The 72,089-nt window shown below is 40.9% G+C and overlaps 1 protein-coding gene across 1 annotated transcript; it reads right to left on the reverse strand.

Annotated features, from left to right (window-relative positions):
* Nucleotides 1-4,254: 4,254 nt before the first annotated feature.
* LOC128737580 (roundabout homolog 2-like) lies at nt 4,255-56,853 on the reverse strand. Its single transcript, XM_053832253.1, has 10 exons — nt 56,514-56,853; nt 56,319-56,437; nt 56,067-56,250; nt 55,312-55,581; nt 46,039-46,316; nt 45,714-45,930; nt 17,626-17,726; nt 17,043-17,477; nt 4,494-5,673; nt 4,255-4,433 (listed from the first exon to the last, which is right to left on the reverse strand). Exons 1-10 carry the CDS (start codon nt 56,851-56,853, stop codon nt 4,255-4,257), a joined length of 3,303 nt encoding a protein of 1,100 aa, XP_053688228.1.
* Nucleotides 56,854-72,089: the final 15,236 nt, after the last annotated feature.

The raw sequence follows: 72,089 nt of genomic DNA on the forward strand, positions 1-72,089 counted from the left end.
ACAGCCGCTCGCTTTCCGCTTTTAGATTTTCAGCTGGGATACCGTTGTGTTGGTGCCTTCACAGCTTGGTTAATACTCACAATTCTTATCCTGTTTTTGCTGATCTCCTTATTTACCAATCCATTCAATAACATCTGGAAGTGCTCCTTTCACTTGGTTGCTGCCGCCTTTTGTCAGCAAGCAGGTTTCCGCATTGCACATCACAAGCATGGCACAAATTCGGCTCCTCACCGCTTTGTACACGCGTTTTTTTAGACGATGAGTTCTTTTTTCCTCAGCTCTAGTAGCTTGCAGTGAGCATGCGACTTTTGACCTGGTTACGTTCATCTGTCACTCTCTGGTACACGGTACTAAACCTGCTGTTGCGCTGGCTTCCACCTTTCACGCATCGTGCTTACCACCTCTCTTGGGGTTGTATCGCGTTAGAACCTTCTTATTTCCGCTGCCAAACTTCTATCCGACCAAGAAGTTCACCCTTCAGAAGATTTTTATAACCTCTTGAAGAGTCAGGCCATAAGCTCAAGTTGGTTTATTACACTGCGTGACGACAACCGCCATGATGTAATGAAACTTTTCGCTTTTTCCGACAAAGCTGTAAAGCGCATAGCTTGCTGCGTAAAAAGCCATGCCGTGCCCGTGAGTAGAAAAGGTAAAGTTTTATTGTCAGATCATGCTGATAGATTTGATTTACAGTGACCATAAAAAATATCCGATAGACTAATCAATAAATTTTCCGCAGTTTTCACAATTGTGTAGCATATCCGCATTAAATTTTATCGTGCATATTAATTAACGCGCCATCATAATTTTGCAAACCAGGTGATTCAACTAAATCATTCTAGGTGCATTTTGACATAAAGATGAAATTAGCCGTCATCGATTCTGCAAATTTCAAAAGTAGTTTTTCTGTTTGAAACAAAAATTCTATTCATGAAAATATATTCGCTGTGTTCAGATTGGCGAGAAGAATGCAGTGAATACATTCCTACAAACAGAACCCCGCTTTTGGGCCAAAAAAAAACTTCCGAAAATTGGGCTCTCCGACGAAAAGATAATGACTGCTAGGTTCCCGTTAATGCATTGTTGTTTCGGTGACTAAAAAACGGCTAGAGAACGGCAATATGGCCTCGCATAAAAAATGATTTGAACGTTGAACTATAATATTCTTCATAATAGCAGTAATAAATCTGTTTGGTCTGGGTGTTACCATATTAATAGCACCATAAAACCAGCAGTTTTATTGCGGTTTAACAAGTAACACTTAATTACCTGTATCAAAGTTTGTAAACTCTCATATAATGGAATATCTGGCTATAGAAAATGAATTGATTTGTTTAGTTAATGCCATTGCATACCTAACTTGGTGAATGTTTCTTATAGTATTTTTCCTCAGCTTTCCGATGGTGGTCTTGAAATTAAAATCAGTTGGGAGGCTCATGATGAAAACGGCGATTTTTTGATAAAATCCAATATGGCGACCAAATCCAAAATGTCCGTCAAAAATTTTTTTACTCCGTTTGAAAGCCCTGTTCGTCTTCTTTACAGAACCGGGTCAGTTGTTAGTTGTTTCATGGCAAATTTATGAAATATCACATGATATAGATCTCAAGGTTTGCTCCAAATTGAACTTTTCTTGAAACTGTTAGACCCCTTGGTGAACGAGGGGTCCACTATTTCGAGGTATCAAAAGTGTAATTCTTATTTTTTAACCATTTTCAAACAGTTAAGCGCAAAAGTACGAATATTTAAAGACCTCGTGTCAGTAGTGGCCCCGTTTCAGCGAGAATTACTCCTATACTTTATTTCGAGGTTCTACAGGAATTCCCAGTTGGTCTCCCAGTCGAGGAATGATGCTGGCCTAATAAGCCAGTCGTCGTATGTTCGAATCTCGACTGGGAGAGGCTGTTGGAATCAATAGAATCGTAGCAACTGGCCCTGCAATTGTCCTGTATTCTAACAGCTGGCTGCGAAGTCTGTCGTATAAAAAACAGAAGGTCAAATTTCGATAACGGAATGTACCTAGCACCAGGCTTTGCCTTTTTTTTTACAGGAATTGTATCTGCAGCTCCTCAAGTTTTTAGCACATGATAAATTTTACGCTTTTTGTCTAGGCATAGGCAGCGATTAAATAAAGAAAATTTTTGCGAAATTACACAATTCTCAGTGAAACAAGTTTACATCTTCCAGCGGGAGTTTGTCATACGGAAACTTCACTTCGTCGTATGCAAGATTTCTTTCGTCTATCATGGACAGTCCGCAACCGTTTACAAAAATCTATTTGTGTATTTGTTGAGTCGTGCGCACGTGCAATTGAATTTGCATAAAAAATTGAAAGTACATAATTCGAATCACACCTAAAAATTTCATGAAACTACTCCGACTGATTTGGAGATTCTCTTCGTCATATTCAAAATGGGTAGGAAAATCATAAGGGATTTTATTTTTTGAGAAAAATGGTAACAAATAGTTAGTTTCTTTCATTGCCTTTTGTCGATAATGATGAAGCAAATCATAAATGTTATTGCTCAGTAAAAGTTTTGAAGTAATTGGTAATCAAAGCTGGTTCTAACGGTTCTAATGCTTAAACGAAGAAAGTCAGCACCCAATAACAACAACACTTTTTCTGTTCTTTCCCAACGAAAATCGGTTACCGCTCATGAACCACTACTATTAGAACCTACAAAAATCACAAAAATCCTAGCACTTTCATTCTACATTACTAGCTGAGGCTAATAGTAGCAATAGAATGTCACTTATATCTATTAATCTATATTTATAGCCACAGTTGAATGGGACATATTGCACCATCGCAAGTGGGGATATTGGCCGCATTCGACATGTTGGGAAAAATATTAAATAATTAAGTACACTAAGCGTTTTTCACCTGGTTTTCGCCTGGGATAATGTTTTAGAATTTCACTTCACGCAATGGAATTGTAACAACCTTATATTTACAGATTTTAACCACGAGAGAGCTTATGAAAACGACGCACAAAATTACATCGGAATCTGTTAGAAAACAAATTTATTTTTCTTTTGGTTTGACAGCTAGTGAGTGAAAACTGTCAAACTTGCATAGTCGACTGGTTTCATCGAATTTCAAAGTTTCTTGTTAGTTTTGCATTTTAATATATGCTAACTTGAGAATAAACGAACTGGGGCGTTCCAGGTTGCCCACCTGGGGCACATTATACACATGTCCCTGTCCCCCCACATAACTTGAAATAAATTATAACATATTCTTATGCAAAACGAGTTCAGAGTTTCGTCGGACAGATAATAAACTTTTAAACGATTATCCATGTAACAGTAAGCATGTTTTTATTCTTTCACTAAAATATACTTACCTCTAAGATCAAAAACCATTATAAAATCTTACCTTAACAATTTGACATAGTCTACCTGGAATAGTATGGCAAATGTCATCCGTAGATCTATTAAAATAAACCAAGAAAGTTTGCAGTGATCGATTGAAATCTATTTCCCAACTACTATACTGATCGAAAACCCGGTAAAAGATCATTTTCGATTCACAAAATAAATTCATTGTTTTCTTCCGGTTCACTACTACTTGCACAGATATGGAACTTACATGGCTTGTAAATAGTTTTTTTCTTCTTCTTCTTTTCTTTTCTTTGCTATAATTGATACAGTACGTAACTACGGGTTAATTGCTGTTGTTGTCTGTCTATCTTTTTTTCATTCAAGCTTTGGCACTATTCGGAGAAGTCCACCCGTAGACCGGGGAGAATCTTCTCCGTGCTGATGGTTAACCAGCAACCAGCGTTGAGCTTCATCGCAGGATTCGTTCCTTCGTGGTGAGGAATGTCCAATCCGGAGAATGTGCTGGCTGCTAACCTGATGTTAGAAAATTGGAAAATAATAAAAGTCAAATTGTATAAACTTCAACAAAACTCACCATTAGGGCTCGATTGCTTTCAGCCCGAAACTGTTCTGCTTGGATGATCGTTCGCTTTCGCAACACTGACGGGCCGCAAGCGGTTGGCACTTTTCGGTGATTCTACTGGTGTGAATAAGTGAGTGTGTGTGTGATTTTTGTTTTTTGTTTTTACAGCAAAGGCCAACCCCTGCAGCACAGCCGCGAAAGTTTAGGATGTTAACGAAGGTCTCCGGAGCCTACTCTTCTACACGGCAACGACCGCTACACGGCAGCTAGTGGTGGTAGCAATCGCCGCGGAGGGCATCCATTGGACTGATCAGGTATTGGTTGAAGGAGCGGCCTTTGGCCGTATCTCACTTGTAGCCGCCGGTGTGGCGGGAACAGTAGGAACTGGAACCCTGGGAACTAGAGATGGAACCGACCCGCTGGTCTGCCGGGTAGACATGATTTAGGTGTGCGATGTCCAACTGCTGCGGTGTCGGTGGAGGATGCTCCGGTGGTGGTGGCAGGTAGTCCACCCAGTTTGGAGGAACTGTTGGAAAAATAAAGTTTGAGAACACTTTTCAGAAAAAATGACGATCGAGTTCTCTACCTTGGTTGCTGTTCAGTGGCCTTGGGTAACCGTAGAACGAACGAAAACTGGAAGCCGTTGAGGAAAAAGTATCGTGACCTTGGAAGCTTAGATCGCCGTTATCACTGTGAGGAATACCGTTGATGATCATAGTGGTGGCATATGGAGTAGGACTTTCCGGTGACTTTCTACAATTGTAGAATGAAGTTACACCTCTAGGATCAACCTCTGCGTAGTCGGTGCCTCCATCCGACAGTGCTTGGTTCGGATAGATATGATTGCCTTCCAACAGTTTAATGGAACTCAGACCCGAATCCTTATCGGTATCACAAGTACGCCAGCCGCGATCAATCCAGATTCCGTTGTCCTTTCGCACAACGTTTAAGCTAGGAATATCACGTCTTGCACCGATTGGAACCGTAACGACCGGTTTGCCCAGACCCTGTCGTCGTTTGAAGAATATCACTCCTCCAATAATGGTAAATAGCAGAATCACAAACAGCGACAGCACCACAAAAATCATAAACCACGTTTCGTGCAAGAAGTTGTGATGTCTGTAATCTTCATAATCATTGTAGCTGTTGTGCACTCCCTGCGGGACGATCACAAACGATGGATCCATCACCAAATGAACCGGTTTCGAGTACGGTCCTAAACCTGCTCGATTGAAAGCCGCCACTCGGATTCCGTAGCTGGAACCGGTCGTGAGATTATTCAACATCACCGATGCTGAACTGGCGTTCAGTGTCATCTGTGCCAGCAGTTTGGAAATGTTACCAGCTTTAACTTGAATTTTGTACCCCTGGAGAACCCCGTTGAGGTGATCCTTCGGCGGTGGACTCCATCGCACCCAACCGGCGGTAAGGTTAAACATTCCCGTTTGAATGTTAACCGGCGCTGCCGAAGGCAGATCCTCCATCGTTTGCACGATCCGAGCGTTGCTCGGTTGACCTTCCAGGTTCTTGAAGAATGGTGTTAGGAAAAATTCGTATTTGGTAAATTTGCTTAAGTTCGATATTATGTGACTTTCGATTTCGTTGTTCGGGATCGACAGCATGCTGTAGCGTTGATTGGCGGAGTCCAGCTCCCGGTAGCGCACGTAGAAACCTTCGACGAATTGTTCCGAACTGCTGACGTGCAGCAGCCACTCCAGCCGGACGGAAGTGGACGACAGCGGGACGATGTCGATCAGCTCCAGGATCTGAGGAAGCAAAAAAAAAACATGCAAACGATGTTGAAGCGGTTGAATTATGAGAATTTATTTTACACAGTTGAAGACAGAAGACAGAAGTGAAAAGTTCTGGTTAAAAATTTTGAAAATAAATTGGCGATGACATTATTTTTATGCCTTCGTTCATCGAGGCATCTTTAGTAATTCAATCTTTCATTTGATGAGTTATAGTTTTAAAAAGTACAAATAGTTAAAGCAATTATTTCAAAAGAGTCCCATAAAGTATTCTAATTCTTCCATTGTCAAGTGAAACTGGACGCAATTGCTTTTTCTCCGTTATGTTTATTGGCTTAGTACTAATTCCCATTCTCTAGAAAGTTCTTGACCATCAAACCCGCTCGGTAATGTGGTTACCGTCAGCCACGCACGGCACGCACGGAGGTATCGCACCGAGCATCACAAGTACTTTGTCAGCAGATTGATCCAACTGAGGACTGGACTGAGGAGGAATTACCTACGGACTGGTTGGAAAGTCTCATATGCACAAAAAGGGCCATCGACTCGGATGCACCAATTATCGAGGCATTACTCTCCTGAATTCTGCATACAAAATTCTCTCCCGTATTCTGACTCTCAGACTGAGGCCGTTGCAGGAAACCTTTGTTGGCGAATACCAGTGCGGTTTTCGAGAGGGACGCTCCACGACGGACCGAATGTTCATCTTGCGACAGATTCTCGATAAATTCCGGGAATTCAACTTGCAGACTCACCATTTGTTTATAGACTTCAAGGCGGCGTACGATTCAATTAAATAAAATCTAGCGTCAGGATAGCGGGTGAGACATCGGACTCGTTTGTGACATTAGATGGTTTGAAGCAAGGTGACGGACTATCGAATTTGCTGTTCAACATTGCATTGGAAGGTGCTACACGAAGGGCAGGCGTGCAGAGAAGCGGTACCATCATTACGAAATCTCATATGCTCCTAGGGTTCGCGGACGACATCGATATCATCGGTGTTAACCGTAGAGCAGTGGAAGAAGCATTCAATCATGTTACGGAGGAAGCGGCGAAGATTGGGCTTATCATAAATTCTACCAAAACAAAGTATATGGTGGCTGGTAGAAAGCGTGGTAGCCGTTCAGGTGTTGAAACTGCGGTGGCGATAGATGGAGATACTTTTGAAGGGGTCGACGAATTTGTTTACCTTGGTACGTTAGTGACATGTGACAACGATGTGAGCCGTGAAGTAAAAAGGCGGATAGCGGCTGCCAACAGGGCCTTCTACGGATTTTTTAGCCAGCTGAGGTCCCGTAGCCTACAATTCCGTACAAAACTCGCGCTCTATAAGACGCTAATTCTCCCGGTGGTACCCTACGGACACGAAGTGTGAACGTTGAAAGAGAGCGAGCGACGAGCTCTTGGCGTTTTCGAGCGTAACATCCTGCGATCAATTCTTGGCGGCATATTAGACGAAGGAGTGTGGCGCAGGCGCATGAATCATGAAATATACCAAGTATACAAAGATGCGGATATTGTGAAGCGATTAAAATGCGGTAGGCTACAATGGGCTAGCTACGTAGCAAGGATGCCAGATGAGAGACCAGCGAAAACAATATTTAGTAGAGAACCCGTCAGAGGCCAACGGTTAGTGTCCATGGGAGGCGCGCATTTGTCTCCTTTGAACTTATTCCTTTCATGTATTTGGTCTTCGACGCATTTATCTTCAAACCAATCCTCCTAGGCTAGACTCTATGTTAAATAGCATGCAAAATAAGCCGTCACCTTGTCTCAACCTTGTGCCACCTTGTCTCGAGAGCTTCGCCGAGATGCGTACGAAACACATCACTCGATCCAATATAGCTCTGGTCAGTCGAGTCAGTTTGTTCAGAAAATCCGTGTTATCTGCCATACCTGCTCTCCATCGACTGTATCGAATGCTGCTTCGAAATCATTGAAGATGTGATACGTGGTCGTCAGTATGATTCCGAATTGTTTTCCTGTGTCCCAATGAGAGAGTGGAAGATTTTCCAGGTGCTTGCGCGAAACCAATTCGCGACGTTGCCTTTCGGGAAACGCAATTTTTTCCAATTTTCGAGAAACTGACAGTGATAAAAATACAGTGTAAACAATATACTCTAAACCACTTTTACGTAAATTTTCAAGAGAAAATACCCATTGTATAATTTTCTGCAGCGTTATTAGTTTAGTTTAGTTTAGTTTAGTTTAGTTTGTTTATTTATCCAGTAGCGTAAGGAAAACTTTTTTTATATGCTACTTCCGGAAGTCACTATTGGTAATACTAACAAAAATTCATTACTTATTACAATAATTTTCGTTTAAAACTTATTACATTAACATCCAATTTAACGGTTCCAAAACTCTAGACAGCCCCTCTTAAAAACTGCTTCCGATGTCGATTGCTTAACAGTAGAAGGTAAGGAGTTCCAACTTACCATACCTCGTACGAATAGCGAATTGGAGTAGATGGTAGCGCGGGATGATTAGGTTTTGAAAGCGACGTCCTTGGGATGGTGCAAGCTTTTGGCGGCGAGCGCGATGTGATGAGTTTACGCAGGTACAGACAGGAACGATAAGAGTATAGATGTTGCAATGGGCAGCCAATCAGGTTTTCATGCAGATGACTAACATGAGCGAGGCGTCCAAGTCCATATACAAAGCGAACACAATAGTTTAGTGCAACACGTAACCGGTTCATAGAGGGGGGGGGGGGGGGGGTTGACGTGTAATAGTTCTCCGAAAGAAAGTGAGGCAGTATCAACCATGAAGCGAACGAAGACAAGCATAGATTTTGCCACCTTGCTGGTTTATAAGACCGTCCCATTGGAGGTCCGCTGGAAAAAAAAGCCAAGATTCACCGCTCGATCCGTCCAGTCAATAGTTTGGTCGTTCAGTGTGATTGGTGGCAGCAGATCCATCGGTGTGGTATTCCTGCGCCTTCCTCGAAGTGCCTTACTTTGTGACTGATTAACGTTTAACTAGTTTTTTTGGGACCACTCTGCAATTCTGACAAGATCTGAGTTCACCATTTCAACGACGTTTCGAGGGCAGGTATCCGGGCGGTCAATATATAATTCTACATCGTCCGCAAAAAGTTGGATAGAACAATGCCGTAGAATTGTAGTTAAATCGTTAACATGGCAGCAAAACAGTAATGGGCCAATCACCGATCCTTGCGGCACACCAGAGGTGCAGTATCCCGCTTCAGACTGTAAGTCTCCGCAAAATACAATTTGTGTTCGTTCTTTGAGGTAAGACTCCAACAAACTCGTAGCAGGTCTGGAAAAATTGAATTACGTTTCCAGCTTCGTGCATAGTAACCAATGAGGGATCGTGTTGAATGCTTTAGAGAAATCTAGTAAAAGTAGTATAGCTGATCCTTTCATATCAACTGCGCTTGCCAGGGCATCGTACACACGGAGTGCTGCTGTTTATATGCCTTGTCCTTTACGCAAACCTGCTTGAAACTCCGACAGTAAATTATTCTCAGTAATGTACTCCGACATTTGATTCTTCAAAAGCTTTTCGAACGCCTTCGATAAAGCGCAGAGTGTGCTGATTGGGCGAATGTTTATAAGGGCATTAATATACGTTTTTTCTGCAACGGTACTACCTTGGCTTGCTTCCAGCACGAGGGATAGGACGATGTACTTATGATACAGTTAAACAAGTAGGTGATTTGATGTACAAGCAACGGCAGAATAATTTTTACGAACTTTATCGGCAACCCATCTAGTTCAATAGCATTTGATTTTATGTCCCATACAGCGTTTACGATTTCCCAGGATTGCACCGAGCGAAACGAGAAACAGTACGGCGAATTTTGAGGTCTTCTTCTTGGATTATCTGCGACTGCACCGCGAATGTAGCTTGATAGGAAGACTTGGTTGACTTCATCTGGATAAAATTCACACACAGGTGACGACCAGCTGCAATTTCTTTAAGTCGCTGCCAGAGAACTTTCGTTGAAACTTGGCAATTTAAGAAACTATCCATATATTGCGTTTTTGCATTCGCTATAACTGTGTTTGCTCTGTTTCTCAGCACCTTGTACCGACTTCTTACTGGGTCCTTGAGCTCTCTTGGTGCCCTACGCCAATCTTGGTAAGCTAGATCTCGTTCTAATATAGCTGTGCGGACTGCACTGTTAAACCACGCATTACATGTCTTCCGTTGTTTCCCTCTTCGAAGTGGAATGCATTCATCATGGATTTTGCTTCATATGCGAATTAAAGAAACTGACCAGCTCGTTTGGATTGTGGGTATCGTAGAAATTATTCCACGGTACAGAAGCAATTTGATGTGGGACACCCTTTAAGAACTTTATAAACATGAGAAACGAGAAGCGAGAAACGCTGGCAACGGCTCTCACTGTGTGATTTCCAAGATTTGGGAGGATGAGAAGCTACCAAAAGAATGAATGAAGGGAGTAGTTTGTCCCATCTACAAGATGGGTGATCGGCTCAACTGCTGCAACTATCGTGACATAACGCTGGTAAACGCCGCCCGGAAGGTACTTTCTCGGATCCTATTACGCCGTTCACCGATAGCACAAAGCACCGTAGGGAATTAGCTCGAGCCACTGCGGACCAAATAGTCACTATGCGACAAATCTTGCAGTATTGTCGGGAGTACAAAGTGCCCTCGCGTCGCATCCTTATTGATTTCAAAGCAGCATACGATACAGTTGTTCGTGACCAGCTATGGTAGATAATGCACAAACACGGTATTCCGGAAAAACTGACACGGCTAATCAGAGCTACATTCCGGAACTTTCCGTTGGCGGAGGCAATCTATGCCAGAATGAAAGCGGAATGTAGGAGGATTGGGCCAAAAAAATACGTCAAATACGAAATGCATGAAAGGAAGAGGCTCAAAGGAAACAAACGCGCCCCCCCCTACTGTCCGTTAACGGCGACGAACTAGAAGTGGTAGACGAATTCGTTTACATATTTGATATCGCTGATGAACACGGACAACAACAGTAGTAAGGAGATCCAGCGGCGCATTCCAGCGAAAAATCGAGGCTACTTTGCCCTTCGCCAAACGCTACGATCAAGAAGCATACACTGCCGTACGAAGTTGATAATGTACAAAACCCGGTCAGACCGGAAGTTCTTTGAGGACTTGAAGCCGTGACACTACTCATGGCTACAATCGAAAACTACTGTACCAATTCGCATGAAAATTTGCATGTAGAGGTTTTTGGGACCAGGGCAGGTTCTTATGATAGTTAGAGACTCCTCCCCTCACTAAGGGGCTCCCATACAAATGAAACACAAATTTCTGCATAACTCGAGAACTAATCAAGCAATTTTTTCTATGGTGAATTGAGACCCCTCCCCTCTTTAGAAGAGGAATTATGACTCCTCTTCCCTTTAAGAAGGGGGGGGAGGTTTCCATACAAATGAAATATAAATTTCCTCATAACTCGAGAAATAATCAAGCAAATGGAACCAAATTTGGCATGTGAAGGCTTTTCTTGCCAAAAATTAAAAGTGTCAAAAGTTAGCCATTGCTTAGTATCATGAAAATAAAAATAATGTTTGTGGTAGGAAATATAGACATAGTTTCTTCGGAAAAGTTGTAAACATTGTAAAAACATGCAACTTTGCTGAAGAAATAAAATTTCTATCTTTATCGAGTGCTGAACTACAGGGCATATTCTTTGAAATTTCTTTAAAAATTAGTTTTTCATACTTAGCTTTTGTTAGTTGTCTTTACAAGAATACAATGTTCTAGGCAATTATCGAAGCTCTCAAAACACACGTTTTACAGAAGACCGCAAATCTGTGGGACTTTTACTTTCTAAGTTATCATATATTCAAGCCACAGACAAACAGGCATAACACTCGTTTTCTATTCTTCGCACCGATTAAACCGTCATTTCAAATTTGGGCTTAGTTGGGAATGTCTCCGTTTTGGCCAAAGTGGCGCTTTTTGACGAAAGAAGGGGAATTCCCCATAAAAAATACTTGCTACTTCGAGGGATACCCACGTTGCTATTTGATATTTGGGAATGTCGATCATAGATGGTGCTAGTGTTCAGGCTAAATATGAGGAACGATAATTTTTGTTGATTTTTCTTCCAAGGGTTATGTCTGTTTGTCCGTGTTCATGCTTTAAATTTTCGTAGCTTCTCGAGCCTATGGGGTAAAATGGGGCAAGCGGATTTATAAAGTCAGTGCTTCATTTTACAACTTAAGTCGAGTACTATAAACTAGTATGGGTTCCGCTTGTCCCAAACCAGCCAAATGAGAGTAGGGCTAGTGTTATCACCGAATCTTAATAGCAATGCTCTTTTTTTAATGCATGTAGCTTTAAGCTGAAATTTATTTTAACTCAATAATTTGTTCACAATTTATCTTAATTTCTACTTACAAATTCGGGTTAGAATCAAACTTTTTCCAACAATCTGTGTAATGAACGAAATCCTGCCCAATCAATATTTCTAATCAACCTTCAACAATTAGCGGTAATAAATTTAGGCTAGAGAAAAACGTGTTACAATTTAGGTTGAATTGTACTCACGGTCGCAATGTCGTACCAATTATAATTAATTGTAATGAACAAGTCCTTTTACTAACTTTTTATCCTATAATAATTATCGATAACTAATTTAAGTAAGAATCGGAAATGAATATATACCTTTAGGTTTAATCTGTAAGTTAATATTCATGAAACTTATATTGTTTCTACACGAGAGATGCTTGCAATTTGGCTGTAGGTAACTGATACTGATACCGATAAATTTCTCTGAGAGCTTATCAGTGTCAATCGTCAGATCAGCACAGCAGCGTATCAATCAAGGGGTTGCAAGACGTTACAGCTAGCATACGTTTTATGTGTTTCGCATTCGCTAAAAGCACAATTTTATATTGCTTTTAAATGTTTTAATGAGTCATTTAGTATGTGAAAACACACATTTTCTCTAGGACCTTTCCTTACAAAGTTATCGCCTTTGGCTCGTGAAGTTAAGGAGAAATAAGGCTTAGATAAGCGATAACTTTGTAAGGAAAGGTCCTAGAGATTTGCAATCTTCTGCAAAAACACGTGTTTTAAGTCTTTCAATAATCGTCTAAAACCATATACTCTTGTAAATTGCAACCAACATACGCTGAATATGGCAAACTTATTTGTAAAGAATTTCCAAGGAAAATGCTCTATAGCTCTGTACTCGAAAGAGATAGAAATGTCATTTCTTCAGCAAAATGGTTTATCTAAAGATAAATCTAAAGATTTTCTATAACTTTGCCGAAAAAATCATGTATCTATCTACGAAAACAAAAAAAAATGTACGTGTATCGAGCCTTTAGCGAACGCGAAACACATAAAACGTATGCTTGCCGTACTCTCATTTGGGTGGTTGGGGACAAGTGGAACCCATACAAGTTTATAGTACTCGACTTAAGCTTAAAGATAAAGCGTTGATTTGATAAATCCGCTTGCCCCATTTTACCCCATGGGCTCGTAAAGCTATGGAAATTTAAAGCTTGAATATGCGATAAGTCAGCAAGTAAAGGCCCAAGAGATTTGCGGTCTTCTGTAAAAAATATATATTTTGAGAGCTGCGACAATAGCCTAGAACATTTTATTCTTGTAAAATGCAACTAAGAAAAGCTAAGTATGAAAAACCAATTTTTAAAGAAGTTTTAAGGAATATGCCTCATAGTTCAGCACTCGATAAAAATAGAAATTTTATTACTTCAGCAAAGTTGCTTGTTTTTATAATATTTACAACTTTGCCGAAGAAACTATGTCTAATTTCCTAACACCAAAAAGTTATTTTTTTATTTTCACTATAGTAAGCGATGACTAACGTTTGACAGTTTTCGATTAAGGAGAATATCCATACAAACAAAAGAGCTGAAGACATGGGCGTAGCGACGGGGGGGGGAGTGGGTTGGGGGTTTAGTGCGCATGTCCTCAGTGCGCATTGTCAAATCCCTAAAGACTATTGGTCTACTAAAGGGGTGTACAGCTTATGCCTCTTGATCGCACCGTTTTGCGAAGGCAAAGTAGGCTCGATGTCCTGCTCAAATACGTCGCTGGATCTCCTCATTTGTGTTGCTGTCCCCAGGCCACCAGCGATCCCACATATACGAACTCATCTACCACTTCTGGTTCGTCGCTGTTAACAATTTGCGTCCGCGAAAAACGCACATTGGTCTCATTTGAGCTTCTACCATACATGTATTCGGTCTTCGACGCATTTATTTTAACCCCAATCCTCCTAGCATCCGCTTTCAGTCTAGTGCAAATGGCCTCCGCCGTGACAAAGTTTCTGGCTTCAATATCCAAGTGCGAAGTCGGCGTAGTTGCTACATTTACTGAAAATAATTTCTGGCTTCGATATCTGCTCGTCAAATCATCCCCTCAAGAGCGATTTTGGAAAGCATGCAGGATAAGTTGTCAGCATACAACATACCTCGATGCCAACTGAGAGGCAAAATTTTAACATTCGTCATATTTTATTTCAATTCGATTTTTTTGTTAAATGAAGAACACTCAATTTCTACCTAAATAGATTTTACCTGAAAATAATTTCCTGTTTCTTGAATAAACTGCCTAAGGCTAGGCTGTCCGTTTTTTTGTTTTGAAAAAACCTTCCCCCCCCCCCCCCCCCGGGCAACTTTTCTGGCTACGCCTTTGGCTGAAGACCATAAATGATAAAATCAAACCAAAAGACACTAGGAAAAAAGTTCCACTTTTCGCCATTTTGGACTACTGCGCACTGCTTGGAGAGATTCCTATCGTACATCTGGCGAAAGTCGGTAGGTCCGGCTCACCGTAGGACATGTCATAAGGATGTCATCAGTGGATGTCGCAGTGGTCAAATCTTCCGACAAAAAAAAAGGATGTCATAAGTACGACGAATACAACTCTCTTCAATAACTCCATCGGCACCAGAAACAGGGGGCTCAACGTGTAAAATGGCTCGACCAAAACGTTAGTGATTTGCGACCACTGGGAAATTGGCGGTGAGTGGCCCAATATCAAGTTCAATGGATACGACTGCTTGAAACAGCACGAGCCGGGGTGGCTCTATGCTGCTGAAGACGACGATGACGACTATATTTTGTCTACAATAAAACAAATTCATCAACAGCCCACCGAAGGAACCTCGGAAAAATGGATTAAAAAGTACGTTACTTTCTGATAAATTTTTAACTTTGATTAAAAGTCTTCAGAGGCAATGTGTGTTTTAACATACTAAATGACTCAGTAAAACATTTAAAAGCAATATAAAATTATGTGCAAAGTTATTAAGCAAAAGAGCTCTTTTAAAACAAAACGTTATATTTCTCAACCAGTAAGAAATAGATAGTTACTATATTTTGCAAAGTTGCTTATTTTAGTGTGTTCTACATCAGTTTTGAAAAAAAAACTATTTTCCGACGTATTAAAAACAATCAAAAGTTTTTAATAGCTTAATGGGGGAATTCACAGTCACCCTTATAGTGTAAAAAGATGCACTTTATTTTATTAGTGAATTTCTCTGAAAACACCACCCTTGAGAAATTACGCATATTTTACGCAATGGGAAATGATCGTTTTTACGAATCGGCACCACTGTGCATTGTTAGAGCAAGACGACGACTGGATGAGCTAGCTGTACTATTTAGAAAACAAGTGGTCAAGCATTCCATTTAGTCTGGAGCAGCGGTCGATGGAAAAGAATTTAAATTTTTACCTGCCAAGTCCCCTCTCCTCATTTCGGTGGCTTGTGGGAGACGGCAGTCCAATTGATGAAATAATATTTGTAGCGACCAGTAATAGAAGTGACTTGCTTAACAAGACAAAAGTATCAGGAAAAAAGAACAACTTATCCATTGGCATCCTAGGATAGAGGAGACAATCTTCTATCCCTCAAAATTGTGGGCTCATGAGTAGTAATAGGCAGACTAGCTTAAAGCAAACGGAAACTGCAGGGTTGTTAGAGTTCAAACTAAGGATGGGGAAATTGTACCTGCCATCAGAGAATTCATTTTGAATCGTTTTAGGAAATCGCATATCATCTTTTGCAGTGCAGTGCTGCATTCGGTGCATACAACCTAACAGAGTCCAATGTGTTCGATCTAGGGAGGTCACACATATCCATTTCCGATACTTCGGAGTTGATATACGATTCATACCAAAAACATGTCCAGTATCAGCATTCTACGGATCAGACATCGATTCTATTTGCATTATATGTCTTAGACACTTCCACGTGTTGTCGATAATATCATTAATAACCGGTATGTAAAGCATTGCCATATTTGTTAGTTATTTTATTATCATAAAACCCACTGTTAAGCGATCAACTAATTAAAAGGTAAACTAAATTAGATGTTTTATAAATTCATTTATTACGGTGAAAATGAACTGTGAGTAGGCAGACTCGTTAAGCAAAATTAACTTGATTATTTCTCATAGAAAATTTCGGTTGTGTAATAAGTTATCCAGGGCTTGTTCCACGGGTTCAGTTAAACAAGAGTTGCACAAGGTACTCTTAAATAAAAATGGTTTTTTGGGTTAACTCTGATAATATCAAACGCAAATAAATGTAAATCTTCTAATCTTCATCAGACTAATGGTATAAAATACGACTCAAATGTCGTACATTCCTCACGTACACGGAAAATTGCAATCCTATCGTTTCTGTCATGAAAACTAATGTTTTCCTAGAGGTTACGAAATGGAACCATTAAGAACGTATGTTGATTGATGTTACTTCTGCTGCATTCATTGGTACCTCAAACATACCGAAGAGAAAATGTTTAACTCTCATCTAGCAAAAAAAAAAAAGAAAAAAAATCCAATTCCATCCACCCAGCAAACCATCAGCCCGCACAAAACCTTATCAAAAGTTTCGCTAAATGACAGTCATATGTCAGTCATTCTACCGCAAATATCCCTTAGCAGTAAGTCCCTCTTTTCAAGAGCTGAAAGCTACATGGTACCAACATGCTACGTACTTCTGAGCTGAACCGACTACCACACCGACGACGCACGACGACGCCCGGCATGAGCAATCACATTTTTCATCCTGAAAATTAGACCACTCTCGGCGCGCACGGGGCCTTCGACGTCACACGATGCTTGCAGTGAGACGTGTGTGTGAGTTACGCACATGCCTGCCTGCCTGACTGTTCATTGGATGACAGCAATGTGGGTCAACTAATAAATCACAACAAGTGAGGCTTGTCCCCACTATCCATCTTTTAGCTTCTTCCCTCAGAGCGCATTCAGTCACACCAAACGACAGGACTCATATATGTTCATGTAATTCATGTCGAAACGGGCAAGAGACCACAATGACGATGATGATGATGTTAGGGGGGCTGGTAATGATAACGGAAGACACTTTTCCGCTAGAATGACAACAAACTCACCTTCCCACTGAGAACGTTCCGGGCGCTCTCCATTTCCTCCGGCACGCTGACGCGATCATCCGACGATAAGGTGCGAAACGGTGCCGACAGGCCAGATGGGGCCGAGACGCCGTACGCATTTTCCGCTCGAACAACAAACAGGTAAGTCGTTTCCGGTGACAGTCCGGTGACGGTGGCAGTATTGCCGGCAATCTGCCGTAGGGCTACGCTCCAGCCCGAGTCGCCTTCGTTGTCCGTGCTAAATTGCTCGATGGTGTACGTGAGGGGGACCGACGCTGTCGGACGGGATTTGCCGGAATCCTGCTGACTGCGCCCGGGCCAGGCTAGGGTGATGTTGCTGTTGGTGATGTTCAGAGCCCTTGGGGAACCGGGCGCCGACGGCGCGAAATCAGCACTGAATGTGCGCTGCTGGACGGCCGGTAGACCGTCTTCGACCTGAAATTAAGCAAGTGTTTGATTATTTATTAGTTTGCGATACATTCCATCCGTAACGGATGATTATACGCTTTTAAATTCGATACACAAGCACGGGTCCACTTGGCCTGAATTCGGTCAATGAAATCGATTTAAATTTTCCACTTACCATCAAGTACGCACTCCAGGATGCCAGTTGTTTCGTTGTCGAGCCCGCATTTCCGAATCGAGCCACACAGCGGTACCAACCGCTGTCTTGCTTTTGCAGATCTGCAAAAAAAAACGGCCGAAACAAAGAGGAAAATCAGTGCGTAAATATTTGAGCAATGCTTGAAGCTATGCAATCGGTTCAATATAATCAACACCGGCTGTTCACCACATCCGATCCGTGCGGGTGGTTTCAGTCGAAAATTCGAATCGTTCGAAAACATTTGGCCTCGTTATCCACGAAGTAATATGAAACAAATAGAGAAGCTCCTTTTTGCCTTCTGAAAGCAATACGTAACCAATTAGGAACGTACTTTAGCTTTGAAAGTTTATTATTAATGCAAGCCCTATTGCAACAGATGGACAACGTTTGGCTTGCTTCGGACCGAAGATTATCACCGTGGTTACCCGCATAAGTGAACTTATGCATTAAAGATACACGTTTATGTTCTCCGGATTCCAAAAGCATCCATTCCTGCTTCGTATCCTCCTTACACTTCAAAGTATCGACCCGATTTTGCCTTTGCACACCTTCAAAATAAACGATTCACAAGTAAAGCTCTTCCATTCCGGTGATTTCACACTTCCGCTCCAACCAACCAACCAACCAACCGAACGCCCCCGCCACCGTGCAGGCAGCGGTTTGCCCTTTGAAGCCGGAATTGCATATCCCGTAAAACATGAGAAAGGCTGGATTCGGTTGCGGAAACAATGAATTACATTTTATCGCATCCTTCACACAGGGCGTACCGAGATATGTACGCCGCCGCCGGTACTCTACCGGGTTTTACCTTTATCTTTCTTCCCCTTGGTAGATTCTAACTCCGGGCAAAGATCCGTAACAAAGACACACACGCTCCCACTCACATATTGCCAAACACTTTCTCAGATATTATATTCCTCCAATAAAGCTTACATATTTATGTGCCCATTCGGAGTTCCTGGCGACAGTTAAAATGGAAACTGTTGGACTGCCTCGACGTCGTCGTCGTCTGCTGCTGCTGCTGCTGCCTGTAGCCTGTACTGTCTCCTTTTCAACACAATATTTTAGGGATTTCGAGAAAATCCAACATGAATTTTTTCTTTCCCCGTTCAAGCCTTGGGCCTCACATCCGAACAAACACACAAATTCCTCAAGCACGACATTCTCTTCCGACAGTTAGAGCTTTGATAGCAAAATACTACGTTTGCTTGCCGTTCACTTGTTTGCTGCTATAGGTCCTGTCCGTCCGGAAAAAAAAGTCGAACAGCGCTTCCAGCCAGCATCCTTCGCACAAAGCTTTCTCGAAATCTAACTGAACACATACACACACAGACACAAAGCCGACTGCTTTCCATTAGATTCCGCCTACCGACAACGGTTTCGAATGTCCGTCGTCGACGACGACGACGACGACGGGAAAAACTGCAACTGCAATATGCAGTTGCGGAGATGAAAGTTTTTCTCCAAATCCGCCCGAAGAAACGTTTCGTCGTCGGTCGCTCGTACTGTTGCTAGCTTATTAGAATGCGCATTTTCTGCCGACCGGGCCGGACCGGCCCCGAGGTCCCCGTTTCTATTGCTCTCGGGGTTTATTGAATACAAGAAATAGAAATGTTTTGCTTGCATAAAATATCCGGAGTTAGAACGGACTTGAATGAAAAGCAAAACATTTCTTTTTGCTCAGCATGAAAAATGCGGTGTTCGATAGTGGTTTGCCCCCCGCTGGGGGATTGCGATTAGTTCAGAAGGCTTGATATAGACCAGAGGAGCCATAAACAGTCTACTCTAGGTGAGAAGAACTTTGTGTTTTGTTAATGGGAAATACAAAACCATTTTGTTTATAAAAGTGAGAACTACAAGAACATTTTATCCATCACAAAAACAATTAGAATTTTATGGACAGTATGATTACTTCGAGTAAAGCACCAGTTATAGTAAAGATCCATACGTTTTTGCGTTGATTTGAAATTCAACCAGATATTTCATTTCATACAAAATGTTTGGAACAATTTAAACCATAATGATTTGGTTTAATTGTCAATTTGCAGCTTTTTAGCTGCGATTTTGTTGGCATCTCAGTTGCAGATCGGTTGCAGCGATAGAGAACGAGAAAGAGAGAGAGAGAGAGAGAGAGAGAGAGAGAGAGGAAGGAGGAAGAGAAAAGTTACATAATAAGGCAAAAAAACAAAAAGCAATAAAATAGTAAGACAAGCAGCAAAACAAGGAAAACAAGAGTAACAGAAAAGAAAAATAACAGAAGAAGCAGAAAAGATAAGATAATAAAGAAAACAAAAAAGAAAAAACTAAAGAATTAAAATGAAAAATAAAACCAACAAAAACAGAAAGATAAAACTTATAAAGAAAATAAAGCAACAAAATCAAAATAAGAAAAGTTAGTAAAACGAGCGAGGAAAAACTGCCAAAAAACGTGCAATATTTGCAATGGAAAAATATAGCAAATGACAATTAAACAAAATAAAAAAAAGAAACAAAGAAAAGCAAAAAAGAACAAACAGTTGCAATAAAGCATGAAAACCATAGTAAAAAGAAAAACAAAAATAAAAAAAGTTGTATACTGTGCGATGTGTCATGAGTTCAATCCCGGTTGAAGGAGGAGCAATTTTTGATAATGTGTGAAAGTTTTTTTCAGTGCTATTTGTGAATTTTCTCGAAAATAGTTGTACTATTTTTGACAGCTTCGTCTAAATAAACTGTCGATATAGCAGATAAAGGCAAAGAAGTTTTTCTTATAGTTTAACAAAATTATAACAAAACCTGCTAGAAATATTACAACAAATTTTGATATAATTTTGCTCTGAGCATAACAAATTTTGTTACATTTTGCTACAACTGCATAGAAGTTCTGATAGAATTTTTGATATTTTAACTACATACGAGACCAAGATTATAACAAATCATGTTAGAGAAACTGTCATAACAGAATATCATGATTTGTTATAATTTTGTTATGTTTGTCCGATCGGAGAGCGTACGCTTTGCAACAGGCGATTTGCGACTCCTTTTCAAGCTTTGGCTGGTTCTGAAATTGGTTAGCAAGCGTCTGGCCACCGACAGGAGGAGCCCCAGAAGTGTCCAAAAAGCAAAGACAGCTGAACCTAAAACTTATTTGAAAGTGGTAGCTCTTTTCAACCGGAGCCCGAAATTGTCATTGAGAGCCGCGGCGAAAATGGCAGAAGTTTCAAAAACCCATGTTCAGAAAGTAAAAAGAAGTTGGAGCTGTTTCAAGACACAAGATTTACAGGATTGTAACACGAAGCAGAACTTGGAGCAAATAAATGCTGTGCTCTAGAAGAGCTTGCTGACGGAGTACGATTGTGTCGTGATGGATGATGATATTGCTTGAAAAGTATCGCCTTTGCAAACGATTTCTGCACTGTGTGATAGCAGCATAATTTATATTGCCTTTTTTGATTGTCTTGGCATGCCGCTACCGCCGCTATTGAAATTCTACCAAGCAATGGTACAATGACAATGGCGTCACCGTGGTCCCCGGGACTAATACCCTGAACTTAAGGTCGATATAAGATTACTCGTCCCACACCCCACTGTAATAATGTACTGGTGAGAGCAGAAATGGTTCGAAGACAGTAAGACGCACCAAAGAACACCAATATGACTGCTATAGGATACGACCCACTGCCAATGTATCTGCACTATCGCCACCGATACAAATACAATGAAACCCTTAATCCACCTTTCCTAGCCCCCCCCCCCCCCCCTCAAAAAGAGAAATGAACCAGAAAAGGGAAATCAAAAAAAGGAGAAACGAACGAAGAAAAACAAGAAAGAATCGCAAAAAACGAAAACAAAAAATTACGAAAGAAAACATGAACTCAAAAAATTAAAAGAAACGCAAAAATACTAATAAAACAGGAAAAAACACAAAAACAAGAGAAACGCAGGAAAACAGAAAAGTAACATTTGTTGTTGTTACTTATCTCTGCTTTCCTGTGGAATAAAGAAAGAAAATATACAAGAAAATGGCAATAAAAAAAAGAACCGAACAAACAAATGAATGAAATTACACAGCACAGGAAACCATCCGCGTAAAGCAAACCCGATAAAATGGCACATTTCATGTAATAAACCGCGGAAATTTCGTAATTTGCGTTGAAATAGTCGCGTTAAGTGCTAGTTGAGCGTATAGTTCTTAGCTGAACTATACGCTCAACTAGCACTTAACGCGACTATTTTATTAGGAAAATAAAAAGAGAAAAATGGCAAAAAATTCGCCCCAAAATAAATTTAAAAACAGAGAAACGTCGAAAAACGGGCTAAAACAAAATGTGGAGCGATTGAAAAAAAAAGACCAGAAGCGAAAAGAATGCGAAAAACACATACTAAAAAAGCAGCTTAATACGATAAAGAAAAGTAACAAAAGCAGAAAGAGAAGAGTAGCAAAAAAGAAATAAAGAGTATTTAAAAAAAGAAAACATAGAAAAAAGAGAGAAAAATCTAGCAAATGACGGACCAAGAAAGTAAAAAAGTAAAAAATACCAAAAAAAAAATGAAAGAAAAACACTACACAAAAAAGGGCAGCAAAAAAAGTAAAATGTAACAACAAAGAAAGAGGAAAGCAGTCAAAAAAAGGAAAGTGACAACAGATAATGAGCAAAGTAGCAAAAAAATAATAGAAAAAGGATATGGCAATAAAAGAAGGGAAACCATTTGCAAATTTGGTGAAAATTCATTGAAATCGCTTTTTACACAAAGGAAGCGCGCCGCGTAAAGCACCCGAGTTAAATTGGAAATTCACGAAAAAACCGCGCAGGTTCCGTAATTTGCATAAAAATAGTTGCGTAAAAAGACCACGTAAGATGCGACTTCAGTTTATAGTGTCGTAAAACAGAAAACAACAAAAAAACAGAATTAACAAAATATTGCAGAAAAATATGCAAAAAAAAATGATAAAGATGGAGTCAGCCATAGGTCTAGAAAAATTTCCTAAAAGTTCTAATTTTTTATCTCTGCTGGAAACAGTGTGTGGTCTTAATAGGTCAAAAATAAAGAGCCGACGGAAAATGGCAAAAACAGTATAAGAAAAATTCGATAAAGAAAGACACAAAAAGCGAAAAGAAAGAGAAAACTGACTAAAAAAGGTAAAAACTAAAAAAGGATAAAGGAATGAAATGAATACAGAATGAAAAGAGTAACAAAAATGATATGAAAAAGTGTTAAAAAAGAAAGAAAAATCAAGCAAATGACGTAATATATATATTATAAAGAGCAAAAAATAAATAAATAAATAATACCAGAACGAATAACGGAAGCCGAAAAAGAAAGGAAAGAAATAGAAATTTTAGAAAAACGGACAATGCAAAGCAACACAAACGGAAAACGCAAACAAACAAACAAAGATAGAGAAAAATATTTAAAAACAATAGGGAATCAGAAAAAAACATACAAAACAACAATAAAATCCTAAACAAAGAAAGCAACATATAGGTGAAAACGAAAGAAAACAAAAGTTTTTACAAAAGTAAAAAGCGAAACCAATAAGGAGAAATTGAAAACCCTAAGTTGGAGTTTGGGCTAAAAAAGAGAAAGTTGAGACGGAAACCAAACCAAAACCTTAATTAAATAGTCCTAATTAAATGGCGTTAAATGGTAAAAATATATAAACACAATTGAGCACAATTAACGAATAACTAGAATGAAAGTGAACCAAAAATAAACCAAAGCGAAAAATAAAAAAAATAAAACAAATGAAAATGAAAATGTAAGCAAATTTTGTTAACTGTTCAAGTAAAGTTACATTTTACACGTGCAGCCTACTCAAAGAAGCCCGAAGCGGAAACCCAAACGGTACAGATCGTTTGTGAATGGTAAACGTAAAGAGCGAGGTCAGTAGTCGAGGAAATTGACAGCCCTGGATGAGAGCGAATATAAAACGCGTTCAGCGCATACACTTTTACCCCTGGTAGTATTCTTTTATCTGTCAGCCTATGGACATGACTACTGAACTACTGACAGTGTTTGTCTTTCTGAGGTTTTCTACCCTTTAAAGCAATTAATTCATGAATTAGAGTGCTGAATGATTACTCAAGTAACCTGTCAGCCAATGTTTTTATTTTTGATTTATGTTTTAGAGCCCAAAGTTTAGTTTTTTAAACTGCCTACTCTTTATAATTAACTAAAACCTGGCTGAAAAAGATCCAAAAAAAAACTTCGGAGCACTGTGTACATCTATTTTAATTTCGTTCGGCATTGTCGACAGTTCAAAATGAAAAAATGATTCACATTTGATTTAATTCACTATTGTCGAGAGTAAATGAATGCAGAGAACAACACGAACTTGAACGCAAGTGATTCACTCGAATTGTTGGATTCAGGTTGGCAGGTCTCAGTTTATTCCATCTGTACTAGAAACTAGAAATTCGAGATTTCAGGGCACTGAGCAAGGCCTTCTGTCGATATTGTCGCATGGAACAGATACAGCGAGCTCTGCTAATGGAATCTGCCGCTTGTTAGTAAATTAGTTCTCTAGTGTCTTGAACACTGAACCAGTTGCTTAATGAATAATCGACGAAGCTCATTGAAATATACCAGAAGGAATACTTCAGATGCGAGATATTTGCTTTTCCGAAACAAATATTGCAGCAGCAATTATGAAGTTGCAAACCCGTCTTTGCAACTGAGACCAGATGGTACCACTGATTCTCTTCAAGAACTGTATAGATTCCTTATGTATACCCTTAGCCGCAATTGCAACCTGTCGCTGAGTCACTCAACAATCCCAGATGGAGTGTTTTCAAGAAAGGCGATCGCAGGGCTGTGGAAAACTGCCGACAAATTACCTCTTTATGCGCTGCATCGAAGCTGATAAAGACCCTCGTAAATTAATTCCTATTTCATAAGGCAAAGCCTCCTTATTTCCTGTTATCAGTATGGATTTTTTACCGAACGGTCGACTACCACAAATCTCACAGAGTTCACATCATACTACATCCAAAACATGGAGAAAAGCACTCAAATAGATATAATTTACACAGACCTGAAGGCGGCCGTTGATCATTTGGACCATGATTTGCTTTTGGCCAAAGTAAAGAGGATGAGTGCGATGCCGACCTTTATGGACTGGTTGAGGTCATATCTGGTTAATTGGTGTTTTTCTGTGAGACTGGGCAGCCCATATTCGAATCAAATTTGTAATCGATTTGGTGTCCCGCAAGGGAGCAATCTTGAACCTTTGCTTTTTTCACTAATTCTTCAATGATGTATGCGCAGTGTTACCTCAACGATACAGACTTCTGTATGAGGACGATGTAAAGTCTGTTGAAGCTGGTGACGAGCTTCAAAGACCTCTCATCATCTTCGTCGACTGGTTCACAACAAACGAGCTGCTCAGCAATGTGCGTAAATGCTCGGTCATCTCATTCAACCACAAAGAGAGCCCGATTCAATGGAACTACCGATTCTTCGAAACGAACCTAAACATGTTTAAGCTATAATCTTAATCATTCTAATATTCTCAGAATCAAATCAAATCCAGCCAAAATATAATATATCTTGTTGCAAACTCAATCAAGTAGAGCGTTTTACTTCTCCAGCAGCGGCACACAAATTTGTAGCTCCAAATCCCGGAGGCAAGCAACAAATCTCACCTTTGTTCGAGTTTGATTCGAAGAAAGCCTTGAGCTGTCGTTATGAGGAAGCAGCAAACATGAGAAAGAAAAAAAACAATCGCGTAAATTTGTTTCCCAAGCGATCAACAGCTCAAAGAAAGACCGAACCGAATGAAGGCACGTTCTGCCCCGTTCTTCCACACGCAAGTCACAAATCGGTAACGCAACACGGCTGCTGGTACTACCACTCAGCACACGTCAACCGAAGCGACTTTTATTTGCATCTCCTTTTTTCATCACTGAAAGCAAAAAAAAATACGTACATAAAATAAGAAAAGCACACCCATCCCGCTTGGCGGGAAGATTTCGACAACAAGAAACGAAAGAAAGACGACGACTGTAAACGAGAAGCAGCCTTCTCAATCATTCTGATAAAATTTATGCACTGCTTCTACCGCGAAGCTTCACAGTCGGCCGGCCAAGCTAACAAACTTAGATCGTCGTTCACTTTCGGGTGTGTGTGGGTGGTTGAGTAAGCTTTTCTTTTTGCCACCCACAACTCACCCGATCCAAGCCAGGTGTACTAGTTCTCAACCCCTACCCGACAGCACAGCCATTCATGGGAATGATTCAAGCAAAAGGATCTGCAAAATATATCAAAAGAGGTTCTCGCTAAAACGTGGTCGGAATGACGGTAGATAGCACTCGTCAGACAAACTTAACTCGACACTGGATGGGCAAAACGGAAATTTATACGAGCGAAATTTACTACGCGATGCGATGGTCTACCGGGGAGGGTAGAATGGGGTAAAATGTGCCAGCTCTGTTCGTTACAGCTACAGCACAAGAGAGGTTCGATGCCGGTTTCCCTCGATGTAAGCACGTGCTGGTTGGCAGAAGTCGTCGCGCTAGGAAGATTACCTCCAAGGTTGAATCAGGCACCGACAGACAGTCGAGGATGCCATAAGGAAGCGCTGCTCTTCCGAAGGTGAGAAGAAAATGATGATGGCTGTTTGTGCACTCTTCTGCTCAACGCATCGATAGGAGGGTCGATATAAGGAGGAACTAAGTACATACGTAGTCGGTCTGTGTGGGATGTGTTTTTGTGTGTGCACAAAAGTACTTACGCTCGTAAGGTAATTGACGATACTAAGGAAGTTTGTAGAATCTCGCTTTCTTCGTTTGGGTTCTAAGAAGGTGGAATTTTCTCCATTCTGGACAAAGGAATAAGTCAAGCAGAATGGTTGAATGGTTCAACAATTTGCAGACGGCTTCGAGGATTGTCGTTGAGTGGTGCCAATCATCACAGTTTGAAGAACTTCAAAATTGTGTGTGTGTGAGTCTGATTTTCCCACTTCCAACAATACACAGTCAGGCTGCCTGTTAGGAGTTTGTTAGGTAACGAAATCATTTTGATTCCATTAAAGTAGAAATAGAATCCCAATCGAATGTATCAATTCATTGTCACTATTATGGGTTCGCACAAGTCATATTCCAGCCAGCGCCATAACACCCACAAGCAAAAAAAATCGGATCGGTCCAACTTCATTAAAAACTTTTCCAATTTCACGCCCATTCGAACTCGGAATAGGCTTTTTCTGTTCACCATTGTGTGTGATGAAGCTGCTGCTGCCACCTCCATTTAAAAAACAATATTAATTCATTGTTATTCAGCTCACCTTCCGTAACAGTATCGCTTGATCGTCATTACCGAAAACGTATCGCCGGAAACAACTGCTGTTTGTCAAAATCGAATCGACAATTATTTTGGAGCAAAGTTTCTCTGTCTGTCCCTTTCGATTTTCGAATGGGACTACACGTGAGACGGGAAACGAAAAAGAAATGTACAGCAAAAGGTTGTTAAAGTCGTTTTTACTGCTCTTTTATGGACCATTATGAAGCGCTTTCCGGGCGGTGGAGTGTGTTTTGAAAAACAATAAAAACACGGATAATGCTGATAAGAGTTACGCTAGGATTCAATCAATTTCGTCGTAGCTTGGTGGCGAAGAGGAACGGCAACTATGTGCCTATGATTTTTGGGCTGGTCGTTCGGCTTCGCTAAGCCGTAGCTGTTGGCTAGATGAAGATGATTTGGTCAAATCGAAATTCGTATTAGACGGTCGTAAAAAATCTATTATCATCCTAAAACGTTACAGTGGAAGCGTTTATATCTGGTGAAATAATAATATCAGTACAATACATGTAGATGGATGACTTGGATGTTTATACGGCGATCAACTATTGTATAATTCATATGTTTCGACGAATTATGGATTTTACTGAATAATCCACACGTCCTTTCCATGTGAAAAATTACGTAAATTTCTCTACAAGGAGTTACGTGGATTTCAGTTGAACATTATTGGAAAGTACAATAACATCTATCTGATTTCCATGCAAATGCACCCATACTAATGCAAACTACGTGGAATTCACGTAAATAGTACTGGAAAAGTTGGATGGAAAATAATCACATAATTTTTCCCGTATTTCGACGTGAAAATTATTTTGAGTGTTAATGTACACTAAATAAAACATAACTAAATAACTAAATAAAACGAAATTGGGACAAAACCAAAATGAAATTGATGTTTCATTGAGAGAACATTCTAATTTAATCTGATGTTATACCCTTGAAAGTAACATGGAAAATGACAATAACATGAATTTATCATTTTTTTTGTGTCAACAGAGAACACAGCATGTACCGCAGAGTGAATTCCAAGGAATCAAGTGAAGGCAAAAAAGTTACCAAACTCTATCCAACTCCTTATAATCGGAAGTAAGCATGGCCCTCTCGTACCAGACGCTTTTTATAGATCAAGATATGTACAGTCGCTAGAAAAAAACTGAGCAGAAACACTTTAAGTGCTCCGGGTCTTCGGGAGTGAACTAATGTCATTTAAACCATGAGACAAATCAACGTTATATCACCGTTTGATTATGTCGAGAGGAGCAAAATAATCAACTCTGTCAGCTTCAGGATCATCTGAATGAGATAAATCGTGAGAAAAGACCTGCTTCACAAAAAATAGAATCATTTTTTATCAAAACAATGCATTTTTTTGATAGAATATATAGACCTGATAGACCTGATAGAATATATAGACGAACTTCGATATAATGCATCTTCATAATTACGTACCCTCGATAAAACGTACTTTTTACCGCGAAATAACGTACACTCTTTCAATGTGTTACAAATCTCTTCATTTAAAATTTCATAGACTGTAAACATTACCATTACAGGTAAAGGTTCCCGAGTATTAATTTGTAAATAATTAATGGTAGGGGAAGGGCAATAAAGACGGACACTGCGGGAAAGACGGACACTTATCATATTTCATAAACAATAATTTTTTGATGCAAACCAATGATGGGAAATGTTTCTATCGACTGAATAAACACTTTTGAATTAAACTGCCGATTTCTAGCAGCGCAGCTGTCAAATTTATAAGCAAAACAAAGAAAAAATGCCTAAATACGCTAACCGATGTAATTTTGTGTGTGAAGAAAATAGCTGGTAAATCGTTAAAAAGCAATACTTTCGTGCTATATCGACGACATTACGTTAGTTTGACCCTTCACTGAATGTCCATTGGAAATCTAGTGAATTTTTGAATATTCAGTAAAAAGTTATTAAAGTATGAAAAAATGGTATCCAAGTCGGGCAAGACGGACACCCGAAGGTAGGGAAAGACGGACACAAAGATTCCGTATTCATTTTGCCTAACAACGATTTCAATTACAAATACTTGCATATTATACATGTAAAAGTATCCAGAAGTCATTTAACAGTTGGAATAGGTCAACTTTTAGAAACGATTAATTCATCACCAATTAAAATATTGAAGATTATAAAAGGGAACCATTTTATTTCCTGGCTCAAAGGGGGAATTGGGTAGGGGGTTTTCCCAAGCCAATTCTTTCCTAAATACATGATGAAATATGTTAATCTTTCTTAATACTGATAATTCGTCGGCGCGTGACACCTTTTCGCGAGTGTCCGTCTTTCCCATATCAAGTGTCCGTCTTTCCCGCCCATGCGCAGAAACTCTGATTTATACATAATGTTTATAATATTAAAAAAAGTATAAATTTTGGAAGAAACTTTCTAGTTCACGCTGTAACTTTATTAGACAGAGACTTAAAGTTTCAGTTTGTATGAAAATTGCAATCAATACAGTTATATTTGAGTAGATATTGACTCTTGACCTTAAGGTGTCCGTCTTTACCGCCCTTCCCCTAATATTGAACAGTTCCACGCGAAATAGGTAAAGACAAAATATGAACCTTTCTGATTTATATGAAACTTTACAAGCATGTTTGATAGGAGAAAATATGCACATTCCACTGGTTTTGGCGCCTTTTTCATTCAAGACTCGTTTTTAAAAAGGGCGTATTTATTTTCGAGTGTATTATGTTTGAAAGATTGTATCTCGAAAGCTATCGATTTTACAAAAATCATGTCTAAACAAAAGTTGTAGAAAATTGATTTCCGAATATGAAAAAAATATGCACTGAAAAAAATATTTCCCTAATTTTTCGAAAATTTGAAAATAACACTTAAAATCAAGATATCAAAAATATACCATTTTTGAAATTTTTTTTGGAAAAAATAGAAGTAATTTGCAGCCTTTAAAAAGTTATCCTGAGATGGAGCAACTTTCATGGACGGACTTTGTAAAACAACGACTTTCATGATTTTTTTCCAACTTGTAATTTTTCAAGTAATATGTGAATTTGTAATATTTGCATTATGTCATTCTTTATGTCATTCTTTATGTCATTTACAACAAAATTGGTCATGACAATTGTTTTTCTAAATGCAGCCGTTATCGAGATATTCGGAGAAAAAGTTGGCTTTTGGCTCGTGAAGTTAAGGAAAAATAAATCTTAAATAAGTGATAACTTTGTAAGAAAAGGTCCTAGAGATTTGCAACCTTCTGCAAAAACATGTGTTTTGAGTCTTTCAATAATCGCCTAGAAACATATACTCTTGTAAAATGCAACCAACATACGCTAAATATGAAAAAAATGTTTTTAAAGAATTTCCAAAGAAAATGCTCTTAAGCTCTGCACTCGATAGAGATAGAAATGTCATTTCTTTAGCAAAGTTGTTTGCCTCTATATTTTCTATAACTTTGCCGAAGAAACTATGTGTCTATCTACGAACACAAAAAAAAAATGGGCGTATATCGAGCCTTTAGCGAACGCGAAACATATAATACGTATGCTTGTCGTACTCTCATTTGGGTGGTTAGGGACAAGCGGAACCCATACAACTTTATAGTACTGGACTTAAGCTTTAAGATGAAGCGCTGATTTCATAAATCCGCTTGCCCCATTTTACCCCATGGCTTCGTGAAGCTATGGAAATTTAAGGCTTGATATGCGATAACTCAGCAGGTAAAGGTCCAAGAGATTTACGTTCTTCTGCAAAAACGTGTATTTTGAGAGCATCGATAATTTCCTAGAACATTGTATTCTTGTAAAATGCAACTAAGAAAAGTAAAATATGAAAAACCAATTTTTAAAACAGTTTTAAAGAATATGCCCTATAGTTCAGCACTCGATAAAGATAGAAATTTTATTCCTTCAGCGAAATTGCTTGTTTTGCCTTTCTACTATATAAATATATAGTATAAAGGTATAGAAATCACTTGGAAAACCGGAAATGGAAAGAAGGTCCTGCGGGCCGAATGTTATATACCATTCGACTCAGTTTCGAAAACTGAGCATTTTCTGTGTGTGTGTGTGTATGTATGTATGTGTGTGTGTGTGTGTGTGTGTGTGTGTGTGTGTGTGTGTGTGTGTATGTGTGTGTGTGTGTGTGTATGTGACGCTTTTAATCTCACTCACTTTTCTCGGAGATGGCTGGACCGATTTTAATGTTCTTAGTGTCAAATGAAAGGTCTAGGTGTCCCATTGGTCGCTATTGAATTTCATACTGATCGGACTTTTAGTTCAAAAGTTATGTATAAAAATACGAAAAATAAGGGACTTCATTATCTCATAGGTCTCTTAACCGATTTGAACAAAATTGATTGCATATGAAAGAGGAGCCTTGCCAACCCTTAACTTCCAAATTTCATGACGATTGGACTTGTAGTTTGAAAGTTACATAAAGAAATGTGAAAAAATAGTATTTGAAACATATTTATGTAACATATAAGCATTAATTTAATGAAAAACATCACACATTTTATGATTATTTGAAAATTACTGCTGAGATCTATCAAACGAAACCGAGTTATTTAAAATCGGACCCTTCATTCAAAAGTTATTCAAACTTTAACATTTAAGCCCCGTGTATTAAACCGTTAAAACGTGTGAAATCAAAACATATCAATCAAATGTTGATTGTATTCAATGTATGAGATGTGTGTGATGTATGTGTGTATGTATGTATGAATGTATGTATGTATGTATGTATGTATGTATGTATGTATGTATGTATGTATGTATGTATGTATGTATGTATGTGATGACAATTTGCAATTTTAAAATTTGCAATGAAATTCAAGAAAAGTGAGAAACATGTCAATTGTCTGAAGTTTTTGAAGCCTCTTAGTGGAATACGAACTCTGAAATTAAAGAAAAGAAAAAACTTTTACCGACTAAATTCCACTATTTAATATTTATTCGCGACAGATACGTATACGCTTTGAAATAAGACACTGATGAAGCCTGCACGTCGTAGGCGAACTACGTATCTGTCGCAAATAATTATTAAATAGTGGGATTCGATCGAAAAGTTTTTTCTTTTCTTTGATTCCAGATTTCAATTGTCATTTTCTTCACTTGCTGTTACTCACAATTGTACAAGAAAAGCAAAAAGCGGAGAAAAGCAGTTAATTAAACCCTCTAACGGGCAAGGCGGTCTGTTGACGGCCTTCGCTTTTGGAGCTCAAAAGCCGCATACGAAATTTGTTTTGAATTGACATCATGCAAAATGTGTTCAGAACAGAATTTTTAACATTTTGAAGGAGCGCTAGCTAAGAAATAGTTCCATTTCTCGTTTTCATATCTAATGCTCTATTCAGTAATTTTTTTCTAATTCAGATATATTGCAAAATTGAAGCCAAGCAAACCAATAGTAAAATTTTGAGATCAATCATTTTGTTGTACATATCCTTTTTCTTCAAAAGCGAAATATAATAATAATTTTTCTGAACTCTTGTTTTTCAAAGATGCTAACTTTTGAATGCATGGTATTAATATCAAAATATCAAAAAAATCTGCTATGAACAAATACTTCATATTGTCAAAACAAACAAGCCACATACGAAGCTCTGAAGCCCGAAAGTTAAGGCCGTCTGTAGACCCGTTAGAGGGTTAATTTCTAATTTTCTATACATATTCATTCAAGTCTGTAAAAATTATCTTTTGTGTTTACATTATTTTTCTATAAATATTATAAAACTAAATAAGGTGTTCATCAAGTAACATAAATGACGCTTACATGTATTTACGCACCCAAGGAAAAAAAATATAATTATTCTACGCAATACGTTGTGAATTTTACTGGCAAATAAGGATTTTGAGGAATACGGAACGGATATTTAAAAATATAGTCTAATATAACATCTATACATCTACAATTAAGTTCCTGAGAAATTAAATAATGATTATTGTGGCAGTAGAAAGGCTAGGTCACGCCGCTAGGTGGATTAATTCGGGTTTTTACAATAATTTCAACTTTGGCGAAGAAACTAGGTCTATATTTCCTAACACAAATAACTTATTTTTTTTATTTTCTACTATAATGACGATGGCGGTGACTAACTTTTGACAGTTTTAGATTAAGGGGGATATTCATATGAACAAAAGTGCTGAAGACTATAAATGATAAAATGAAAACAAAAGTCACTAGGAAAAAAGTTCCACTTTTCGCCCTTTTGGACTGCTGTGCACTGGATACAAAAGACTATTTCCCCCTATCCCAAAGAGAAAATCGGACAGCCAATTATATGGACTGAAACAATTTGCAAACAAAGGTTACCTTAAGAGCATGCATTCGGTAGTGCTCCGGCAGAACTGACGCTCATTAGGGGGCAGAGCAAAGCAGCAAAGCACTGCAAAGGTAAACAAACTCGTCGCTTGACGGAGAAGGAAACAACCGACAAAGAGAAAGCGAATCGATTCGTCTTCTGTACTTTGCTAATAAAACGCCGAGAATTGAAATTTTTTCCGAGCACAGCAGAAGTCTTGTAACAAGGGGTAGGGGGTCAAATGAGTAAGAGGGTGCATTCCTCTTATAAGACCGAATGGACCGATAGCAGTTTTACAAGTGGTAGGATGACATTTCTACCTCCTTCTGGTAAAAACCGGACTGCGAAAAACCTTAGCGGAGATTGGATAATCACCCCCGATGGAATCCTCGTGCGAGTGCTGAGTGTATCATCGAGGCTGACAAGGCTAGAGCGTCTGCTGTTAGGGGCGGCTCCTGAAGGCTTGACGATTCCTCATCCAAGTGAGTGGTTGTACTCCAGGTCAGGAGCGGCATACGACAGCGTCGGATCCGGAGTGAGTGGTTGAATTAAGATATGTGTTGTCTCGGCACTAAAACTAAGATGGTAGCTATATCACGAGACTTGGTAGTGCGGCTTCCGTAAGGCAATCTACCTAAGCCTACAATGACAAAGGCGATGAAATAATAACATGAAATGGATGTTTGGTACCTGGAACTACAGATCGTTGAATTTCGTGGGTGCGCACAGGGCGCGGCACGAAACAAGAGGAAAGATTTTATGCACAAGTAGCTAACTCTTAGCCTTCGCAGACGACCTCGACATCATTACTAAAAACCTCCAGAGAAAACGGACCCCGCACCCCTCCCACAGACAATGACTGTTGTAATGAACTGGGAGTGGTTGAAGGGTAATTATATTTGAGATCTCAGGCCGCTGACGACAAAAATACGAGTAAGGAGATTAAACGATGCTTTCAAGCTGGAAGTCGGGCCTACAATTCCTTCCGCAAGACGCTTCGATTAAGGAGCACCCGCCGCCGCACAAAGCTGATGATGTACAAAACGCTGATCAGACCGGTAGTTTTCTATGGACTTGAGACTGTAGCTTTACTTATGGAAGACATACGTGCACTTGCCGTATTTGAACGAAAGTTGCTGCGGACCGGTTTTTGCGGACTACATACGAAAAGCGAAAACCACGAGCTGCAGGGACTACTAAGAGAGGTACTCAACGTGCATCTAGTAAAAGTTGAGAGACTACTGCGGACTGGCCACGTCGCAAGAATGCCGGACGAAGTGAATTATGTTTGCTTTAAGAACCTCACCTGCACCAGGAATAGAGGGGTCCAACGTGCTAGATGACTCGACTAGGCTGAAGCCGACTTGTGTGTGTCGAAACGCTCAACGACTTGGCGGCGAGTAGCCCAGGACCCAGGAGTTGTTGAGGAATTCTTGATACAGATAAACACACGCCTGCTCTCTGTTGCTAGAAGTATGCTAGTATGACAAGAGAGTGTTTGCAAAGATGGGCGGGGGTTGTCTCCCGGGATTTTTGGAGAAAAAAACATAGCACTGCAAGTGTCCTATCACTAACGAAATCCGTCGAACAGAAAAGCTGAAAGCGAACAGAAACATAGCGTAAAGAATTTGCTTTGCTAGAAGCCTTGCACTGGTGTCTTGAGCCTTGTTTACCGCGATTAATTTGAGGTTATTCCCGCCTATCTTATTTTTAAGGCATTTTTCTAAAATTTCTATTTTAACTCTTTAAAATGAAACCAGTTGGTCATTTACCACCCATTTTAAGGCACTTGGGGAGTGTACTGTAGATTGATATAGATACAGTTTGATATAGATGAATGAATTTTTCAACATTTCTTCGGTGAAGGAGACAATTTATATATTTTCCCAAGTCAATTAATCATTCCGACTCCAGATTCTCTGTTGTTTTCTACGATGAAATTATTTAAACCGTTTCGGCTATCGGCCGCTTGCTACATTCTTCCGAGATAACTTGCAGTTTAGTAGTGGGGGGGGGGTATGTAGCGCACCATCCCCGTGATTTCTAAATTAATATGGCCTGACCCTTTAAGTGGCTCTAGCTGCTGTATCATTTCATTTCCCGCGGACACAAAATAAATTTCAGAATTGCCACACAGCTTCAAGAATGTTCATGTTGGTATTTTACAAAACAAAAAATCATAACCCAAAACCTTTTGTTTGAAGTGAAATTGTGTCGAGGGTGCTTTATGTAAAAACCCGATTTAATCCAGCTAGGAACTTTTGTTTAGCATCTTATTTTGACGTAGGACTACGTCTTGTCAGGTTTTGAGCGTTAATAGCTTAGCGGTTTCCCGATCGATTTTCAATATTTTTGCACCAGTCGATCGGAACATCTGCTAAGAATTGGTTCAAATGAAGAACGCTATTATTTCGTAACTAGAAATCCTCACATCCTGATTGGTCGAAGAAAAGACGTCATCATGGTTGGCACGTGTTTTTTGCAAAAAAGTGACAGAAACTCCTCGTCCCAATAGGTCGAAGATTCTTCGCGGCGCTTAAGCCACTACCAATTTGATATCTGTGCTTGGGAAATAACTTAGAGTGCAAAACCACCTCTCTTCTTCAACCGATGTTATCGTTTTAGCATTAAATCTAGTCCACTGTGATGTCCTGAAGGTAAACCCCTTTCTTAAAGTATAAAACCACCCCTTTACCTCAACCGGCTTTAACATTTAAGATTGAAATTAGTCCAAATTGATGTCCTGGTGGTGAAACGTCATCGAAAAATGAGCGGTCATCCTTTCCTTTTACCAGATTGTATCCATAATTGGTACTGCTTTGTAAAATTTGTTGCTTTGCATCAGTTAGTTGCTGACAATTCTTTACATAGTTTCCATAGTCAAGCATTACATTTAGATTAGTTTCTTTCGAAAATGATGGACAAGACAAGGCAGGAGGAACCCGTAGTAATGCAAATATTTATTTAACTGTCAACTCAGTATAAGGCAGTAAGGTACAAAACATTTTGCAAGCAACTTTAACTTATTTAGTAGCTTTCAATCACGAGGATGAAAAAAAAAACGCTGTAAAAATGCTACTATCACCACAAAGAGACTTACGTAGTCCTGCGTCACCTATATGCGGTCGTGTCTTGTACACAACCTCTCTGATTTTTTTATTTGACCAATTCTTATACCTTCAGAGTACTTTAAACCTTCCGTTTAATACAATAACATTAAAGCCAGATAGATTAACTTGGTTTAAAATCGTTATAAAATATTTTTCTTCGAAAAGAGATTGTAAGGCAAAATTGTTTACAATAATTAGCCTTAGAAATTAGTTTTCTAAGGCTTTCACGCTCGAAACCGAGTAATTTTATTGAATAAAACCCGTTCCATTGTTGACACTAGCGAAAAAGTGGAGTTTCAAGAAATTCTTACTCTCTTTTCTGGATCACCGATCAACGGTAACCGTTCAATTATTCACCGCTATCGGTGCCAGTAGCCAAGTCTGATGCCTGTTTGCAGTGTTCATAAACTGCAAAGTGGATGCCTATTAAAGCCAATCACTTCACACCATTCTGCAACCTTTCAACCGTTAGCGACATCGCCCGACAAATAGCGCCAGCATACTGCCTAGATACGAGCCAGCGCGGACGAGGGTCGTGAATAGGTCCTTCGACAATAACCATAAATAGTAGTACTAAACAGCAGCAACGGCCCGTGACAATAAAGGTGTCTCGTCGTCGTCGTCGTGCGACGGCAAAGGTGGTTCCCGATTCTGTGTGTGGGACCACCACGGTGCGGTGGATCCTAGTTCTACGGAAAAGCGTGGAGTGAGTGGAGAGCAACTTAAGAAAATGCTGACAAATAACGGCCGAAAGGCACGGTGGAGGTGCTGAGTGGACAAAAACGAGCTCCGTGAGTGTAATGACAATCGTCGGGTGGGGGACGCTAGGTATTTATTGGTTACTTGCTGTAATGGAGGCTTGGATGGGAAATCGAATGCACAGCGCACCGGAGGGAACGACAACGAGTGTAATTCCGGTGATAACAGCAATGATCGGCCATGATTACAGGATGGCTGCCTGCCTTCCTGACGATGCGAGGTGGGAGATGTGGTGGGTTGTAATTTTCATCGTCTTTTACGAGTTTCACCTGAGCTGTGCTTCAGAGAGTTATTAAAATTGAGTTTTCTTATGAGCATTAGTAATCGCTTTCGCCATTATTGAAGGGAATTTATAACTAAATCCCACGAAAGTTTTGAACCAAAACTGCTCCACTTTCACTCGGTCGTTTGCTGGTAAATCCAATAAAAGAAAATCATTGGTTTGTGTGCTCAATGAATTAATGCACATCCGTAATTTTTTAAAGGCTAACCCGCCTTAACGTGCTTGCCGTTTGATTACTATCCATATGGCAAACGATTTACGAATTTCGACGGTGCTTTCTCACCTGACGCGGTGATGCGAACCCATCCGAAGGGGTCAGGTTCGCTGGACGGAATCAATAATCGAACCTCCGAAATGGCCAATGCAACAAATCAACCAGGCACACAGAGTGCGGTCCATCCATGACACGACCAGGCGGCGGTTTTGGCGGTCGTAATTACATGGGATGAAAGGTGAAATATTGTATGGCACCAGTTTATGTTGGGTTTTAATTTTTCTACTCACGCTGCGCTGCCTGCCTGCCTGCCTGCCTCATAAACAGCAAGCTCCAGCCGACCTTCCGCAGCCGCTCGATTTCCGGACCGGTAGGTTGGGTGATTCGACCCAACAAACAACCAGCGGTTGGGTGGATCACGATCAGACCGCCGAACGGGTCGTGGTTCTGCACCGACGTGTACCTTGGTGCTAATACGAGGTTAATGACATGTGTGAAATTGAACTTTTTCATTTTACTTTTAGAGACCCTTTCTTTCGATTGATCGTGACGTTAGTCAATAAGCAGTTGGGAAGGTGGTAAATATCTCAAAGCAATGAACGAATTGAAATGAAAAAAATAGGGATTCATGTTATTTACTAGAGTTCACTGACTTATTAATAAGGTTGGACACCAGGCAGTCGGCGTTAATTAAACATATCGTATCATTATATAAACTTTCACCCACCATTCCATTATAGTAATCCACTTGAATAACTGTAATCATTGACCCCTAATTACCACCATATTGAAATCACGACCAATCATGCAGCAGAGGAGAAAAAAAGCCACATCGACCGCAATGTAGCATACATACGTCGTTTAGGGTTGTTGTTTACCAACCGTAGGTGACAGACCACAAAACCAACCACCTCAAAGAACGCTAATCGAAATGACAGACGATTTTCGCTTTGATTCGTCACAGCCATAGCAGCTCCACTGTCAACGGGAATGATTTCTTCCTGAGATAAGTGACACGACGATAGGCCCGGCCGCGCTGTCACCGTGTTTGCAATCGGATTCCGTCACGGGGCGCTCTAATAGTTGCGATACAATCTTCCCGGCATACCGGCGGACCAGATCTTCCTCTCAAGTTACCGAACCACGAAAGGATTGAGCATCTTCGTTCATCTTCGACTCGAATGTGTATGCATGCATAATTATAAATGCACTCCTTGTCGGTCGGTCGGTCGGTATCATTCCATTCACCAGTCACAACCAACCAACACAGACTGCAGTGCAACAGATATTGCTTTCCTTATTTTCCACCTCTCTTTCTAGCCGAAGGCTGCTGCCGGTCGGTTGATTCATTGACAGTACAAAAGCTCAATCAACTCTTAAGCATCATTAGGTTATCTCTTCATCGGATCTTGATTCTTTTCTCCGGGACCGTCCGCCCCACTCAAGACCGACCGACCGTTTTCTATTTGCGGTGGCTCTGATCGATGTGCCGACAACGATCTGCGCTAGAGTTCTGCCATAGAACGTCGCGGAAACTTTCATCTCGCAGCTCATCAACGACGAAGGCAGTCGCCGGCCGGTGTTAGTCCTCTTGAAAGAACGGTGGATCACCTTTCTTCTACCCGGTCCATCCAACAGAGAACCACCAACAACTACTTCAACCGGTATCAAGTGCGCGCCAATCCGGAATAGTTGCTTTGGTTTATTATTTATTATTTTTTGTTCCAAACAACACTTCTGCCTGTCTTCGAGGTTTCCGCAGAGTTTGCAAAACATAATGTAGGTACAAGCCTAAACTAATCAAGAGTCACGTCGTGTCACTGCCATCGCATCGCCATAACATTTAAAAAATTCAATTCTAGCCATACGCTTAACGCCCGATGACACTGAGCTGAGCACCGACCGAACGCCATATAGAAGCAACGAGCAAAGATAATTTACATAATGACATTTAATTGAAAAGACTGTTTTTATCTGCCTCCTCCGCCCACCGCTGACTGGCCGGCCGAGTGGCGTACTTCCCACCGCACCGCACCGCCGCGCTGCTGCTGTTGCTCGGTCTTAACTCCCGTCGAGTGCCGTTAGGATTTTTCTACGAAAAAAAAACCGACGGAACCATTCAATTGTCCGTAAAATCTTCTCCGGCTTTGGAGGAGGAGCCGCCTGCTGCTCGGGACAACTCGGGATGGGATGCAGCTAGCAACCAACGGTTCCGCTAAAGTGGCCCTGAATTGCATACGCTCAGAGACAGAGACGCAACGCAACGCAACGCAATGATGAATCGCAAGGATTGAGCTGGGGTGCACACAAGTAAGCACGAGAGAGATAGAGAAAACCATCCAAGGAAAACTGGCGGCACATCCCGGCATTTGATTGATTACACTTTAATTTGTTTTACTTTGTGGAAAACCGAAGCTCGCGTCCGCACTGGGTCGTGAGATGGGAGGACACGGATGGTACGGGTGGCGATGACGACGACGACGGGGTGGCGGCAAGCTCTTAATGACGATGATATAAAGCTATTTAAGTGACGGCATTGTGTTGAAGGGATTGTGAATTCATTATGAGCTGAGGAGAAGGTCTTGTCATTTGCGTTTCGTTCCCCCAGTCGGGTCGGGTGTTTGGTTTGGTGATCGATTTCATGGTTGAAAATCAATTTTCATTAATCGTGATTGATAAGCGGATGCTGGTTGTGCGCTAAATGCATTGGTTGAGTCGTCAATATATGGCTTTGGGAGAACTGCAATGCATCTTAAAGATTCTTAATGTTGTTTAACAATAACATGATAGCAGTAAGGCTCGTAATAGATCCAATCCGCTTTGTCATGTGATTCAATACTAAATCTAATCCGGAAACACTTACAACTTTTACTTTATTTATATTATTTTGCTACTGATTTTGACTATCAAAGGTGGTTTTAAAATATTGAAATCTTCATTTTTTCGTGCGCTAATCGAAATCTATATTATGGAATGACATTCTGCTGTAAGACGTAGTCCTACGGCAATAACATTAAACAATACAACAACAATACAGGCTATTGCTACGAACTTACTGACTCTAACAGCCTCGCCAAACCAAAATTCACACATACGACAACTGACTTGTTGGACCAGCAATTAAAGCATAAAAATGAGAGACCCAACCTTACTGCCTTGCGGTACCACAAGTTTGTTAGAAATCAATGGAGACAGGAGTCAACTTCCGTTTGCATGAACATATCACGAAACATTTAGTCGTAATATTGTGACCAGAAGCTTGTAATAATTAGTATCAAAACAGTGCTTAGGTTGATGCATCTATTCATATTTTACATTCCATTTCAGCATTTAAACTAGATCCGGAGCTTTTAAAACGTCCGGTCGTGAAACCATATTGGCTAGTGAAAATGCTGTGCATATTAAAAGTATACACTTGGCTATTTTAAAATGGTTGAATGTAACCGCAGAACTGACTCACTACGTGGTGTAAGCATATATGTAGTATAGTAGGATTTCCAATTTGGCAACAAATGCGTTCGAAATCTCATTGCATTCTCATACAAACTGTATGTTGCACTGCCGGCTATCTAGAAAGTTACGGTTTCCGGGAAGACTACTCAAATGACTACCACCTTCACGATGGTATGGAAAATGTCAAATGACTACCACCTTTAAAGCAATCATTTGAGTAACCTTCGCGAAGACCATAACTTTCTAGAGTGTCAGCAGCGTAAGATACAGCTTGTATAAGAATATTACATATAATCTAGCGCCACATAGTGAGACAATCCCGAAATACTGTAATCTAGTGGAAACCCCCTGATCTACTGTACAATTTTTTTGCAGACACCAACGTTCTATACGGTGAGGATCACGAGTTATTCCATGTTGGAACCAGTTAAGTCACTTCCCATATGCTATATACCACAATAGATCAAAATAATGGTCGCAGTGGTCAAACCTTCCAACAAAAAAGCTATGTGCTATGTAGACTCCAATAAGGACGTTCGACCGCCTTAATGGAATCGCTCGAGACTATCCTTATTGGAAACTTTCTTATTCGAAACCACCTTATTCGGGGGACTGCTGTATACACATGTAAATGAAGAAAAAGGGTATTGTTTCTTGATTTCTGAGTACAAGTGGCTGAGCGATAAAAGGGCTCCAAGTAAGATCAGGTAATCGGCTAGCACAGAATAATCCTTAAGCAACAAGAGATATCAATCCAACAATTCCGTGATCAAAATTACTATACTGGTATTTCTAGTAGTAGCAAAAAAGCAATACTTCTAACCGAAAATACCCGTTTTCTAGCAGATAAAAACAAAACACCATGCGTCTCCATTGTCTCCATTATTATTTTTTCAACAAATTGTATCTAAAAATCAAAAAGTTTTGCACCTATTAATTGTTTATACGTTACGTAAAAAGTACTCAGCTTTCTTTAAAATTATTAAAAATGATAGTCTATTTGATTCCCAAACCATAACACAGGAAACAAATTAAAGGATTGACGTAGACTACTAACATTTGGTGAAGCCCAACACTTTAAACAAATTATTTCAACAATGCCCAATATTTTACAGTTGCACAGTAGCTTGTAATAATACTTTACAATTTACCTTATCGCACTAGATTCAATCAGAAACGGACAAAATGTTTTCTTAATTTATTAGATGAATTTCCATACCTGAAAGGCGTCCTCTGTGATTTTCCGAATCGAAAATGTCTGAAGAAACACAATGACAAATTTTAACAGCACTTATCACAAGTAACAATTCTAAGCCCAAGATTTTATTGCGGTATTAATCGTTACCTCTGGTTTTATTATGGTATTGCGCAATACCAAAAGGATATGGCCAAAACACACTTATAGCTAGCTAGAAACCCATAGTAAAACTGTTAATAAAGCAAATTTATTGCGGTTGCCTATATTACCACGATAAATCTAGTTGGCTGCATCACGTTTCTTATAAATTTACCATAAGTGTGGCGTAGCAATACAACATGGCGCACAAATCAATATTGATCTTATTAGGTTTGCTTGTCAAACCGAAATAAATCTGTTAGTTTTATTAACACCCTGACTAAACAGATTTATTGCTGCTATTATGAAGAATATTAGAGTTCAACACAAAGATCATTTTTTACTCGAGGTCATATTGCCATATTTTAGTATTTTCTTTTAGCTCACAAAAAAATTTCATCAAAGCAAAGTTTTTTGCAGAAAAAAAGTTGATTCCAATCGGTTTTTCTATCACAGGACGCAACTAAAATGATTATGCTAGCAATTGAGATTGTCCAACTAAACATATTCATTTTGTCAAAACAACCAGTTTTCGAAAATTGCAAAATTTCGATGGTTCTTTGATCTACCTATCATATCAATATGCACGGTAAAATTTATGCGCATATGGTGGAAACCAACGGAAACTGCTGAAAATTTATTAATTGTTCTATGGGATACTTTTATTATGGTCGCTATAAACCAAATCGATCAGGATGATCTGACAGTAAAACTTAAACTTTTCCGCTCACGACTGTATTTGCAAGTTAACAAAGCTGGCAGACTGGTTTAGATTTTTACCAGTGCAAGCTGTATGTTTCACAGAACATAGTGGAAAGCTTCATTAAATTATGGCGGGAACTGTTAAGCAGCAAAAATTATAATCAGTTTTATTACTGCTTCTTATAGAGTGTGATACGACTACTTAAATTTATAACCTTATTCTTAAAGAGGTTATAAAAATCTTCCGAAAAGATCTGCCACCATTTGCCACCTTGGAAAATATTTAAGCCCTAAGAAGTACTATTTTTCACTAAAAAAGTTAAAAATCTCGGAAACTTAAGAAAATAACGTATAACAATGTTCTACAAAAACGTCGATTTTAGCCAGATAAACAACTTTCTAGAACACTATAAACACGTAAAAGTTGACCAGAATAAATCAGGGTTTGAAAACTGTTTTAAAGGGTTTGTCCAAGAATAACGTTTCATAGATAATTTCCATGAAGAGTTAGATGTATGGTGTCTTTGACAAAGTTGTTTGTATTGATATTTACTCCAACTTTGCCCTGTATCTCGAATATGCGAGAAAATAAATTTCGTATCTCACTTTTAGGAAATTAATCATCCAAAGATCTCTCCCACAAGAAGAGGCTTATTATACCAAGATATATTCCTAAAAACTCTACATGCGAAAAACTGAACTGGCTGGGAAACAAGAATAAGTCTGAAAAGAACTCTCAGTGCAAAAATAGTGTCATCGAATAATAAAATAAAGAGTATTAGTCTCACAACACCACCTTGCGGAACAGTGAATTAGCTTTGTGATGTTAACAACATCCATGACTTTGTTGACTTTGACTTTGTATGTCATGTTAACAACCATGACATTAATTTCTCTAACTTGATTATGAAAAAGTTATAAATTATATTCAATAAATACGCGATGATCAATAATTTTTTTAATTTTTTAGTTTTTATACCACAATCTAAATGCTCTAAATGCTGGCAGTGGTCCCGTCTACAATAAAAGTCTTTTAGTATTTTAGTGTTTTGGAATTGCCTAATTCCTAATTTACCCTCCCTCTCCCGTTATAAATTGATTGTGGTAACTGATTATATGGTTAATTCCGGTTCTAAGTCACTGCAACCAAAATTATGTTGCTTGGGTCTCATCCCATCCTATGAAAATTCCAGCAAAACAGTCATCAAAGAGTGTTGTTGGTGTAATGGTGCAGGTACTCCTGAATTATTGAGCAACTTGGCCATTAAACTCTTGATTGAGCTTCCCTAGTAATAACCAAAAATTAAGCTCAAGGACCTGCTGGATTGTGAAATTAGTCAATTGTTGGATTCCTATGGTCATTCTACGTATTATTATTTATTTGTTATTATTTGATGATTACACACTCTAGTAACACAGTTGTTACAAACCGGTTATGACAACCGATTTATGGCTAATTACAGTCATAAATGAGTTGCTGCAACTAAGAGTGCCAAATATGTGCTGCTAGGGTAAAAACAAAGAATTTTATTAACGGTAGTAACTGTTTCCCTCACAATTTTCACATCCAATGGGCGATCGTGTACCAGAAAATAATTACTCAACAGCAACAGGAGTTCTCCTTTCAGTTTTATTTGTACCTAATCCTGAAAGTCAAACCTAATCAACTTCATACATTCAAATTAGCAAACAATCGTTACAACTGGAGCGTAAAGGCATAAATTTAAACAATTGGTTTCAATTCCCAGCAAATCACTTAATGCGGTTATCATCAATCATCATTTTCACCCTCACTTTCCGCATTCCAAATTGACAAAATGAAGGCAAAACTCGTTGCTCAGAATCCTGCCAAGAACGTACTAATCACACATGCATTTCCCAATCCATCAACACCCCCACTCGTGCATAATCGCTCGGTTGTATTGGGTTCGTTTGTCGAAAAAAAACAGGAGACGGAAAGGGTTCATCACTAACTAATGCAGAACCGTAGGATGATGATTGAAAATCCGGACTATTGTTTCCCTGCCTGTGCACAGGAAGGAGCAAACAACAATCATCGTAATGGAGTCCACCCTTACCGCTCTTGCGCAACATGTGTTAATGCATCAATTAAACCATTGTGAAATGGAATCTCCCGTCAAAGAACGTGCATACATTCAATCTAGCAACATGAAAGAGGCGTTGTTGTTGAATTCAGAACCTTACTCCGACCAGAGCAGTGGGAGAGGAAAATTCGACACGCAGGATGGATGATGGATTGATAGCAGTAGGTAGGTACTCCAAAATGCCATGGTTGCAAACAAAGCGAAGCCGAGAAGCTTCATTTTATCCCCCCCTTGCTTTGGGAACAAAAAGGAATATCTCGTTACGGGCTCTCGAAACGGGACGCTCTCGGTCCATTGTTTTGCCCATAAGCACACAAGTGTGAGGGATCTCATTATTTCTTCAACAACAAGGACGAGACGGCAATGAACAGAATGACCACTTGAAAGAAAGGCACCCAAAGTAGTAAAGCCATTTTCACGTGGAAAGAAGGACTCGGCAGCAGCAGCAGCAGCAGCATCAGCATAGTGGATAATTGGCCTAGATTTGATTTTCATTATTTGAATCTGTAAAGCGTCCGGACTTACCGTCTAGCTTGAGTGAGCCTCCCTGCAGCTGAGTTTGTCTGGCAGTGGTTGGGGTGTTCAGTTCGATTCCGTTGCGCTCCCAGACGATATGTGCATTGCCGTCGGAGGAGTTTGCCAACCGACAGGGCAGGATGGTGCTGGTGCCGGCCGGAAGGGACTGATTGGAGGGTACCTGCTGCAGCAAGGGCGGTGTAATGGAATCCAGGGAGGAGGCCACCTAATGGAGAAAAAAGTGGTGTGATTCAATGTCATGGTTACTGTTACAGTAAAAATAGAAAAAAATGCCAACTGTTTAATTAACAACATAATTAATTCTCTTTATTACCTGTAGATAAACACGACTGGTCGTCGATCCAGCCACACTGAGAGCTGAACAAACGTAGTAACCGTCGTCCTCGCGTTGAACACCTCGAATCTGCAGGGAACCCTGACCGGATATCTGGATGCTACCGTAGGTATTATTGGGAAACATCAGCGTCTGCGAGCCCTCTTTAGTCCAGAAAACTGATGGCTGAGGACTGCCAGTGGCGGCGCAACGGAACGTCGCGACCCCGTTGGGAACGACTTTCTGATCCTGAGGACGAACGGTGAAATATGGCGGAGCTATTGGTGCGGGACAAAGCAAGAACACAAAAAGTTAGTTTCCTATTCACGACACACAAACAAATCGTCAGTAAATTATGGCGATGGGTTTTATTGTCCACATTTGGTAAACGGTAGTAAAATAGAGGGCGTGAATGTACTGCTGACTGGCTTGTTTCAGTTATACACCCACAAGCAACCGAATGCTGTGGACTTCGTGTCAGGCAGTAAGCGAAACGGAAGTCTGACGGAAGATGGGAAGTATCTTACACCGGTTGTAAAAAATCTCCGGTCCCTAGCGGAGCGAACTGATCGTCGTAAAAACAATTCCCTCCCGCGAGCAAGGATTATCGAGCGTGACCACTATAAAACAAATCTTTGCTGCTTTCTAGGAATGTGGAATGTATTTACGACTGTACATAGGCTGCACGGTGAAGGAGATTACGAGCAAATGCTTTAAAAATAAAATGGATCAAAAATCAATATGAGAATTCTTCTATTGAACAGGAATTAACAATTAATAATTCAACAAATTGATTATTCTAGTATGTCAACATAAAATCAAATAAACTACCAAGCACATGTAGTGGTTAAATACGAAAAAAATTGAACGCGAAAATCCTATTAGAGTAAAATTATGAGTTTTATTCTTATAATAAGACCATTGTTTCAGCCGTATTCCTTATCATAACCTACTATATTGATTTCCCTTCATCGAGTTGTACCAGTTTCTTTCTTATTTGGCAGCCAAATTCCATCACTTGAAGTGTTTGTCGTCGTTTGCTGTTACACCATTCTTTTTCACCTTTTCTTTCAAAATCGACCAGTACTCTTCAATCGGTCTTAGCTAAAAGATTTCAAGTGTTGCGAAGCTCACACTCGTCTGGTTTAATGTTCTCACACACTCGTTCTAACGAACACGCCGGCATAAGCATCCCCTTCATGCACTGCGTCGAGTTTTTGAGAGTGTGGATTTAGCTTACAACCACGGTCATTGCTCTCGTTCATCAATGCAGCCCGTTGACAGAATCGAGGGTGAAGATGGAGAAGAAAGGAAAAATTAATGCAAAATCTGTATGCCAGAGCGCCCCCGCCCTTAAGGGCAGCTTATTGCTCACAAGTTGCTTAACTCACGAATGGGCTATGCAGAAAGACGTTACGAGGCTGTGCGTTCGCGAGGGTGTAGGTAGCGGAATGTCTGCACACAGCAACGACGGCCATTTGTTTTAGGCTAGCGTAAGTGGCATAAGCGTTGAATGATATGCTTCTCATACTTACTCACGTTAAAGTAGGCATCGTTGGCTTCTTGCTCGATTTGCAACATTGGTGCCAGCAGTAGGATTTACTGACTGGAATGAGTGTACTTTTGTTTTTGGGCACCACACTTCTCGAGTGCAGCTGGAACCTCTACTTTCATTTTCTAGAGCTCTCTGGCTAAGATGAGATGAGAAGCATTCCATAAGCTGTCTTCCGCTTTTGATCAGCCGCTATTGTACACCGGTATCGTTTCGAAGAAGAAAACATCAGAAACGCGATGTTTTATTATAGGGTACAAGTACGTTAATTTTCAAAGGTAGTCACCAAGCAGAGAGGTTTATAACTGTGTATCCATAATAGAGCGAAACGAATTTTTGTTTTTTTAAATGCGTTTAAAAAGCTGGGTTATATTTTATCAGTAAACTTCTCGAAAGTCAACATTCTTGAAAGATTATGCACTAGTTTGCTATACAGAACCATTACGTTTTTTTTATGGTTTCATTCTATTCGGTGCTGGAATTATTTTGCAGAGATGTCAGTCTTAATGCGAGGTATCACAAAAAATCCAATTGATACTATCACTATCACTATCACTATCACTAATACTATCACAGAATAACAAATTTCACGCAATATCGACGGAATCTGGCCGCAAACAGGAATATTAAAACTTCAGCTGGGATATTGTTTGTATTCATTGCGTACGCTAGAAGTGCATTTAGTTCAACTTGCCTGATCGTTTAACCAATTTTTACAGTCGTCCGGCATCCATATGACCTGTTCGGATCACCCTGTCCCGCCTACCTGTCCGGTCGATTTTCGCCAGGAATCTCTTCGAGCAGTACCTGTTGCTCGTGATTCGTACGCCTCCGCTACTCCCTGCTTTTAGTTTGTACTCCGCTAAATATCGTCCGCAGCACCTTCTGCTCGAACACGGCAAAGGCGTAAATGTTCTCCGTGACTAGCGTCACAGCTTCAAGTCCGTAAAATTTCTCAACTTCGTATAACGGTGTATGCTTCTTGACCGTAACGTCTTGCCAAAGGCAAACTAGGCCCGTTTTTCCGCTTGAATGCGCCACTGGATCTCTTTACTAATGTTGTTGTCCGCGGTCACCAGCGATCCCAAATACACGAACTCATCTTCCACATCTAGTTCGTCGCCGTTAACGGTTACCGACCGTGGGAGGCCTACGTTTGTCTTCTTAGAGTCTATTCCTTTCGTGTATTTGGTCTTCGACGCATGCATTTTTAGTCCAATCTTTCTAGACTACGCTTCCTGTCCGGCATTGATTGTATCCTCCGTCGCAAAGTTCTTGGCTATGATATCAAAGCCATCTGCGAAGCCATGAAGTTGGCTACTTTAGTGAGAATCGTGCCTCTCGCTTTGATACCCGTTCGTCGGATCACTTCATAATGAGCGATATTGAAGGTGATCTTATGTAAAAATTTTCTGGAGAATCGCGTGGTGCCCACCCCATTCCTGTTTGTCATTGAGAAGTGCTCCATTTTTCTCATTTCCCCTATTTTTAACATATTTTCACATTTTTTCACCTATACCGAGCAGGAGTTTAAGAAAACAAAACATAAAAACCTAATAATTTTGTTCAATGAAGTCCGCAGAATTAGATAGGGTTTACCCCATTTGGTTTAGAGCACATTAATTTTGTTGGTCGATGGATGTCCCGTTTGATATGGTCGGTTTGATAACGGGAACTCAACCAACAAAAAATTTAAGTGCTCTAAACCAAAAGGGGTATACCCTATTTGATTGTGTGGACTTCTTTACACAAAATTATTATATTTTTAAGTCTTGTTTTCTCAACATTTTGCTTGGTATAGGCGAAAAAAGATAAAAGTATGTTAAAAATAGGGGCAAATGAGCAAAATGGGGCACTTCTCGATGACAAACAGGAAAGGGGTTTTATCAGCCTGTAGGCAGTACCTTATTTGCGTCTGTTTTTTTGGCTCGTTTTTGCCCAGAGTGCATTCCCTTGTCCCAACCCTCACCGCATCTCGAAGGAACACAAAGAGTGTCCTCGAAATTTGCACGAAACACATCACTCGATCCAATGTAGCTCTGATCGAGTAGTCGAGTCAGTTTTTCCAGAAAACTATGTTTCATGTGCATTATCTGCCATAGCTTGTTTCGATCGACAGTATCGTATGCTGCTTTGAAATCAATAAAGATGTAATGCGTGGGCACGTACTGCCCACATTTCTGCAAGATCTGTCAGAAGATAAAAATTCGATTCGCATTTGCGTGATCCCCCATGAAGCGCGCCTGATAATTGCCTACGAAATCTTGTGCTATCGGTGACAACTGACGAAACAGAATCTGGGAGGGTACGTTGTGGGTGGCGTTTACTGACCTACCGACCTGGCGTTTACGATAGTTGCAGTAGTCGAGGCGATCACCATTTTCTCGATAGAACAAACCGCTCCTTCCACCCATTCCTCCGGTAGCTTTTCCTCCTCCCAAATCTTGGATATAAACCAGTGTAGAGCCATTGCATGCATTTTTTGACCATCCCAGCCAGCACCAAATCGTACATCAATAACCGAAAATTATTGTAAATAACTCTTAACAAATCCGGAATCGTAACTAAAGCTTAATAAAGTCCGTTCAAGTTGATTTTCAGTCGTACATAATGATAATAGCTGACATACATACGATATTCAGCATAAAATCGTATAGCAGTACGGAGCGGGTCGGGCTTAATCGGATATTATCGTATATAATTACTTATATCAAATAAAAGCGTATGTTTATTCCTCATCACGTATATCGCCTCCAAAATACCACGGATATGCCAATTTTGCGTATCAAATACGACTTATTAGCTTGTATTTTATATCCATATGAAAATGCTAGCTGGGATGTTTATAAATCTCTGCTGGTAGGCGGTCCTTACTGGTTGCTTTGTTGGTCTTCAGTAACCAGATTTCTTGTTTGAGTTCTTGGAGATCAGGTGCTGGGACGCTATTATCTTCCATGAGCACTCGGTTGTTCTAAGGCATCATAATCTCTGTCCTCCGTCTGGCGCTTTTAACTCCTTAAAATCGTGGTCAACTGGTTCTATGCTCATCGGTATTTGGCCAACTCCTCCCTAGTGGTAATTCTGAGATAGTTGTTCCAAGCCATTTTCATCCTTTCCACCGCTTGTTGGTAATTCCCATCAATCCAATCATTTCAGCACTAGGTGAATGCCGCAGTACTCTCCGGTGGCCGAGTGTCTTCGGGGGCTGAAGCGTCGAACTCTTCGGAAGAATGCAGTACCCCTATCCAGTAGTAGTTCACGCGTAGTTTTTGGCAGATCGCGGGTTTTCTAGCTGCCTGATGTTCGGCCGAGGAGGACGGCTTTGGCGTGTCTGGTATACGCTTGTCAGTTTTGAGTGCACATATACTGCTACTGCTAGTGATGGTCAGTGTCAATATCCGCACACCCCGTACAGAACGTATGTGCGTGATGTCAAAGAAGAACCGGTCGTCTATAACAACGTGGTCAATCTGGGTCATTATACGTTGGTCAGGTGATTTCCAAATGGCTTCGTGGATATCTCTGCACGGGTGCTTCAGATCACTGACCTCGGGAAGCTACCAAGTCTATACTTTGTTAAAAGGTTACGTTCGTGTCCGCGTGTAGGTTATGAGGTCCTTTCAGCGGTCTATACATTTCTTCCCTGTTGACTTGATCGTTCATATCCCCGAAGACGACTTTGATGTCACGTTTGACGTCCTCCACCGTCTCGTAGAACGTTTCCTTTTCATCATCGGGTTTACCTGCGGGTAGTACCACAGCTCTGGTAAAATTGGGCCTTGCCGGCGCAGATCTTCCAACCCAAGTAACAATTCTATGTTTTATTACGTTCGTACAGTGGTTTTCATGACCAATTTCATAAAACCGCCAATAAAACTATGAGCTCCACCAGAACTTTCTGATGACTGCTCAGAATGTTTTCATAGCCTCTACAACCCAAGAAACAATTTGGGTTTTATTTGACTCTTATGATAGCATTTAAGACCAAAATTGGTCATGAAAACCGCCATAAAAGTACAATAAAACTCACATTGTTGCTAGGGAAGAATCAGGTTATAAACTCAAGTAGTCGTAGCACACTCTGCTAAAAGCAGCAATAAAACCGATTAAGCATTCGCAGCTTGACAGCCACCGTCATAATTTATTAAAGCTTTACGCTTTTCGCTCTGGCGAAAGCTAAATATCAGTTCGCCAGCTTTGTCAACTTGAAAATATATCCGTGAGCAGAAACGTTAAAGGTTTACTGACAGATCATTCTGATCGATTTGGTTTATAGCGACTATAATAAAATATCCCATAGAATATTTAATAAATTTTAAGCAATTCCGTTGGTTTACAGCATGTGCGCATTTAATTTCATCGTGCATATTGATAGGTTGATTGAAAGGTTGATAAAAAAGCAAGCTAGCAAAATTGTTTTAGTTGCTTCCTGTGACAGGAAAATCGGTTGATAATAACTTTCTTTCTACAAAACACTTTACTTTGATGAATTTTTGTTTGCGAGCTAAAACAGAATACTAGAATATGGCAAAACTTTGGTGTTGAACATTAGTATTCTTCATAATAGTAGCAAAAAAAACTATTTGGTTTGGGTGTTACCGTTTTAATCTATACCTATAAAAATGGATTTCTGTCTGTCTGTCCGTATGTTCCTTATAGAATCGAAAACTCCTGAACCGATTGAAGTGAAAATTTGCATGTAGGGATTTTTGGTGCCAAGGAAGGTTCTTATGACGGTTAGAGATCCCTCCCCCCACTAAGAGGGCTCCCATACAAATCTATACCTATAAAATGCATTTCTGTCTGTCTGTCTGCCCGTATGTTCCCTATATATTCGAAAACTACTGAACCGATCGGCGGGAAAATTTGCGTATAGGGGTTTTAGGGGCCAGGGAAGGTTCTTATGATGGTTAGAGACCCCTCCCCCAACTAAGAGGGGGACTCCCATACAAATGAAACACAAATTTCTGCATAACTCGAGAACTAATCAAGCAAATGGAACAAAATTTTATACGTGGGTGTTTTTGGAGACAAATTTTTTGATGGTGACTTGAGACCCCTCCCCACTTCAGGAGGGGGGGGGCTCCTATACAAATGAAATACACATTTCCCTTCCTAACTCGAGAACTAATTAATCAAATTTGGCAACCATATTTGGCATGTGGATGTTTTGGAGGCATGATTTTTTTCTGTGATGAATTAGGACCCCTTACCTTTTTAGGAGGGGGGGCTCCCATACAAATGAAATACAAATTTCCTCATAACTCGAGAACTAATCAAGGAAAGGTGGGTGTTTTTGCAGGCATTTTTTTATGGTGAATTGAGTCCCCTTCCCTCTTTAGGAGGGGAATAATGACCCCTCTCCCCTTTAAGAGGGAGAATACAAATTTCCTCATAATGGAACCAAATTTGACATGTGGCTGGTTTTGGAGACAAGAATTTTTTCTATGGTGAATTGAAACCTCGCCCTACTTTAGGATGGGGGGCTCCTATACAAAAGAAATACAAATTTCCTCATAATTCGAGAATTAATTAATCAAATGGAACCATATTTGGCATGTGGGTGTTTGTTGGAGACAAGAATGTTTTCTATGGAGAATTGAAACCCAAATTTGGCATGTGGGGGGTTTTTTAGGCAGGAATTTTTTTAATGATGGTTTCATAAAACATTAATCAATAACAAGACCACCAAAAACTGTTAATAGTAACATTAGATAATTCAGCGCGAGACGGAATTCCCCAGAAACTTGTAAAACTCGACATTGTGACAAAGGACATCCGAGATTCACGATTTATGTACAACACAGTTTAATGTGTGGCAATACGAAGTTAGTCGGTTCAGCTAGTAGGTCTATAAAACTAGCAGATTTATTTCGGTTTGACAAGCAACCGTGATATGATCAATTTTGATTGGTGCGCCATTTTGTATTGCTACGCCGCAAGCTTATAACAGACGTGGTGTAGCCAACCAGTTTTATCGTGGTAATATAAGCAACTGCAATAAATTTGCTTTATTACCAGTTTTATTATGGTTTTCTAGCTAGCTATAAGTGTGTTTAGAATCGTATCTTCTTGGTATTGCGCAATACCACAATAAAACCAGAGGTAATGATTAATACCGCAATAAAACCAGAAAATCTGTCGTAAAGGAAAAAAACTTTCCCAAGTAACAATCCTAAAGCCACTTGGTTTTACTTGAATTTTATAAATTCAAGTAAAACCCAGTGGCTTTAGAATTGTTACTTGGGAAAGTTTCTCTCCTTTATGACAGATTTCCTGCAGAGCTACGATTGAAACTGTACGAGCAGCACCCGGTCGCCACATGCAAAATTCAGCCAAGTACCGAGTTTCTATTCGTCGTCCTTGTTTCGTTACCTGGGTCAGTGTTGATTATTCCGATCCGCATTTGCTTGAAGTTCCGTAGAAGATTTATTTGAGTAGGTTGGCTTACTAGGGTCACACAACCGAACCTCGTGGTGTAGCTGTCCTTTTTTTTAGTGCCGAAACATCACGTTTCTTAATACAACCTATCACTCCAGATCAGACGTTGTTGTGAGCCGCTCCTAACCTGGAGTACAACCACTCATTTGGTTGAGAAATCCTCCAACTACCAAAAGCCGCCCGGGACATGCAATCAGACACTCAAGACTGACAAAGCTATTCCTCTTTGCTGCATTCAGCGTTAGCATGAGTGCCTCCCTCCCTGTCGGAATATGGTTGCTCGTATGTTATGCCAAGGCTATTCCGTAGGCCTTACGGATAATTCTCGGCTTGAATTGGTGAGTTCTGCGCGAAGTTTCGTAAAAAAGTTGAAGAAAACTATGACAATGATGAAACTTTGCCGAATATTGAGATCATAGTTCAATAAAAGTATGTTTCATCATGCAATACAATTTGATACAATCAACATTGAATCAATTTTTTCAGCTTTGTTGCCAAAAGCGAACTGTACCTTCATTATTTAGCAACAAATTTTTTATTATTATTGGTCCTTGCTAAAACACATTAAGAAATAAATTGGAAGTCTAAACTGTTTGTCGAATGACCGCAGCAAAATTACTTATTTGTTACTAACTAAAAGCGAACAAATTACTAAAATGTAAAAGATGAGTTTTGTTCGGTTTGGTCAGACTCTCCATTTTGCGCAAGAAAATGATTTTCTTTTGTGTTTAAACTTTTTCCACGTTCATTAGTTTACCACATGAGTGTCATGAAAAAAGCAATTAACACTGTTCCCATGAACTTAGCTATTCAGTGCTCTGTAATTGTTATTTTTACTGTAAATTGGCAACATTAAATGTTCATTAAACATCATACACATATGCTTTTTAGCTAGAAAAGACAATCTCCATGACTGTCGCCGCAGTGGCATTTTGAACCCAGTGCCCTAAATTTTTTTAAATGGTCAACATTTGTACATTGTACAACCATCATGATGGTCTCAATATTAATAAAAGAAAATTATTAGTAGGTAATTACAGAAGAAATCTCCCATCTCGAAAAAAGAAAAACTTCATTGTTCGTTCAGAAAAGACTGAATAACTTGATTTGTAATATTTTTCAACACTTCAATTTATTAATAATCTACTAGATACTATGACCGACTGCATTTCGCTCTCGCAACCGCTCGTCAGTAATAAAATATTTACCCGGTGATCCCAAACAACCAAATGTACGACAAAACCCATCCCAAGAACAGTGCAATCCAACAGGGTACTTACTGTTAACGATCAGATTAGCCCGGGCGCTGATCTGACCGACGCCGTTGTGCGCCTCGCAGATGTACTGCCCCCGGTCATCGAGCGTGGCATTCCGGATTATCAAACTGCGGTCCTCCTCGAGGATGTCGGCCCGCCCGACCGGGATGTGTCCGTTCTCCTTGCTCCACAATACCTGCGGAAAGGGATCTCCTCCGACGGCACACTGGAACTGCACCCGGTGTCCCTCCAGCACGGTGACGTCGATCGGTTTCGCCAGAAAGTATGGTTTCACTTGAAAGAAAATAGGTTGTTGGTTGGTTTTTAATTAGTACATTTCGACTTTGTTAATTACCCGGACAGCGTGGGACCACGCTGATTGAAAGTGTCATAAATTATTGTGCTAATTTGGAGCCGACAACTTGACTAGCTAATCATAATATATGGCTGGTTGGGAAATCAAACGAGATGATAATTTAATTTTGTATGATAATTAAACCAGCCAAGGTGTGCGGAAATTTATCACTTCGTGATCAAAGAAATGCCGACTGGTCGCCGGTGGCGAATAGAATGTTTACAACGAAATGTATCTTCCGAGCTAATTAATCCACTGAGGGGGTTAGAACCAGCAGGAGATGCTGTCCAAAAACTCAATAGTATTTTCCCCCATAAATATGGTTAAACATCGTTGCCACACTCAATTTGGATGATTTATGGCAGCATCTCATTAACAAGGCTTTGACTTATACCTTTCGGTTCGGCAGTAAATCTCAGCTTACCTTGCACGGTGAGTTTCGCGTAGATGCTTTCCCGTGAGCCGACCATGTTTTGTGCGATGCACTGATAACGGCCAGCATCACCGGAACGAACGTCGCTAATTAGTAGATTACCACCGTCCACGACCCGCACCCGCGCCAGTTCTTTACTAATCCGATAGTCATCTAGATCCATTTGGACGTCGTCCTGTCGAGATAAAACACAAATATAAGATTTACGGACTGCCTGCCTGCCTGCGAGTGATTATTCGTTACTTTTTTCCAGAAGATAGTCGGCTCTGGATTTCCTTTCGGTGCGCCACATTCCAGCAGGGCTGTTTCACCAGCAGCAACTCGGGTGTTTTTGGGCTCCACCCGAAAATCGTCGCGTAACACTAAACAAGACAAGCGAAACACAATCATCATCATCAAAGTAAAACCGAAATCTAATTCAACCGGATGGATACCAACCCGCAACTTGAAGCGTCGCGTTCCGGCTGTGCACGGTGCCGGCTTTGTTGCTGGCCACGCACCAGTACACGCCGTCGTCCTGCTCCTTTTTGCTGTGAACCGTGCGCAGGAAAAACAGCGACCCGGACGGCAGCAGGACGTGGTTCGAATCGAGCACGACCAGCTCGCCGTCCTTGTGCCACTGAATCACCGGTTGCGGTTTTCCTTCGGCCTTGCAGTTCAGCGTCACCGGGTCATTTTTTGGCACGATGGCATCGCTCGGGTGCTCGGTGATGCGCGGCGACCGATACTGGGCTGAAAGTAGAGGAAGAATAAACAAAAGATTAGAAAGCTTTATCATCCGCCGGTTGTGCGATGGGTGATGGGCGATGGGCGGTGTCGCGCCGCCATCCGGTCCGTCGCTAGGCGATTCGGCTGACTGCGAAAACATCGATTGCGACGCAATTGATCCTTGTTGAATCAGGGATCCGGGAGCTGGTTGCCAGATCGGATGTAATTTTACAGGTTTTCGCATACCAGTATTAGAGATAACCACTTTGAAGAAACTGGCAACAGTGTACGGTTAGCGATGAGCCCCGACAAGAGAACCGTTTCTGTTGATTTTGCAAATTTCATTCACTCCGTGGCCAACTGACAGCTTCATCGCAAACGGGTTGGCAGGTCCGACAAGCTGCTGGATGGATTTTCCACTTCATAGGAGATTTTCTCCAGTGTTTTAAAAAGAAAAAAGGAAGATGACTGGGCGGAAAAGCTCAGCTGTACGTCACACAACACTACTAGGTAGATGAGTAATGAAAAGCGCAACAAAAAAATCTCCCAATTTACACAGTCGGCATGTTGGAAACTGACTGCTAGCCGCTCTTGCTCTTGCCGGTTATCAGCAGCGGCTACGGGAAGTGCTTACATAGACAACTTTCAACCCCGGAAGCCTTTCATCTCCTAGCCATTATCTTCCGACGATGATCCAGGACCCATTTTCGGTAGCTTATCATACCAGGAAGCAACTCGTGCGAATTATTTTCGGTACACCACGTTGCTTGCTTTCGGGGCACCACACCATCACCATTCCGTTGACTAGATGGATTTGATTAAAGTTTAAATATACATTGTGCTTTTCCTCCCATCGGCCTCCCACTCTCCCACACGTTGACCAGCAGCGAATGGAGTCACACAGTTGAATGTTACTAAATGGAAAGTAAGACAAAGTTCTATCCCGTGGTGGAACGACCGGCAGTGACTTTAGACTCTCAGCTGCCGGTAAGCTTACACAAATTTGTTCGAGCAAGCAGATTATGACGAAACAGCCACCCTGGAGAGATCATCTGAACCACGGCACGGACAGGAGAAGAAGGAGGAAGTGATTTATCAAAATTAAATGGAAGTTTAACTGGCAGCAAACATGGCTTCGGTACGCAGAGAGCGAAGAATCCGGAGAAATGAAAATGTTATGTCAGCCAGCCAGCTAACAACCCAGCCAGCCAAGTTAGCCAGCCTCGGGTGCGAAGATGACGTCGAGAAATGACTGAAGATTTATGACAAGGGTGCGACTTTTGCTGATGCCCTCTCTCGTTCCTCTGGTGGTGGAATGTGAACTGTGAATTTGTAATTGTACTGTGCGGAGCAGTTATAAGGTTGTTATTTTTTCCCAGTTTAAATGAGCCTAACTTATTCAATCACAGGAAACGGTAGGCGTAGAACGAATTGTTAAACTTGGCTGATGAAATACAATTCAGAAAAAGCATCCACCTCCGGTAAATGTTGAATATGTATGATGAATTGCTTAAGGATTTGAAGAGTATTGTATTATTTTCAAAACCTATTACGGATTCCATAAAGTAAATAATCACCTTACTTTTATAATCAGTACAACGTTAGAACTCTCTCAGTTTGGTCTGTTTCGTTTTTATTTTTAATTTTACATTAGAGATCAATATTTCCACTAAACTTTTACTTTAGTTGCATTGATACTCTGCTCAATAAAGCTGATTTACGTTAGACTGTTTTTTCTATTTTACTTATCTATGACTTTGTCGGGGTCCAAAGTAAACTTTTTTTTAAGTTAAGGAGTTTTGGGTGCATTTTAAACTGGATGAAACTGAGAAATTACGATATGAAGCCAAACGTATATTGGGTCGTTCAACGTCCACCTGCCGTCCCCTCCAACCCCCACTCTCATAGATAAACACTGTCTGCAGTTCAGTAGTCATGTCCAAAGGCTGACAGAAAAGTGTTTTTCTGCTACAGCTGCAAATGCCCTGCCAAATCATAAATTTTCGTGCAAATTTGTCGGCAAAAACATTTTCAATTTTAATTTGCTTGGAACATCCCCCGAGCCGTTGCCAAGTAAAATTTTTGACCTGACATTTGCCCGAAGTCAGCCTTGAGATAGGTTTCATCGTCCATCAGAAGACACCCGTCGAACTTGGTTGGTTGGCACCCGGTCATATAGCTTTCGAGTACGGATTTTGGCCACACTATTCTGTTTTATGGTTCGGTTTGGCTGTTTGCTAGGTCGATACGAGTTAAATCCTTCCCGGAGTCGAATTCTTCTAGTACCGTACTATGGGCAGCCCCGAATTTTTTGACCAAATCACGGTCCGATCAGATTGGGATTCCTCTTGATGGTCTTCAAAACCTTACCACGCAGATTCCGATCGACAGTTCCACTCCGATGATTAGCTTGAGGTTTCCGAATCGTCGTCAATGTTTCCTTATGCCGTTTGATAACGTGCCATACGGTATTTCTAGACAATTTCAGTTGTTTAGCTAGCCTAGATGCAGACCACAATGTATTTTCAAAATAACTGTGCACAATTTTTTCCCTTCTTTCGGCTTCCATATTGTTTGTTTACAAAATACAGTCGTTTTGCGGAATGTCAAAAATACATAGGTGAAGCTAACAAAATTTTCGACACATGGGCGCCAAGAACTTCCAAATCCGTCCACCAAGTGCGCCACAATAAGAGTAAAAGTTTGTTCCAATTCTAAATGAAGCAAACTTTACCCTCCCTCTTTTAAATTCCGTGTTATTTATGGGAGAGTCGCTGAATCGAAGGCCTTCTATAAAGTAAATACTACACCATCACTTCTCCATTTTTCTTAGCTACGCAAAAGGTGGGTGTGGCCAGCAATATTGACTTTCAGGCAAGCTTCCAACTCTGACTGGACTGGTGCTATTTCCAAACATTGGTCCTCACCTCAGGCGGTTAGAGTTGGAATTGAGAGTCATTAGTATGCAACCTACAAAATGTACCGTACTTATACTATATTATACTACCGTGACCGCCCCTAATTCTGCGCAGCTCCTAATTCTGCGCATTTTTCTTTATATGAGTATTTTTCAACATAATGCATAACTATGATCATCTTCTTCTTCTTCTTCTTCTTCTTCAGCAGCATAGAGCCGGGGTGGCTCGTGCTGTTTCAAGCACTCGTCTCCATTCAACTCGGTCTTGGGCCACTCGTCGCCAATTTCCTAGTCGTCTCAGAAGTCGCAAATCGCTTTCGACCTGGTCGAGCCATCGTGCACGTTGGGCCCCCCTGTTCCTGGTGCCGGTGGGGTTGTTGAAGAGGACCGTTTTCGTCGCACTGTCGTCCGGCATCCTTACGACGTGTCCGGCCCACCGTAGCCTGCTAACTTTCGCTAGATGTACGATGGGAATCTCCCCAAGCAGTGCCTGTAGCTCGTGATTCATACGCCTCCGCCACTCTCCGCTTTCAGTTTGTACTCCGCCAAATATCGTCCGCAGCACTTTCCGCTCAAACACGGCAAGGGCGCGTATGTCCTCCGTAAGCAGCGTCACGGCTTCAAGTCCATAAAGAACTACCGGTCTAATAATGGTTTTGTACATTGTTAGCTTCGTGCGGCGGCGTATGCTTCCTGATCGTAGCGTTTTACGAAGGGCAAAGTAGGCCCGATTTCCCGCTTGGATGCGCCGCTGGATCTCCTTACTAGTGTTGTTGTCCGCGGTCACCAGCGATCCCAAATACACGAACTCTTCTACCACTTCTAGTTCGTCGCCGTCAACGGTTACCGTCCGTGGGAGGCGCGCATTTGTTTCCTTTGAGCCTCTTCCTTTCATGTATTTGGTCTTCGACGCATTTATTTTTAGCCCAATTCTCCTAGACTCCGCTTTCAGTCTGGCGTAGATTGCCTCCGCCGTCGCAAAGTTCCTGGCTATGATATCGAAGTCATCTGCAAAGCCTAGAAGTTGGCTACTCTTGGTAAAAATCGTGCCTCTCGTTTCAATGCCCGCTCGTCGGATCACCCCCTCAAGAGCGATGTTGAACAGCATGCAGGATAGACCGTCACCTTGTCTCAACCCTCGTCGCGTCTCGAAGGGACTCGAGAGTGTCCCAGAGATGCGTACGAAACACATCACTCGATCCAATGTAGCTCTGATCAGTCGCGTCAGTTTGTCCGGAAAACCGTATTCGTGCATTATCTGCCATAGCTTGTCTCGATCGACTGTATCGTATGCTGCTTTGAAATCGATAAAGATGTGATGCGTGGGCACGTTGTACTCCCGACATTTCTGCAAGATCTGTCGGATAGTAAACATTTGGTCCGTAGTTGCGCGAGCCCCCATGAAACCCGCCTGATAATTCCCTACGAAACCTTGTGCTATCGGTGACAGCCGGCGTAACAGGATCTGGGAGAGTACCTTGTAGGCGGCGTTTACTAACGTAATACCACGATAGTTGCAGCAGTCTAGCCGATCACCCTTTTTGTAGATGGGACAAACCACTCCTTCCATCCATTCCTCCGGTAGCTTTTTCTCCTCCCAAATCCTCGAAATAACCCAGTGTAGAGCCTTTGCTAGCGTTTCCCCGCCATGTTTATAAAGCTCTGCCGGTAGGCGGTCCTTCCCAGCGGCTTTATTGGTCTTCAGCAGCCTGATTTCTCGTTTGACTTCTTGGAGATCAGGTGCTAGGACATCACTATCTTCCATGGGCGCTCCTAGGTTAATTTCCGTTCCGCCTCCTTCTGCGACTTCGCCATTGAGGTGTTCATCGAAGAACTGCTTCCACCTGTCGACCACCTCGCGCTCGTTTGTAATTAGATTCCCTCCCTCGTCCCTACACATGTCAGGTTTCGGTGTGTAGCCCTTCCGAGTTTGGTTCACCTTCTCATAAAACTTGCGCGTGTCATTAGCTCGGAATAGTTGTTCTAATTCTTCACGATCTCTGTCCTCCTTTTGGCGCTTTTTTCTCCTCAGGATCGTCGTCAACTGGTTCCTAGCTCGTCGGTACTTGGCCAGGTTCTCTCTAGTGGCAATACTTAGATAATTTTTCCAAGCGTTTTTTTTCTCCTCCACCGCTTGTTGGCATTCCCCATCAAACCAATCATTTTGTGTACTCCGAGGCTCAATACCTAGTGCCGCGGTAGCGGCCTCTCCGATGGCCGAGTGTATTCTGCCCCAACCGTCTTCGAGGTTTGAAGCACCTAACTCCTCGGAAGAAGGCAGTGCCTCATTCAGTACTCGCGCGTAGTTCTCGGCAGCTTGTGGGTTATCTAGCTGCCTGATGTTCAGCCGAGGAGGGCGGCTTTGACGTGTCCGGTATACGGTGGACAGCTTTGAGCGCACATGTACTGCTACTAGGTAATGGTCAGAATCAATATCCGCACCCCGACGGGAGCGTACGTTCGTGATGTTAGAGAAGAACCGGCCCTCTATGAGAACGTGGTCAATTTGGTTCATTGTACGTTGGTCAGGTGATCTCCAGGTGGCTTTGTGGATATCCTTGCGCGGGAAAAAGGTACTTCGGATCACCAGGCCTCGGGAAGCTGCGAAGTTTATACATCGTTGGCCGTTATCGTTTGTGTCGGTGTGCAGGCTATGGGGTCCTACCACCGGTCTATACATTTCTTCCCTACCGACCTGGGCGTTCATATCCCCGATGACGATCTTGATGTCCCGTGACGAGCAGCTGTCGTACGTTGCCTCCAGCCTCGCGTAGAACGCTTCTTTCTCATCGTCGGGTCTACCTTCGTGCGGGCAGTGCACGTTAATGATGCTATAATTGAAGAAACGGCCCTTTATCCTCAATACACACATTCTCTCGTTGATCGCCTTCCAATCTATCACGCGATCCTGCATTCCGCCCAGCACTACAAAGCCCGTTCCCAGTTCGTTGGTAGCGCCACCGCTCTGGTAAAACTGGGCCTTTCCGCCACGTATCTTCCATACCTTCTCTCCTTTGCGACAGATTTCCTGCAGAGCTACGATGCCGAGTTTGCGGGGTTCCAGCTGTTCAATCAGCACCCGCTCGCAACCTGCGAAATTTAGCGATCTGCAGTTCCAAGTCCCGAGTCTCCATTCGTCGTCCTTATTTCGTCGCCTAGGTCGATGCCGAATATTCCGCTCCGAATATGCTTGAATGTTGTTAGTTTGTGTTGTTTAGGTGTGTAGCCGTACTGGGGCAACACAACCGAGTCTCGTGATGGGGCTGCCATCTTATAGTGCCGAGACTCACTACCTCCTTCCCGGTTAGTATACGACCTTAGTTTCCACCGGGGTTGGTTACCCGATCTCCGCTAAGGTTGCTCGTATTCCGGCTGGTACCACGAGGAGGTCGGGATCGGAGTTGCTGGATAAGAGGCTAACGACCACTATGGGGTCTATATTCCGCATTATCTAGCCGTTTACCAGCCACTATGATTTAACTATGATCATTGCGTTATTTTTTTATAAATGTCTGTTGAATATTACGGCATTATTCACAAACGGGCCATAATATTTGAGAGCGAAATAATTTAACGTGAAACTGAAAGTATTTTATAGGGCAGAAAACATCGTCGTTAGCACCAAAGCTAAGATTGTCCTTCTAAAAAATTAACAAATTTATGATCGAAATTCTTTGCAATGATCAAATTACCCAGCATAATTAGAAAGAATAATTAGTTTTAGTCATGTTTTAGACAAAAAGAGTGATTGCATGCATTGCTTTCCTTAGAAAAATGCGATACAATAATGCGCAGATTTAGGCACAGATTTTTTATTCATGTTCCAAATTCTGCGCAGTAATATATCCTACGAAGAAATCGCGAAAGAATACGCAACCTCACCCAAATGGCTGAGGTATAGAGGCATGAAAATTCAAGTAGAATCTTTAACTTGCATTGATTGGCATCCTGTGCTGTGTCTCGGGGTCCGAACCTACGAGCGCCAATTCATGAAACTATATAACCGGCCATAAGGCCGGATCATGGATTTAATTATGGTAATGGCTAATGTCGGATTTTTTTTTGTGTGCTTATAAAGACATAAAAAGCATGGCAAGAGTATTTATTTTCACTTTTTGGGTGCGCAGAATTAGGAGCAAATATGAGCAGAATTGGGAACATGGGCAAGAAAGTACGCAGAATTAGGCACCGTGAATAAGTTTACAAAACGAAAAAAATACTCGATTGTTGGTCGACTTATAATTCCCATATTTTTTACCAGATATTATAGACCGTAGCACTACACGTTGCTGCTATCCACGTTGTTAATTTGAATCTAGGATACTTAGAATAGCGGAAGAATCATAAAAATGTCTTAACTGCGCAGAATATGGTACGTTCACGGTATATACAATTTTATTTTTCAAGCACTAAGTGTATAAACAACCGTCGGCAATGAACTGCTTTGTTTCTATCGCACTGGTCATGTAGATAATAGTCTATCTTCTCGACGGTAGAAAACAAAAAGCAGTCATACAAGAATAATATCGTCGCATGGGAAGTGTGTGTTGCATATACGAGGATGATAGAATTGGGAAAATCAAACCAAACTAGGTATTAGACTACCTAATATAACAGGCGGCAGTAGCTTAGTTAGTAGCCCAAGCAGCACACTTTTGTCACTTCTGGTTGCTGCAACCTATTTATGACTGAAATCAGTCATTAATTGGTTACCACAACTAGTTTATAACAACTGTGCTAGTAGGGAGAACATTTGGGTACCAACAGAAAGAGCGTGGGTGTGAGCCCTACCTGCCATTGCACAACCCGATGTATTTTTAGTCTCTATCTAAATTTTCCAGTTCATCAAATTAATCATTCTTCGTATCACACACTTCCCTCCTCTTAAAAAAAAATTAAACAATAAACTTGCGTTTTGTAAAGAACCCATCATCGTCTTCTATCCTTAATTCTGCCTCTGATTCTGTTTCCTTTGACATTGTTTCATTCTTTGAATGCAAAAAAGTTAAAACTATTTTCTCAAACTTTTATTCCGACAGATACGCTTTTCGCCTACGACTTACAGGCTTCACCAGTGTCTGTCTTCAAATTTTAGCTCACTTATTTTCTATTTACTATTTCTTGTTTCCAATATCAAATTTTCTATTTCTAATTTTCTATGATAATTACAACAGATCGCTAGATTTTTATTAAAAGCTGGGCTTTTAATGTAACGAAAATTCTTATAATGCTAGAAACAAAACCCTTTTTCTTCATCTGAATGTTTCTACTCCCTTTGTCAGTTCTCTTCCAGTTGGCTCCCCACTACTGTAAATCTTTCTTCTTTTCGGTATTCCCAATAAAGCGAAACAAAACCTTTTTGACGTAGGACTACGTCTTTGTTTATTGTACTGGGTAGGGTAGCACTTTGTGGAAACGAAAATAGAAGTGTAACGTTCGAATGAAAGATTTCAAACGCTCATAACTTCTATACTACTGAACGAAACATAACTGTTAATATGTCGTTGGAAAGATAAAATGTCCAGCAATTTTATAGTAACATACGTATAATAATCTTTCGTACGCTTAATAGTAAAAATGTATGTAAAAACAAGGTCAAATTTCGTTAACATAGAAGGCTAGCAGTAAGTACGAATGGCAAGCGGGAGCAGACTACTGTGATAGCGGCTAGTAAAAGCTTTTTGGTTCAGGATACTCTGAATCGATGCCGATAACCTAAATGCCTGTTGCCATCAGAGGTGTGAAATTGTCAAAATTTGGTGGACTAAACATCCACGGATGGCGACAACTCTGAAGTAGCCTTCATATCGAAAATAACAGCTACTAATAGTTAAATTATAGCTAATAGACTGTGTTTAAATACTTTTTGATTAGTTTCAATTGTTTTAAGATTAATCGATCAGTAAGTAGGTACCAGAACCAAAAGTACTTCCTTTGGCTTTAATGCTGTTTGTAACCAATAGCCCTTTTAAGGGTCACCAACAAATTAAATGAAGATTAAATAAAATTTTTGGTAATCTACACTTCGCATTTATAATTGCAAATTAGCTTTCTTGTAAAAATGTTTACTTTATCGTACCTAAAACGCTAAATATATACTGCCTTTGTGGCGTTCCCTTCAAACTACTGTGTAAAGTGTCGGTAATAAAAAACAACAACGACAATTTCAAACTACTAAGCTACAACACTGTAAAATTCCCTAAAATAATGTTTGCTGTTGCTGATACATCAAAAAGATATTTTCAGCTGAAAGAAAATTCAATTTTTTCTTCAATTATTACTTGATGTTGGAGGCCACCAAGGCTGATTGATGGATGATATTCACATTTATCTTGAAACATTTACTAGGAGCTCAAATTTACAAAAAGTGTGTAAAAGGTTTTCATGTAATTTACGAGTAATCCTTCAATAGAGCATCCCTCGAGCACTAAATGGCAAACTAAATCTTGATGTCGCTGCCATCGCTGTTATGTAACTCCAGCACAAAGAAATATTGATAATGGTACATGGATATTTTTTGATGCGTTTGGCAAACTATTTCTGGAGGGCGCTACCGACAGATTTTACACACAAAAAATCGATTACTTCCTTCGAGCCAGTTAATCTGTTCTCTGTGATGACAATTCTGTGCCTTCCGGGACGGCATTTTGGTTAATTCACTCACAAACAAGAAACGAACGAAGATCTGAACCTCACGAGCGGTTTCCATAGCGCATCTGCTTACTGTTTTGAGGAGCCAAGCTGGAGGCGATAGATACTTATGAACACGCACTTGCCAGAAATGCAGTCTGCAATAGTTCTTGTTCTAATGATCTGACATAAAGGAATACTTCAACGAGTAAAACATGTTATCAATACAATACAATGTAATGTTAACATAGGCCTACGTCACTCTTTCGTACCACCCTTAGGGCTGTATACCTTGTAGTTTTCCCCAAAATTAAATAAAACGTTCGAAAACAGACACTGAAGAAGCCTGCAAGTCGTAGGCGAAATACGAATCTGTCGTGAATAAAATAAACATTCTTTTTATTTAATTTTAGGTTTCGTATTCCACTAAGATGCTCCAAAAACTTCAGTAAAACCTGTTTTGCTCTTTTAAACCTCTCCCTTGTCAATGCCCCCCTCCCCCTTCAGAAAACCCCCCTCTTGTCATCCAGCCACTTGTACAACTGCTATGATACCACATGCAACAGAAACTATCCCTTCAGTCATTAGAGCCTTCCCCTCCCTCATGGAAGAGACCGCCCCCTTTTGTCAACCCTTTGCTCTGATGTCGAAGAATATGTGTGCCAAATTTGATGAAGAACCGTCCAGGCGTTCCGATCCCAAGCTATCATTTCAGGGTCAAGACAAAAACACGAGGTTGGATAGGAACCTTTCCCTTCCCCAGACCACTCGCGGTGAGAATCGTTGATGGACAAACAAAGTCACGGGCAGTCAGTACCTTGCAAGTCGCAGGGGTCTGCGCAGGTTTGTCGTCCTGCCAGAAGAACGAGCTAGATCGAACTCACTCTCATTGTGTGGTTTAACTACAGTAGACGGAGGAAGAGACATAATTTGTGTCTAAAAATAACACAACCCGCCAGTGTTATTGGAGTTTTGAAAAAAGTTGCACGCTTAATAAAGGGGTTGAAGAGTCTTTCTTTTGTCCAGTTCGATGTCAAAGGATCATCACTATCGGCGAGCCACAGAGACCTGAGAGGAGTGGGCTCTAATTCGGTTATATTTGGCTCCGATTATAACTTGGTTCGATCCTCGGATCTCTCGCTTGGATAAAAGAGTGCGGTACACAACTTTTCAAGCGTTGCTTCAATACCTCATCTTTCACTCTTCCCCCTGCACACCTGATCCCAAGCTTGGATCTTATCGAATCTGTGTCGTTGTGGGATTGGGATTGGGATTGGGATTGGGATTGGAATTGGGATTGGGATTGGGATTGGGATTGGGATTGGGATTGGGATTGAGATTGGGATTGGGATTGGGATTGGGATTGGGATTGGGATTGGGATTGGGATTGGCCATGATCTTGGTCTTATTTTGGTCCCATGGTCTTGAAATTAGTTTTAGGACCAATTCCCTATCATGGTCCTGCATATTTATTTGGTTCCTATATTGGTCATATTTGAGGAGCATGAATAGGTCATGAAAATGCATAATTTTTCATATTGTGAACCAATCTGAAATCAGTGTTTTCCATAAGTCGGGAGCACTGGCTTGTTGTACACGGTGTAGATATACTGCTTCGGTTTGCTGGTTTGGCCCTGTAACTTTTTAAATTATAATTTCTTTTGCTTTTGTCGAAGCATTTATTTATAATGTAGTTTCATTTGTTGGTTATTATTTTTCTTTTCTATAAGCTTCTGCTCGCGTAGAATTTTTTGTTGTGCTGAGAAAATTGAAATAAATACGTAGTTATAGATTTGACCCAGGTGAATAATTGCGTACTTGAATCGGTCGTTTGTTGTCGAATAAAACAAAACTGTTTATCGAATATTACTACAGATTCATCCCCAAATCCAAACCATCTCGTTATGATAGCATCATACCACGTTTCATAAAGCTCACAAAACTAAATAAAAATGGGGCAAATTTAGCAAAGAATCGATACTTTACGATCAAAGTTATTCGAAATTTATAGACTTCATTTTTCTGTCGCCCGCCGGATCGGTTTCCACCGCCGACCGGCAGCAAACAACGGTGATGGTGTGGTCTCACCCGCGTTGTTGCCATAGCAAACGAAGGAGTGTGTTGCTGCAGTCGTTCTTTGAACTTTGCTCCCGACCCGTGCCGTGCCAACCAGATCCGATGCTGATTAAAAACTCGTAGAAATCGCGCTTCTTCCACGCTCGCTAGCAAATTGATTTTGATGCACTCACAGCATGCAAAACAGCCCTCGCCGTTCCCGTCGCGTCGGTCCGGACCTCCTTTCGTCGTTCGGATGAAGGATCGTCATATTCGCGCGCGCGAGAGATACAGATTGCAGACCGTATCATATTCTGGTGGCTGGGTTCAACGATGCATCCGCGCTTCGCTTCCGAAGGGGGGGACGGCACGGGCGGGCAGTAGCCTCGCTTTGTCTCATGACGGTTGATTTTTTTCGCCCAACTTCGGTTTCCTTCTGTTTCGATTCCCAGCCGCATCCGAGCTGGTAGTAGTTCCGAATGGAATTTCTGAATATGGAAGCAAACCAAACTCGCGCCGTCGTTGTCGTCGTCGTCGTTTTTAGCTCGTTTGTCGCGTTGAGTTTCGAAAAGATATTTCCATACCGCTCTGCTTGGTCCCGAGGAATAATCCATTGAAATCAACGAGCATCGCATTATGTGAACCTGGAGGAATAATGAATATTTATCCCTTATTCTTACGTACCGGGTCGTCTCGTTTGGAATACTGTTGCTTCCATTTGAGTTTCGATTCGACACTTTAGACTACTCGTCGGTGTGTATGTAGGTATGGCACACAGGTACGAACAACCGGAAGGGGGTTTGCCCACAGTCTCACCCACAGCATCCGTGTCTGCCGTCTGGTCTGGTCTCGTAGAAAATGCTGCACAGCAGCAACTCAACAACTCTATTCCGCTTCTTGTTCTGGTACCAATCCGGACGAACTTGCGTGAAGATTCGTAACTCACCGGGTTCTGAACGAACCAGATGTGATCGTTCGCATGTGCCCCTCCGACACTGAAAGGATGTCCGAATGATTTGAAAGTCATAAGCTCTATGATACTTAAAAAGTCTTTGTTCAATTATAACTTGCGTGGAATCAGATTTATTCGCGATGAAAAGTCATTAATTTTTAAATTAGATGAAACCAGTTGCAAATTACGAGGTGCACTCAAATCTAGCACACCCTATTGCAATCCACTCCATTATTGCTGGGCTGTCGGTGGTGTGCAGCAGAGTAAACGAAATAAATTTTCTATTCAAATTTAATCCACATCTGAGTTTTGGAGTTTTCCGATGCGATGAAAAATGCACGAGTTATGCAGTGAACCAGGATACGGTTCGATTTCGATTCCTGGGCGAACTTGTACATATCCGAATGGTAGAATTTTATTTTAGGAGTTTGGAAACTTCTCCTGCCGCTACACCACCAGCGCGCCGCGCCGTCTCGGATGCAGACATGACGACCGAAGGGTTGTCTACCTATCACGTACTCCGGTCTAATGCGTTGAACATGTTAATGCAATATGCACTTTTTGAATAACGAATTCATCTCGGTAGTGTCGAACGGCGCAAAAGTTATTAGAACTGACGGGAACCGCCGGCTGTGAGTTGGCGAATAATTGACAGCTAACATGCCGGAATGATATTTTTAGGTTATGTTCAGACGAAATCGTCTGCTGGCTTCAGTCAGTCGTTCGAGGGTAACATACCGTCGAACATGGAACATGATACATTAAAGGGATGTGACTAAAGTGTGTCGTTCGTTTTTCTTTTCTGGAATCCTATAGGATAGATGATTTGCGGGTTTGAATTTTGTCAGTTCGAAGCAGTTTCACTTAGGATTTGCTGCCTGGTGACAGAGGAAAACTAGAGTAGTAGTTACTTTAATTACAGTTTACAGTTTGCCAGCAAATAAAACCGAGTCTCATAGAAATATTGACAATCTAAGTGCAATTAAAATCTGTTTGACTTCAATAAAATTTCCACCGTATTAAAACTCTAAATAATAAAGTTAAATTGCTGCTAGCTATTTGGTTACTGCTTCTCAATGTACCACCTAAAGCACTTAAAGCTACCTGCTGAAAACCGCTCTCCCACGGCTCTGTCCCGAGATTTCATTGAAACCCAAAGCTACATTACCGTTGAAGCAGTCTTCAACTAAAATACGTAATATATCACCTTCCACGAGGCGCCATTGTCGATTCGGATCGTAAAACACGCGAACGCAAACAAATCTGAGGGAGCAGTGCGCTCGAGTGCCAACGGGGGGTGTTTTATCCTCCACCACCACACCAGCGCAGCGCACCGACAGCGTACAAATGGTGCACTATTAATCAGTTTTTCATTTCTGACGCAACAATTTATGGCCGCCCATTTTGGATACGACGACCTCCGGTCGATCTGACCCCAGCTGGGGTGGAGCGAAGCTCCTTAACAATCCAGCGACGGTACGCCGTGCCACCGACCGACCGGCGAAGCTTGAGGATTGACTTATGGTCGTGTCGCATGGCCGGACACGGACTCGGTCGATCATTATCTATGCTAATCGGGTGGAGCTTCCGTGCTGCTGCCGCCGCACCGATGCGGCGAAGAGACGAACATCGCACCTCGGTAAATTAGTGTGTGATTTATCCACACAAAGTGGAGTGAAAGCTGGCAACCGTGCCGAAGGAGCGGGTCATCAACGCAGTGATACATCATTATCCATCCGGTAGATTCGACTGCCAAGATAGACGAATGCAAAGATTCATCTCCCAAGAGGGCGGCAACAGCGGTGGCTGCTGCTGCTTCCGTCCTGATGCTAAGCAATTAAATATAAAAAAGGGTGAAAAAAGATACCCGCCGTTGACTCGGATGAAAGATACAGGAGATCGTTTCGCTGTTTAGGAGAATCGACGTCAGCATTATCATCGGAGATTTCTCGGAACTACTCGCCGGCCGGAAAGCATATGCCTCTGCCTGCGCCGGGCCGGACGGATTGTTAGTATTTCATTATTTCGACCATTTTTACTCGGAAGCAGGCAGCAGAGAGACAAACAGGATGAAGAGATGTAAAAGCGCTTGACTTTGATAAACAGAAATTTGTTTGCTTTCGTGTTTCTTCCGTTCCATGCGATGACGACGCATTGTCTAGCCGGCAGCAGCGGCAGATTTCGCTGGGCTTGCTGTGGGAGGCAGAAGCCGAGGAAGAAGGAGCGCAGAACTGATCAAACAGAACACTTTGGGATGGCTGTTTTTCGAGTGATGTATGGTACGACTGGCTCTACGCTGGTGGTCTTGATTATGGATAATAAACGTGGATTCCAGATTGTGAAGCGTTCATAAAAATAAATATATGAGTGAAATTTTGACGCTAAAGGATTGCGTTTTGATTACCATTTCGATGGTTGATATCGTAAATGTGAATCATAAGTTAAGCCACTGATACCGGAGCACATGTGGCTGTTTACTGTGGAATTTTCTTTTTATATTTTGAGCGAACATATTGCATTCATTTTCTTTATATTTTTATGAAAATCTTCTTTCTTATTCCATATTTCATAGAATGACTAGCCCTAGTATGAATTGCCTAGTATGGTCTATTTTCTAAATTGTTTTTATTAACACTAACGCCAAGACACCGAGAGCGGGAAACCAAATCTTCTTCAAAACATGCACTTCCGTTCTGCACACTTCTAGGACTAATTAACTCTCATTTATTTTATTCTTCCTAATCCCCTATGC

This window comes from Sabethes cyaneus, chromosome 2 (assembly GCF_943734655.1).
Source record: "Sabethes cyaneus chromosome 2, idSabCyanKW18_F2, whole genome shotgun sequence".
In the NCBI taxonomy this organism is placed as follows: domain Eukaryota; kingdom Metazoa; phylum Arthropoda; class Insecta; order Diptera; family Culicidae; genus Sabethes; species Sabethes cyaneus.

Coding starts and splice junctions, on each gene's coding strand:
- LOC128737580 (XM_053832253.1), bottom strand. CDS start 56,853: ATGATAAAGCTTTCTAATCTTTTGTTTATTCTTCCTCTACTTTCAGCC. Junction 17,478..17,625: donor CCTGGAGTGCGTACTTGATG/GTAAGTGGAAAA, acceptor GCTTAATTTCAG/GTCGAAGACGGTCTACCGGC. Junction 4,434..4,493: donor GCCACTGAACAGCAACCAAG/GTAGAGAACTCG, acceptor TTTTTCCAACAG/TTCCTCCAAACTGGGTGGAC.